Here is a 68,478-nt window from a genome sequence, read left to right as displayed (position 1 = left end):
GAGGCAAAGAGTAGAACTGTTAAACCTTGGCTGTAATAATGCCAAGGTCACGGGTTCAATCCCCTCTGTGGGCCATTGACTCAGGAGTTGGACTCGATGATCCTTGTGGGTCCCTTCCAGCTCAGAATAGTCTGGGATTCTGGGATTCTGTGACTGCTGCCATCTGGATAAACACAAATGTCAGAGTGGGAGAGGGTATTTTGCAAAGGAGAAAGTTTGTAGTTTCTCTTTCGCTTTTAACAGTCCTGTGTTGTTTACTTTCTGTGGCTCTTCTTCAGTAATTACAGTGCTCATAAACCCCCCAGCTGCTGGATAGAATGTATATTTAAAACTGTTAATAATTATGTGTTAATTACTGCTTCTTCACACCCTGAATCCAGGTTGGGCTCAGCTGTGCAATGCTCTGGCAGGGCTGGCCCTGGCAGCTGCTGCAGGGCTGGGAGAAGCTCCAACCAAGCACATTTGGGTCCACCAAAGCCACTCCCCAGGTGTGAACGGAGCTGCATCCAGCTGGCGGCCAGTCACCAGTGGTGTTCCCCAGGGGTCTGTGTTGGGTCCAGTCCTGTTTAACATCTTTATTGATGATTTAGATGAGGGGATTGAGTCCATCATCAGCAAATTTGCTGATGACACCAAGTTGGGAGGGAGTGTCGACCTGCTGGAAGGCAGGAGGGCTCTGCAGAGGGATCTGGATAGACTTGAGAGATGGGCTGATTCCAATGGGATGAAGTTCAACAAGGCCAAGTGCCGGGTCCTGCACTTTGGCCACAACAACCCCCTGCAGCGCTACAGGCTGGGCACAGAGTGGCTGGAGAGCAGCCAGGCAGAAAAGGACCTTGGAGTACTAATTGACAGGAAGCTCAACATGAGTCAACAGTGTGCCCAGGTGGCCAAGAAGGCCAATGGGATCCTGTCCTGTATCAAAAATAGCGTGGCCAGCAGGACCAGGGAAGTGATCCTTCCCCTGTACTCTGCATTGGTGAGGCCACACCTTGAGTACTGTGTTCAGTTCTGGGCCCCTCAGTTCAGAAAGGATATTGAGATGCTGGAGCGGGTCCAGAGAAGAGCAACAAGGCTGGTGAAGGGACTGGAGCACAAGTCCTATGGGGAGAGGCTGAGGGAGCTGGGGTTGTTTAGCCTGGAGAAGAGGAGGCTCAGAGGTGACCTCATCACTGTCTATAACTACCTGAAGGGAAGTTATAGCCAGGTGGGGGCTGGTCTCTTCTCCCAGGCACTCAGCAATAGAACAAGGGGGCATGGGCTTAAGCTCTGCCAGGGGAAATTTAAGTTGGATATCAGAAAAAAATTTTTTACAGAGAGAGTAATCAGGCATTGGAATGGGCTGCCCAGAGAGGTGGTGGATTCACCATCCCTAGAGATCTTTAAATGCAGATTGGACGTGGCGCTGGGTGCCATGATCTAGTAAATGAGCTAGAGTTGGACCAAGGGTTGGACTCGATGATCTTGGAGGTCTTTTCCAACCCAATCGATTCTATGATTCTATGATTCTATGATTCTAAGAGGAGCTGGGAGTGACCCCTGAGGAGCAGCAGGTGCTCACACAGCCGGCCAGGCTGGGCTGGGCTGGCCCAGCTCTGCTGCAGCCACAACAAGCTCCACCACCAAGAGATGCACTGACAGCACCTCCCACTTCAGGGTGTGAGAATTCTCTAAAAACCGGGACAAATATAACACCACATTGTTCCCAAAAGGTAAGGAAGGGCTCTCCCAGCATAAAAAGAGAGGATGGAATAAATAGGAATGTATTTCAAAGCTGGAGTTTTAAAACAGTGTGTGTTAGAATAGTTAGAAACTCCCACACAGTGAAAATGAGTTTTGGTGCCGCGCAGGGTTGTTCAAAAAGGAGCTTCCAGAGGGATTATCTGATTGGGCCAATAAAGGTACCAGCTCACCTTACAAACCCTGCTCTGTAATATCCTTAGACTGTCTGGGCTCTTTCCATCCTCACTGCCACTCACTGGGAGGGGACAGTGTTTGATGTCACTTTTAAGAAATGCAGAAATTCCTCTTTGTGAGTGAAATTAAAGGTAACAGAATCCAGGCCATCACAGCACACCAGTTCTCCCTTCTTTGGGCCAAATCCTTCAGTCCCTAAGAAAATTTACTCCATATATTTGTTAATTTTTTAAGCAGTGTTGCTTTAACATTACAGACACCAGAAGGACTGAAGGGAGAATTTAAGGATCAGGGGATAATCTCTTGCCAGTCAAGGTGATAAAGATGATCTCACAATAAATACCAGTAAACTAAACCCCGAGTATTTCATAGTAAAGAAAATCAGAAGTATTACAGAATTCAGAAGAAGAAGTGATATTATTTAAATGTCTTGGGATTTCCAGGCTTAAATTGCAATCAAAAGTCTGAAAGAAAACTGGGCCAGGACCGAGAAGGAAAAGCATTTTCAAGGTGAAGTGCTGGAGTCACCCAAGGAGATCTCTAATGTTTATTCAGCCTGATGATTTCAGGATGGAAAAAATCTGAATTTTCTTCTGGAGTGGAATTTGTCTTCCCAACCTGGTATCCTACAAAACACACATGGATCATTGTAGGGGGAGGTGTGTTTGAAAGGAGCAGGTACTGACTGAACTGACAGTTGGTGTCGGTTGTGCAAGGATAGGAAAAGTGGAGAAACTTCTTTATCTGTCCTAGAGCTGTGTCTGGGACTTTGAGAGCATGGCTTGGCTTATTCCTGCCATGCTAAAGCCAGCAAGGGTGCAAATTGATTTCTCACTTCTTTCTTGGTAAATGGGGTTAAAGTGTTTTGGTTACTAGACCCAGTCAGACTAAATAGACATGGAAGTCTTTGTTCTCCTCTGAGCAAAGTCAAAGTCAAAATTCTTAGGAACATGAAAGCAGCAATATCAGACCTATGATCTTGAAAGGAAACCCAGTGAATTGCATCTGTGGAATAACAGGAACACTCTTTGAATGCTGGAAGTCGCTCTGCATGTTGTTTACACTTGGAAGAATTACTTACTGCAATATTTGCATAAGTGTTCAGCTGTTTAATTAGAGCTGTCTGCAGGGAGGGGGCCGTGCTGTGGGCACCACACTCAAACCACATTTCTTTCTACAGCTGTAAATTCCAGTGAGCCAGACACAGGTTTCCATCCATATGGAGGAGAAGGGCTAGGGTTAGGCTTTGCCAAGGTGGGCATCGGGCACAGGGTGGGCTCCAGGGGCTGGCAGGGCTTTGCCAAGGTGGGCATCGGGCACAGAGTGGGCTCCATGGGCTGGGAGGGCTTTGCCAAGGTGGGCATCGGGCACAGGGTGGGCTCCAGGGGCTGGCAGGGCTTTGCCAAGGTGGGCATCAGGCACAGGGTGGGCTCCATGGGCTGGGAGGGCCTTGCCAAGGTGGGCATCGGGCACAGGGTGGGCTCCAGGGGCTGGGAGGGCTTTGCCAAGGTGGGCATGGGGCACAGGGTGGGCTCCATGGGCTGGGAGGGCCTTGCCAAGGTGGGCATTGGGCACAGGGTGGGCTCCATGGGCTGGGAGGGCTTTGCCAAGGTGGGCATCGGGCACAGGGTGGGCTCCTGGAGCTGGCAGGGATTTGCCAGCCTCAGTAATTCCATAGGGTTTTTAATCAGAATTTCTTCTCCCTGATCACCTTCCCCCTGGTAAAGCCCCTCTTTAATCACCATCTCTGCTCACTGATCAAAACTCGCTCACAGCAATAATGACAACTGTGCTCTGCTTTGCACCACTGGTCCAATTCTAAAAGAAGGACCTGATGACCCCAATGATGCCCAAACTGGTGCCCAAACTGGTGCCCAAACTGGTTCCAAACCAACACTTTGGGGTCCGGGTGGGTCGCAGGTCGCGACCTGGCCGGCAGGGGGCGCTGTGCGCGGTGGGGGCGTGTCCCTCTGGGGGCGTGGCCTGCAGGAGCGTGGCCTATAGGGACGGGCCCTGCAGGGGCGTGTCCGCAGGGGGCGTGGCCTCGCGGAGCGCACTGGCCGTGTCGCCGCCGCCGGGAGGGACGCGGCCCCGCCGGCGCCATGGTGAAGATCGCCTTCCACTCGCCCTTCGCGCTCAAGGACGAGCCCAAGAAGGAGGCGGCCGAGGCGCTTGTGGCCGACAAGGTGCGGGCGCGGCGGCGTCCCGGGCGGGGGGAGCCGAGGGGCCGCCGCCGCCGCCATTTTCTCACGGCCGGGGCAGGCGGCGGAGCCGGGCCCGTGCGGGAGGGCCGCGGGTGCGGGAGGGCCGTTCCTCCGGGCCAGGGGCCGTTCCTCCGGGCGAGGGGTCCCCCCGTGCTCTCCCTCAGGCCGAGTGACATCCTCCCCCCCCCCCCCCGTGCCCTCCCTCAGGCCGAGTGACATCCCCCCCAGTGCCCTCCGTCAAGCCGAGGGACACCCCCCCGCTCCCCCCGTGCCCTCCCTCAGGCCGAGGGAGCCCCCGGTGCCCTCTCCCGGCCCCCTCCCGGTGCCCTCTCCCGGCCCCCTCCCGGTGCCCTCTCCCGGCCCCCTCCCGGTGCCCTCTCCCGGCCCCCTCCCGGTGCCCTCTCCCGGCCCCCTCCCGGTGCCCTCTCCCGACCCCTCCCCGGTGCCCTCCCCTGGCCCCCCCATGCTCTCCGTCAGGCCGAGTGACCCCCCGGTGCCCTCCGCCGAGCCCCCCGTGCCCTCTCCAGGCTCCCCCGTGCCCTCCCCCGGCCTGTCTGTGCCCCCGCCGGGTGTTTATCTCCCGCTGGGCCCGAGCCAGCGCCGCGTTTCCTGCCGGCCCTTCCAGCCGGTCCCCGGGAAGCGAAGGGGCCCCCCCTCCGGCAGCGCCTCCCGGGCAGGCACAGCGGGCCCGGGCCCGGAGCCTCCCGGCGGAGCGTGAATTAAGCAACCTGCCATAAAGGGTTTTAAATAGCAACGCAGGCGAGCGCCCTGCCTGCGGTTTGGGCTTTTCCTGCCCAGGGCGGCGCTGGCTCGAGCGGAGCTTCGCCCGTTTGGGGGGGATTCGGTTGAAGGTGTCTTGGTTTTTAGTGAGCTGGAGAAGATCAGCGTGTTGGGAAACGCGGCAGTGGCTCAGGAGGGGGAACACGCCGTGGCTTGTTTGTAATCGGGAGTAAGAAAAATGTGAAAAAGCAACAGCAGAACTTGCCGAGTTGCACTGCAGTGTCTGTTTTCTTCTTTTCGTTCCCCTCTTCTAAGCTGTAATCAGGACAGCGGTTTGCCTTCCAGCCCACTCAGCCTCACCTGAAATAGCCTCCCTTTAGAAGGAGAAGGGATGTAGGGTGGAATTACTGCTCAGTGGGCTCTGCTGAGCTTGAGGAGTTTTATGTGTGCACAGGTAATACAGCAGCACCTGAGCACAAGATCAAAAGGAGGGAGGGAAAGTAGGAAAACAGGGTCGGTAAATAATTCCAATTCTGAAGATGTCATTAGCCACTTTCTTGTGGGACAAACTCAGCTACTCCTGAGGCAGCTTCTTACACATACATTTACAGCCCTGTACTGTGCAAGTTCTGAGCATAATAGTTCTAATAAACACTTACACTCCTTTTTTTCTTCTCATGGGAGCTCTTCCTCTCAGTTTGGAATATTCTCAGTGTTTGCACTACGTGGGTTTTGCACAACTCTTCACTGTGACTGCAGGTCTTGGAGTTGCCTGTAAACATCAAGTTCATAATTTTACTCCAAGACAAACTTGTTGGAGTGGTTGTTAATGTCTCCTTTTGCTGGAATATTTGTGCAGAGCAAACAAGCTTAAGGGCTAATGTTGGCTGAAACAGCACAATAAAAGTCCCCTGGAATATCTGCACGAAACCCTTGAGCTTGCAGAATCCCCTCCCTGCAGGCTCTTGGAGCTGACTGGCAGCACTGTTAAATCAAGTGATTTTCCTTCCCTTCTACTCGTTTGCTTTGCTTGTCACACCTTAGAACTGCATTTTCTTTTGTAGTTTTTAAATGGTTTTTGTGTGTTATTTTTGAGCAGAGGTTTTGTAACCTGCTGGAGCAAAGTCTTCCTGTGTTCTCAGCTCTGTCAGCTCTTCAGGTTCAGCTGCCCACATTGGTGTTCCATGTGCTGAAATCCCTTTGCCTTGTCGGGAGTAGGTGCAGTGCGAGTGTCGCTAATTGGATGTCGACATCATCAGCCCAGCCCCGGGACGGCTGCAGTGCCAGAACTGCTGCAGACTGGGGTGTTCAAGTAGTGACAGGCTGGATGAGTAAGGTGCTGAAAGGTGGAGGTGAAGGTGGGAGAAGGTGAAGAGAACAGAATTAATAAAGCTGGTTAGCCCTGAAAGGTGGTTTTCTCATAGTGCCATATAAATGTGGCATAATTCTGACTTGAAGTTGGGGTTTGAATTTGTTTTTGCAGGTTGTTTGTTGGGGTTTTTTTTCCTAACAAATGCTTAGCAAGCCAATTGTAGCAGCTTGTGCCTTGCTGAAGCAACATTTCTGTGTTTGGAGGGTGCAGGAGTGGAATGTGGGAGTATTGACTTGCAGCAAACAGCTCGGGGTTTGTTTCAGGACTTGCATAACTGATGTGCTTGACTTTTATGCTGCTGCATCTTGCTGAGCACGGCAGTATGTGGGGCCGTGGTGATAATGCTGGGGCTTGTTGGGAGCACAGGCCACTCAGTGTGCTGTGTCCTCTGGGACCCAAATAAAGGCCATGGGAGCTGCTGAGCCCAGTCCAGCCACCTCTGGGAGCACCTCAAAAGGAAAGATCTTTTACTGTGAAATCCAGTGTTCTTCCTGCCTGACAGTACAAAGAGCAGGGCTTGAAACTCAGCTACTAAATCGTGGAGTCAGGAATCATTAAAGGGACATAGTTGACCAGATATAGAGGTTATCTAAACATTGTGGGCTTGGTTGGTTTTGGGTTTTGCCTTTTATTTTTTTCCTTCTGAAAGATCCAAACCCAGTGTGTGTTTACCCAAAGGAAATTACTCTGATTGTTTTGTATTTCAAAGAACTTCTGCTGTTCCCTCTCCACTTGGCTCACTTCCACATGAGCCTTTCACCTGGATGTCTGGGAAGGTGCTGGAGAGGCTCTGGAGGGTTGACTTTGCCCTTCAGACACCACCACTGCCTCTGTGGGTGGATTGCCCAACTCTCACCACCTCACATGAGAGCAGCTTCCTTTGGGGGCAGTTATCCTGTGTTTGACGGGACACTGAGAGGGAGAAACAAGTTACTGAACTAAAGAGGGACGTTTCAGGCAGCTGGAAACAAAACTTCCATGGGATTTGGGTAGAAGAGAGGGTTTTTTGAAGCTGCAGGGCAGGATGTGCCACAGGGACTTGTTTTTATTTGGCATAATTGGAAGCTCCGTTTAAGCTGACGACTGGTTTTCTTTCCTAGTGGACTTTGCTTGTGCATATTAAAGCCCTGAAACCTGGTGCCTCGTGCCAGTTGTCTGTTCCCCAGCCAGCTGACAGAGCTGCATCTTGGCTGCTTCTGTTAATCCAGCTTTGTGAGGAAAAGCAATGGTCATGCACGTGATAGCAAGAGGAGGAGAGGGAAGAGGCCTGAAAACACTCTGTACTTCACTGACCTTGATCTACAAATCCTTTCTTTGGAACTGTGTTGTGGCTGCAGCACTGTATCTTTTATTAAAGTTATTTAAATGTCTTACAACCCAAATAGTTTCTGCATAAAGGTTTGTGTAGAAAACATCATCTAACTAAGAAAATACTCCCAGGGCTGTTTGCAAACTGATCTTAATCTGATGCAGTAATATTTCATGTCAGTGTTTTCTTATTCTGTGATGCTGACTTGCAATTCTCACACCTCGAAGAAACAGAAGATGGTGGGACAAAGGGAAGGAGTTGGTAACAGCTCCTGTTAAATTCAGAGCAGCTGCACTTTCTAAGTTCTCATCCCTCTTTGTTTCAAGGACCCAGAAGTTGCCACGCACAGGGGTGAGAGCTCATCTGGAAGATGTCTGTTGACTCTGCTGGGCCTGGCCTTCATCTTGGCAGGGGTGGTGGTTGGAGGAGCCTGCATCTACAAGTACTTCATGCCCAAGGTAAGCTCTGCTCCGAGTTCTTTTTTGTTTAAGCAGCACTGACTGTAAAGAGTGTAATTATAAATGGATTACACTGTGCTGAGACCTCCAGGAGCTGGGCCGTGGTGCCCTTCAGGAGAGCTGCAGGTGTGCCAGCCCCACACCCTGGCACAGCACCCGTGTTGGAAATGCTGCTCCAGGGCTGCTCTGTGAGGATTTTGAGGAGTTCTGGAGTTGAGGGAGACCTTTGGAGCTGCAGGCAGGCTCACAGGCCTGGTAGCTGGTGCTTTTTGGTACACTGAGAACTTAATTAGTCCTGTGAGAAACACCAGCAAGCTCACAAAACCAAAATGAGGTAAGGAGGTTTTGGGAGAAGCTATCCATGAGAAAGGAATGCAGAAGAGAGAAATTTCTCAGGGCAGAACATCTGGGCAGAAAGTGACATCCAAATAGGAGCTGTAATAAGGTTTATAGACACTGTGATACAACCTATAGAACTTGGCTATGAGTGGGATTTGACAATATATATTGTGTAATTTGGAGTTAGTGTGTCTTTTCTGTCTCTTTTTCTTTCTTGCTTGCCTTTTTCTTTACTTTCCTTCATGGAGTGATTTAATAAAATACTTTGTGTGTGGCACCTGCGAGCTGTGCCCGCTTCTTTTGGGCCGCCACGATCTGAAAGCCGTTCCAGCTCTGCCGTGCCGTTCCCCCCCTGTGCCGTGCCGTTCCCCCCCTCCGGGCCGTGCCGTTCCCCCCCCCCCGTGCCGTGCCGTTCCCCCCCTCCGGGCCGTGCCGTTCCCCCCCTCCGGGCCGTGCCGTTCCCCCCCTCCGGGCCGTGCCGTTCCCCCCCTCCGGGCCGTGCCGTTCCCCCCCCGGGCCGTGCCGTTCCAGCTCTGCTGTGCCGTTCCCCCCCCTGTGCTGTGCCGCACTAACCAGCCTTGCTCCCGCAGCACAAGGTGTACCGGGGCGAGATGTGCTACTTTGAGAGCGAGGGCCGGCCCCGCGCCGCCGAGCCCTACTTCCTGCCTATCGCCGAGGAGGCCGATATCCGCGAGGCCGACAACATCGCCATCATCGACGTGCCCGTGCCCAAGTTCTCCGACAGCGACCCCGCCGCCATCGTGCACGACTTCGACAGGGTAAGGCACGGGGAGGGCACGGGGAGCTCTGTGCCCACTGAGCTGCTCTGCAGGGACAGGGCTGAGTGGGGAGCTCTGTGCCCACTGAGCTGCTCTGCAGGGATGGGGCTGAGCAGAGAGCTCTGTGCCCACTGAGCTGCTCTGCAGGGATGGGGCTGAGTGGGGAGCTCTGTGCCCATTGAGCTGCTCTGCAGGGAGAGGGCTGAGTGGGGAGCTCTGTGCCCACTGAGCTGCTCTGCAGGGACGGGGCTGAGTGGGGAGCTCTGTGCCAGCCAAGCCACTCTGATCTGTGGGAGCTCTGCTCTGCTGATCTGTGGGATCTGCCCCTTTGAGAGAGAGGCTGAGGGAGCTGGGGGTGTTCAGCATGGAGAAGAGGAGGCTCAGAGGTGACCTCAGCACTGTCTAGAACTACCTGAAGGGAAGTTCTGGCCAGGTGGGGGTTGGTCTCTTCTCCCAGGCACTCAGCAATAGGACAAGGGGGCACGATGGGCTCAAGCTCTGCCAGGGGAAAATGAAGCTGGAGATCAGAAAAAAATTATTTCCAGAGAGAGTAATCAGGCATTGGAATGGGCTGCCCAGAGAGGGGGTGGATTCCCCATCCCTGGAGGTTTTTAAGGTGAGACTGGACGTGGCACTGAGTGCCATGATCTGGTGATCACAGTGGAGTTGGACCAAGGGTTGGACTTGATGATCTCAGAGGCCTCTTCCAACCCAACTGATTCTATCAACTCCTTTGCCTGAACTGTCAGGAAAAGGCACCTCGGTGCAACTTTAAATACTGTTGCCCATGGGATGGCTGGATGTGCCACTTTTGCTGTTTGGTGAAGAACCCTCTGTAAATGGTAGTGAGAAGACTGTTGTAATTTGAGTTAAAAATGATTTGGCCTAAGGTTTTGCACATTGTTACAGCAAAATACAGAATTGCAGACAGGTGGGGTCTTGGAGAAGGGAATTAAAGCATTTCAAGCAGCTGAAATCTTGAACCTGACAGTGCTGTGTTAGTTGGATGGGGTTTCTGTAAGGCAGAGGTGGGAGGATGGCTTTAATTTGACTTTTTTATTAAAGTCATGTCAGTGGTATTAACATTTATCCTGAGTCAGCTGTAAAAGCTCTTGTAGGTGGCTCGTAAAGCCAACCTTGGCAATGCAGATAGAATAAATAGATAAATCTAGTTTCAGCAGTCCTTGTGCTGATGTGAGTTTGTAGGCACTAATGCTTTTCCTGAAGAACTGTTTACAGGGAATGATTGTTTTTCAGCAGCTGGATACCTTTGTTTGCACTGTGCTTAATTAGACCTCTTCAGTTTCAAGAGCATGATCACAAATACTTCCTCTGTGTTAGTACAAACTGTACTTCTTAAGAATTATGATAGAAACTGCTTTTATAGTCAGTTTCTGTCCTGTACAAAAGTTTTGTAAACTATCACTGTAACCACTTTTGGCTTGCAAAAACTCAGAGTAGACAGTTCTGAATGCAGCTCTTCAGAGCAGCTGTGTGGGATCTCAGCATTTTTAGCTTCCTTCTTGGTCCTTGTAAAACTGTATTCTGATATCTTATTTTTCACAATAGCTTTTGACAGCATATCTTGACTTGCAACTGGGCAACTGCTACGTGATCCCTCTGAACACGTCCATCGTGATGCCCCCCAGGAACCTGATGGATCTCTTCGCCAAGCTGGCGGTATGTGGGGGCTCTGCTGCCGAGTCCTGGGCACAGGGTGGCTTTGGCTGGCAGTGCTGGTGCTGCTCCTGAACTCCAGGCTCTTGCTAGAACAGTCCCCTTGCCATCACAGCCCGTAATCCCCGGGCTCAGGCACTGTGCTGGAGCTAAGGCCAGCTGTCAGTGGATATTATGTTGAGTAGATTCATGCCTAATGCTCTTATTAATACCTGGCTTTATGGGAGCTGAAAGCAACCAGCAGATAAGGTTAAATTTAGCTGTTAGAAAGGAATTTGATAAAGCTCCAAATATCATTGAAAGCCTAAACCTGAAAGTTCCTCCTGGAAAGCTCGTTTGCCCCGTGAGAGTTGTGATGAAAAGAACAATGGCAACTTGTTCCCTTGTTACTGGCACTGCAGTTATGAGCTCACCACAACTATTTTGACTCTTCAGCCACTAAAACTGGTGCTTTTCCAAGGTGACTTATGGGTCAAGTTCATAGAGCTTTGCTGCTCCTCTCCAGTGAAATGCAGTACTCTTTCACTCAGCTACCATGTGTCAAAGGGACTTCTTAAGGAAATCCTTGACTCTTTTACACCTAATTCAGAGACCACGGGTCTAGTTTAGCTTGTTGCATTATTCTTTTTAGCTTCTTGAAGACAAGCTTGAAGTGTGTCTCCCTTTTTTTAGGAGTAGCTCATGAGGAGTGGGAAGCTGTTTGCAGTGCTGTGATCTTCTGATGAAGGCTTTTGTAGGTGGTCCTGCTCTTTTTACATTAGAAATGCATTGCCTCAGAGCTGGAATCTTTCACAGTACTTTGTTTCTCTTTTAACTGCAAACTTTGTTGTTCACAAATAAACTTGACCAGGCTCTGTTTACGTTTGCTTCCCGTGAGGCCCAGCAGTGTTGAGGTTAACTGTGCTTTGTTTGCATGTAACTGCAACTGTTTGAAATGGCCTTTGTCAGGTTTTAACCTCCCTGCTATGCAGCTGCTCACGCCCAGCATATCTTAGTGTGAAATAGAAGGAAAGCTGAAGTCTGCAGCCTGAAGTCCTGCCAAAGCAAGGAGTGAAATGCACAGGTTTGTCTGTGGTTGCAGGAGTCTGTATCTCCAGGATTTTCTCTTTCAGACTGGCTCTTACCTGCCTCAGACTTACCTGGTGCGTGAGGAGATGGTGGTTACAGAGGAGATCGATAACGTGTCTGATCTGGGGATCTTCATCTACCAGCTGTGTGTGGGGAAAGAGACGTTCAGGCTTCAGCGCAGAGACCAGATAATGGGTGAGTTCCTTCAGAGGACAAGGACAGCTCTTGCTCACTGGGGAAGGGGTAGATGCTTCAACCTGGGGACTTTTTCGACTTGGAAATCTGAGTGCTCAGCATGAGCTGAAGCTCATCATAGACCTGCCGAGTATTTCCCCTGCTTTCATGTGTGTGTCACTTGAACAGGCTGAGAAAGTTTCAGTTACAGAATTACAGTTACCAACCTGGAATTTAAGCCTGTTTATCTTCCATCTCTTCATTGAAGTTGTAAGTTGTTTGGCCCCAAAATTCACATAATCATCAGATAATGTGAGTCTCTGTAGGTGCAGCTTGTTTTGTCACTGTCCTATCTAAAACTGGGTTACAGGAACACCAATTACAAATATTATCTGCTGCTTCACTTGCTTTGAAAGAACCAAATGATTGAGCAGCGAGCTCTGGACATCCCAGACTTCCTCTCTGAAAGAGGAAGGACACTTCAGAGGAAATGCTGAGGTGGTCCTTCATTGCCTGTATTCTCCTGCCATTCTGAGAAAGGGTTGAGCCTGACATGTCAGTGCTTTCACCTACTGGGAGGAGGCCTGGGGTACAGCAACCTGTTGCTGTGAATTTTGGTTCAGCTGTAGCTCTTAAATCATTTCATATCTGCTGCTCCCACCAAACTAATCCTTTGAGGGATAGAGCTTTTCAGAATGCCAATGTTTGCTTTGTTGGAACTCTCTGCTCTTGTTTTCCTGCCAAGCTCTTGGGCAAGAGTTTCCTCAGCCCAGTTGCAGCATCAGGAGCCACATCTGCTGCTTGCTACAGGCTTGTCCTGTGCTGGGTGGAAGGCAGGCTCTGTCTGTGGGAACATACAGGGGTTCTTTGTGGCTCATGGTGCAGGACATGTGAAGGCAGATAAATGCTGCCCTCGTGGGAGGGAGAGGCACGTGTCTCTGAGCTGTTGGGAGGGTGATTCGTCTTTGATTGTAGCACTGTTCCTTCTTGTCTCCTAGTAAAGAGTCACAGCTGGTACAGGTAAACTGCCTGGGTCAAACCCAGTGCTGGCATGTCCCAAAATAGAGAAAATCACTTTAATACTGTTAGGAAAAACTTGAGTGAGGTCATCAGCTGAGTGGCAAATCCTGCCAAGGTGAAGGCAGCTCTGCAAAGCACAGCCTGTGAAATGCACTCTGGGTGGCTGGGGGATGTCTGATGGAAACAACCCAGTGCCAGGCTCTGGTGGCAGCTCCTGGCTGAAGAAACACGTTGTGTGAGGGACTGTGTCTGGCTGCTGTTGCTGGTGGCCCAGACCTGGCAGTGGTGCTGCTGGGCTGTGCTGTACTCAGGCTCTCCTCTCTCGTCCCCAGGTGTGCAGAAACGGGCGGCAGAGAACTGTCACTCCATCAGGCACTTCGAGAACTCTTTCGTTGTTGAAACAAAGATCTGTCAGCAGTGAAGGGTGGTGGCTGAGAGGTGACCTGTCCACACCTTCCCTGGGAAGTCTGAGCGTTCAACATCGACTTCTGAAATTAAAACGTGCAGTGATAATCAAAAGCCTTATGCATTTTCTGTGTATTGCTTGTATTTCAAAAGACAAAGTCACCATTCAGCTTTCGTTGATCCTTGGTATAACCTTTTAGTTGTCTCATGTAAAACTTAAATTTGAGTAAGGTTTTTTTTTTTTAGAAGGCTAATACCAGTTTATCTGTTGAATGTGTTTGATTTAGTGTAATCTGGGAATGGCAGAAAAATATATATATATAAAAACTTTCCCCAGTTCCTTGGCTGGAACCAGTTATGTTCACCTTAACTTTCACAGAATGATTAACATTAATAATCTGTGGTTTGCACATCTCGTGTAGTTCTGTAGGATAGCTCTGCACTCCATGTCCTGGCTCAACCCTGATCTGGATCATTAAAGGTTTATTTTAACGACCATGTGTGAGGCATGTAAAACCCGAGCTCAGTGACCATAAACCTTTAACACTACCCTCTTTCTTTTGTGCAATTACTGTATTGAATTCGTATGTATATTTGGAACCTTCCCCGAGCTTACGTTGAGTTCTCCTCCCTCAGTTTGGTTTTGTGGCATTTAGTTGTTAGATTTGGATAGAGTTACTCTTAAAGCTTGTCAGTATTTTTGGTTAGGAGTTGGTTTATCCTGTAACTTCCTATTTCAAGGATCTGTTCTGGTATAGCTCACCTGTGAATGTGGCTGTAGTTGGAAACTTAAACTACTTGGGCTTAGATAAACTTTTTAGATCAACTTTTTATGAGCAAGTAGCTTTACTGCTGCAGTCAGAGCAATGTTCCTTTTTTGAAAGCTGCAGCTTAAAGATAATGAAGAGTTAGTGTCCTGCAGTTGATAAACTCGAGAGTTTTATTAAGGGACTTTATATTGGCATAAATTCTGCAACCCTCTAATAAATGTTTCTCTAAAACCTTGGTGTTTGTGTGACTTCCTGGTGCTCAGAGGTGAGGGGAGTGATGCTGTGGGCCTGGGACAGGGACACCCCTCTTAACCTCTTTTTCAACTTGTGAAGCTGAATTTCCTCTTCCTGGTGCTGTGGAAATGCCTTGTGGTGCCAAACAAGCTGGAGGACCAGAGGGAAGAACAGACAGCTCTCTGCAGCTCGGGATGTTGTGTGGAACCCCCCTGTGCTCTCCATGTGCTCAGTGCTGGAGGCCCAGCGGTGCTCCTGGGGCCTGTGGGCAGCGACTCAGCTGTGGCAGGGCAAGCCAGGGGTGTATTGAGCAATTCATTTGAATACTGGTGCTGAGGGGGGTGTGCAGCAAGTGACAGGGTTAATGAGCAGCCTGGGGGCAGCTCTGCCCCTGAGCTTTGCTGGGCTGACAGCTCAGAGAGGAGAGTCGTGCGGCAAAACATCTGTGACTCAAGGAGCTCAAGTGTGTCCTGAACCCTTCTGGCTTCCCTGGAAAGTGGCTGGGAATATAGAGCTGGAAGGCAAACAGCTGGATTTCTGTGCAGAGAACTGGTGGGAGTGAGAAGTGACTGTAGGAGTCAGTCATTGCTCATGAAACTTCGGAGGAAAGGAGAACACAGGAATTGTAATGCAGAGGTGGTTGGTGTTGCCATGCAGAGGGTGTATCCCAAAACTACAGCATTGGCTCTACAACAGTGTGTGTAGGAGAGTATTTCATTATAAACCTTAATTTACTGAAATAAAGTGCTGTGGAAAGCTGCAATTAAAGTCACAGTCAGGTTGGCTTCACTCAGGTGTGTTACTGGGGCAAACAGCTGCACTGGGAAGTTTCTGCTCCAGCTTTGCTGTGTTCTTGGACAGGTGATTCCCCCCTTGGGATTGTCTGGGGGGATAACCAGGATGGGTTGGCTTCTTAGTATGAGTGCAAGAGCTTGGAAATGTGTTGGCTGTAGAGAGCATCATCTTGCAGCAGGAGGTTTGATTTTTATGGAAAATAAACCCTGGGAATTGTGCCAGCTTGGAGTGTCCATGCAGGATGGCACTTCCACCCCTGGACGGGAGTGCTGGACCTGCTTCCAGAGGGGCTGCAACACTTTCTCTCGTGTTTGTCTGGTGGAGCTTCCAAAGGCAGTGGAGTCAGTTCCCTGAGATGTTATGGGATGTTCCAGGCACGGTGCCAGGACACAGAGGAACGGATTGTTCTTACCTGCTCTGGCAGAGGAGCTGGGCTGGGTCTCACGTGTGTGCTGGGCTTGGGATCTGCCCTAAGCAGTTTATGCTGGGGCTGAGTGTCCAAGCCAAAATACTGCAGTGTTAAGGTATTCCTGGGGTCTCCTACTGCTGTGGCTGGCTCTGAGCAGCCCCTGGGTTCAGCTGCTCTGTGGGAAGCAGGAGGAGCACGAGCTGGAGTCCTTTGCACCAGCAGATGGCACAGGCAGCAAACACTTGGGTGTAAAGTGTGTGTAAGTGGTAAAGAGTTGGTGTATTCATATGACATAGAGTTTGTCAGGTATTTTGCCAAAATTAAACCTAAAAATGGGGTGATCAAACTTCTTTTAGCTGGTGTTTAGTGTCTTTGCTGAGTTTTTAATTTAGTGAGGAGTGTTTTTTAATACAACTACAGCCTGTGCAAACCTCCTGTTTCATATCTGGGTAGAACTGTGCTGCACACATGGGTGTGGTGACACTGCTGGGATGCAAATGCAACCTTATTTACTGGAAGAGCTCTATTTACCTGTGTGTTTACTGGCAAAGCTGCCAGTGTGCACAGGGCAATTAGTGGTAAATTTTAAATGCCTTTAGCAATGTTAAGCTGACAATCCAGTGCTTTGAATGTTTCCTTTTCCAGCATTACAGGTGATTTATTTTTTGGCAAGTTTAAGGACATTAACCAGAAAGACACATGAGAAAGATCATTATTAGGAACACTTGGGTTTGTTACTCGGAGGAGGTGCCACTGACCTTTGCAGAAGCCTCCTGGCTTTGTGTGGCTGTGAGGTGTGGGTGGCTGGTGGTGGCAGACTCTTCCATTACAGGAGGTGCTGGTCTGCACTAGAACTTCAGAGCCTCCACAGGGCAGGTGCTCCAGTGCCCTTATCAACTCAGCAGGACATGGAACTGTTGGAGCGAGTTCAGAGGAGGCCACGGAGTTGATAAGGGACTGGCAGAGCTGGGGCTGCTCACACTGGGAAAGGGAAGTTGTGTGGAGACTCCACAGCACCTTCCAGGACCTGAAGGGGCTACGGAGAAGCTGGAGAGGGACTTTGGACAAGGGATGGATTGGCAGGAGAAGGGGGAATGGCTTCCCACTGCCAGAGGGCAGGGCTAGATGGGATACTGGGAAGGAATTCTTGGCTGTGAGGGTGGGCAGGCCCTGGCACAGGTGCCCAGAGCAGCTGTGGCTGCCCCAGCCCTGGGAGTGTCCAAGGCCAGGTTGGACAGGGCTTGGAGCACCCTGGGCTGGTGGGAGGTGTCCCTGCCCATGGCAGGGGGTGGCACTGGATGGGCTTCAAGGTCCATTCCAACCCAAACCAGTGTGTGATTCTGTGATTCGTGGCCTCTTCTGGACTTGCTCCATCAGTTCCATGTCCTGCTTGTGTTGGGGGCACCAGAGCTGGACACAGCACTCCAGGTGGGGTGTCACCAGAGCAGAGCAGTGAAGGGCCATACAAATGGGGTGTGGGCCCCAAACCCTCCACTTTGGGGCTGAATTCCCATCCTGGGAGGGCTGAGCTCGAGTACAGGCTTTGAAGGATTTCAGCTGCTGTGCCTGCCCTAATTCCAGCCCGTGGGGGTGACTGGGCTGCCAGCTGTGGCACAGAGCCCAAATGCCAGCACTGATTGAAGCTTCCAGGCTGCAACCAAAATAATTACAATATGGATAATTACAGTCACATTATTTCATTAAAATTATTCCTTCATTAAGTGCCTATGTTTGTGATATTGCCTTGGCAGTACAGGTGGGTGTCTTTCCTGTCCTGAAATAATTAGAGGCTCTCCACCTAAACTCCACCTCCTAAGGAAATTATTTCTTATAGTTCAACTGTTCTGTTTGCTTAAGGCTATTTTCTCTCTTTTTGTGCTGTGACACCCTCAATTCCACATTAACAGATGTGAGAGTGAATTTACTGTCCAAAACCTTGTTCTGACTCTGGATGGTGCTTGTGTGTCTTACAGAAGTGTTTGGGCTCTCCTGAGCTGGTCCCTTTTGGACCTTGTTGACATTGAAGGTGCTGTGGGTTAAGCCCATGGGTGGACACCTGATTCTGGAAAAAGGAGCTTCCTTCCTACAGACCTAATTCCTCACTGGAATGGAACCAGGTGCTTTTATTCTGGAATGAGAGTGTCAGAGGCCCTGGCACAGGTTGGGCAGAGCAGCTGTGGCTGCCCCATCCCTGGGAGTGTCCCAGGCCAGGCTGGACAGGGCTTAGAGCAGCCTGGGCTATGGAAGGTGTCCCTGCCCATGGCAGGGGTGGAATGGGATGAGCTTTAAGGTCCCTTCCAACCCAACCCATTCTGGGATTTTAAAGGCTGGGGAGATCTGGAGCTCACAGTTTCCTCCTACACTCAAGGCCCTTGGCCAGAAACTTTGTTTTCCCCCAGTCAAGGGTCTTGATCTCAGGGGCAGACAGTGCCCCAGGAGTCAGCAATCCTGGGGACAAGCTCTCCTCAACCCACACGTGGTGCTGCTGCTCAGCCCCCTCCACCAGCAGAGCTTTGCCAAGGAAGACCTTTCAGCCAGCTGGGCAGAGCAGGAGGTGTTTTTGGAGCTTCCTGCAGAGATCCACCTGCCCCAGTGGTGGCCTGTGACCTGTGTGCAGCTCTGGGGAGAGCAGAGAGCAGCTCAGAGAGCAGCACAGATGTCCTGATAAGCACAAATGCCTTCCTGTCTGGGCTGTGAGCGGGTGGGAAGGGGCTGTGACAGCTGCTGTGTGAGAGCATCATCCTCCCCCGGGTTTGGGGGTTTGGTCACGGTGTGAGGAGGCAAAGCTGAACTGCTCCAGCTTCAGGCAGGGGGCTGAGGCTCCCTGAGTGAGCCTTCCACAGCCCCCTGAGCTCAAGGAGCCTTTGGACAACACTCAGGGACAGGGTGGGATTGCTGGGGTGTCTGTGCAGGGCCAGGGGTTGGACTGGATGATCCTGATGAGTCCCTTCCAGCTCAGCGTATTCCGTGATTTTTTAAAAACTGAGAATTAGTGAACAGGGCTAAAGACAGGAGATGACAAAAGCTGCAATCACCAAGTGCAGAGAAACCAAGGTAGGGAATTATGTATTGCCAAGTTACCACTGAGATCATCACCCCAGAGAACCAAAACACCCTCCACATCCCTTCCTTCCCAAGGGATTTTTGGTCATCAAGTGGAAGCTTCAGGTTTCCCCCACTGCAGGGAGGGGCAGTGACATTACTATATTTTATTACTATTATTTCGTTCTTGATGGCTTTAAATAACTGATTTTTTTTTTTCCCAAAGTAGATCTTTTGGCTACTGGATCCTGTAGATCCCATTCACAGAGCTCAGTTTATCACCCCAAACGCTGGAGCTCCTCTAATCTCACTTAACCAGACACTGCCTGTCTTATTTTTTGTCATGTCTTTCTCAAACCATCTCTGACAAGATCTTATCTCCTTGGGTTTGTACTGGTGGGGGTGGACTCGTGTGTGGGTCAGTGGCTGTGGGTTGTTTGAGCTGTTGGGGTGGTGTCCAGCACCTTGGGTGGTTCTCTGTGAGTCCATTTGTGCCCAACGAGCTGGGGCCATGCTCGTTTTCAGCCTCCAGCAGCAAAGGGGAAAAGGAAGTGAACAGTGCAGTGAAATGTGTCAGAGTTTGCTGCTGCTGCTGCTGCAGCTGAACCTGGGCAGGAAAATCTAACAGTTACAGAGAAACGAGGCTGCTCAGGATGTGGGGCAACCAGATGACAAAACAGCAAAGAAAACCTGGTGCTGATAAAAAAGATGTGTAAGGGGTGAGGGGGAAATTGTGCTTAAGTAAGAGGAGCTGTAAGTCAGCTCTTTTCGTGCTGAAAGGAGGTATTTTGGGTTGTGTGGATGGTTCCTGGGCAGTGGCTGGTGGTGGCAGAGGAGATGGAAGTGCTGGAGGGCCTGCCATGGCCATTGGCACATGGCCCTGCTCCCACCTCCAGGGACAGGAGGTGGCCAAAGGTCCTGAGACATCACGAGTAGTGCAGAGGAGCTGGAAAAGGAACCAGCCCCTCAAGGTGCAAGAGGAAGGGACACAAAGGTGCCCTCATGTGATGGCTCAGAGCAGCAGCACTGCATTTCCCAGCAATGCCATGTACCTAAAAGAGGGAATTCACTGCCACCAGACTTGAGGAATGGAGGGGTTCAGGTGTTGGCCATGCAGGCTGGTGGGCTCTGATTGTGCCAAGGTGTGAGGAGGAGCAGAGGAAGAGAAGCAGGAGGTGCTCCCACTCCTTCAGCCTTCATGTGCAAGTGCAGTTCAAGTCTCAACATGCAAAAAACCTCCCCAGTGCACCCATCGTGCCTCTTCTCGTGGTGTCAGTGGCAGAGGAAGCTGAAAGTGGAGCCTGAGGGGTCATGAAATCTCCTGCAGCTGTTGGTGGGGAGCCCATGGAAACAGGGCTGGGATGGGCAGAGTCCCAGACACCAGAGCTGCTTCCACCACTGTCATCCTCACTCATCTTGTCTCACGTGCAAATAAGACTTCCCCAAACACCTGATGCTGTTTCTGAACAGCTTAAGCTGCCCCAGCGTCCCCCCAGACCTTCCCTGAGTCTGTGCTGTTGCCCCAGTGGCTTCTCCTTTGGCCCAGCACAAATTAAACCTATTTCTGTGTCCAAAAGCCACTTGTCACTTCAGCCCAGACTCAGCCTGGTCAGGTCACTGGCAGAGCCCTCAGTCTTTGCTGCACAGCACCAACAACCCCCTTGGGGCAGAGCTGCAACCAGAGGAAATCCCTCACACAGAGTAAAGGGGATGTTTGGGGGTATTTTTTGTGTTCTGTTCTTATTTAGATTCCCAGTCTTGTGCTGCAGACCAGATTATTCAGATTAATCAAAAATCTTTCCAGAGAAAAGGTTTTCCTGGGAATATCAGCTTCTGCTGGCTTGGAGCCAACTTCCTGTAAAGAGAGATGTTCAGTGCTAACCTGAGTAACTGCTGTGCACCCAGGGGATTTTCTGGGGGGAAACATCAGCTTATTGAGGTTTCTCTCACTGACCAATTTCTGAACTTCTGACACCACTTTATGTAACATCTTTTTCCCCTCAAGAGCTAAAAGTAGCTCTGGGGATTTGGGTCCTTTTTCCCTCCCGAGGGTGATGGGCTTGATTCCTGCAGCTTCAGGAATTCCCTTGTCCTGGTAACCCCCCACCCTCCTTTGCTTTCCCCTCCAGGGCAAGGAAGAAGTTAAAATAATTTTACAAAAGCATCTGAGATGTTCTGCAGGTGCTCAGGAGGTGCTGCCACAAGCTGGTCCATGGAGGTGTGTGTTGGTGGTGCAGAGGGGGAGTGGGCCACAAATCACATTCAAAAAACACTTTTAAAAAGAATTCTTTTATTATCTACAACAGGAAATAGAAAAATAAATATTTTTTTCATCGCTGTGAATGTTACAATGTGCTTTGTGGTTGTTTTGAATTATCAGTGCTTGCTCAGCCTTCACTCAGGTACAGAACTGGCTCAGATTCCTGTAGGGATGAGGTGGTGGAGTTTTATTTTCTAGAGGAGTTTTTAGAAAGAAAACAAAAATCTGTGTTCCAACACTCTCTGGGCTTCACATCATTTTCCTACAATACTTGTCTTTTCTATAAATTAGAACATTTGCATAAATAAAAACTCAGACTGACATTTCAAATGTTCACAGAAAAATACATTTTACAAGAAGGTGCAAATGAAATCCCAAAGTCCCAAAGCTTCTGTGGTTTGATTTGGAGGAGATTATTCTTACAAACACATCCACATTTGAGCCTTTCCTAGAAATCTCTCATTGCCTTTTGGGTGCCAATTTTGACTCTGCTTACAGGAGTTCCAAAGCAGAAAGGTTTGGATCCTCTGGCTGTGTTTTAGTCCTGCTGCTGTAAATGGAGAGTGGAGGTGATGGCTGGGGGTCAGTTATCAGTGAAAGGGAAATAATTTGCCCTGGTTTTGGTGCCAAGGGGCCTGAAAGCCTCAATAAATACCCTCCAAGCACAGCCCATGGGTAAACTTATCTAAGGCAACCACATGGCTGCAAACCACGTGACCTTCCAGCCAGAAACGGGAACTGAAGGCCCAAAAATAGTGTCTGGGAGCTTCACTGACTGTGTGATTTGGGGCTCTGGCATGTGCTGCACCCCAACGGGGAGGTCTCCTTAATTATTTAAATGGCAAGTCCTTCTCAGCCACTTGTTGCTCCTCACTCTGGGGGCAGTGGCTGGAGGGTCTTGGCACGAGTTAGTCCCTGCTGGATTGTCTTGTGCTTCAGAAATATCTAATACTGTGTCATCCAGTAATTTTTAGGATCAAATTCTTTCTGCACAGCAAGAGCCCAAAATCTTTGCTGCCTCTTGCTGAAGTGCATGACCAGGACATGGCTGGGCAGTGCCACCAGTGCCACCAGGTGGGGACAGCATCACCTCTGCCACGGGTCCCTGTCCTCCTCCTGCTGCCAGAGCCAGCTGCTCCTGGCTCGATTTGTATTCAGGGGAAAATTGCAACTGAAGAGTTAAATCAGCACATCTTTGGCCAGGTTTGGGTTTTAGGGGAGGGCTGTTTGTTTCTTCCAGCCCTGACTGAAAGCAGAAGTTTGTCTGAGTTGTGGGGAAAACAATGGGCCAAAGCCCAGAACACAGTGACTATCTGAAGTGCTGGCACCACCCTGGGCCAGGGCAGTGCTGCTATTCCGTGGTGTCCTCCACGAGCACGTCCCGGGAGTGTTTCCTGCTGTAGCTGAGGTGCTGCAGCTGGAGGCTGTCGTGCAAATCCTGCCTGGACAGGCGTCTCCTGAACTCGTCCGTGGTGAAGTAGTAGATGACGGGGTCGACGCAGGAGTTGAGGCTGGCGAGGCAAAGGGCCACGGCGTGGAACACCGAGATCACCCTCTGCACGCACCCACCCCGGATCCGCCCCGTCTTCACGAAGAAGTCCAGCGGGAAGCTGATGTGGTAGGGGGCAAAGCAGATCAGGAACACCAGGGCGCAGGTGAGAATCATCTTCAAAGCCTTTTTCTTCTCTCCCAGGTCGTGCGAGGCAGAGTTCTTTTCTTTCAGTGACAGGATGGTCTTCCAGGAGCAGTAGAGGATGATGAGCAGGGGCATCACGAACCCCACCAACTCCCCCATGGTCATCAGCGTGACGGAGGTGGGAAGGTCAAGTTTCTCGATGGGGAGATCCACGAAGCAGGTGCTGGTGTTGTCCTTGTGGAGCCTGAGGAGCGGGAAGGGCAGGCAGGCCACGCACACCACGGCCCAGCCCGCCACGCTGACGGACACGTCGCACACGCGCCGGCACTCGCCGGCCCGGAAGGGCTGAATGAGGAACAGGCACCTCCTCACGCTGATGCACACCAGGAAGAAGATGCTGGCGTACATATTGACGTACTTCAGGTAGAAGCAGAGCAGGCACAGCCCACCCCCAAACTCCCACGTGCCCGTCACGTAGTAGAAGATCCTCAGGGGCAGGGACAGAACCTGCAACAAATCAGCAATGGCCAAGTTGATCATGAAGATCACGGCCCTCTTAGTCTCCTTCATGTAGCCGTAGAAGACCCACAGTGCCAGCGTGTTGGCCACGAGCCCCGGCACCAGGATCACCGCGTACGTCACGGCGTAGTAGGGCTTGAGGTCTGGGTCCGAGCAGTTGGAGCTGTTGGTCATGGCTGTGCTCCGGGGCTGTGCTCATCATAACATGGCCCTCGGCCTGTCCTGCAGCCACCTTGTCCTCAGGGATTACAGGAAGGGTTTCAGCCCTGGAGTCCGTGGGTGAGGCCTCGTTACTGGGGCTTCATCACCAGTCAGGGTGTTAATTAGAGTCCTGCCCATGTGCTGTGCTCATGCTCTCTCTTGGACGGTGCCAGCCTGTGCTGGGCTCTCCTGCAGGGTGGGCAGGGAGGGCATCCACGCCGGCAAGAGCATCGCCCTGTGCCCAGGGGGAAAGGTCCTCACTGGGGCTGTGCCTCTGTCACCTTTTGGGGGGCATTTCAGCCTCTTAACACAGGAGTTCGACAACGGATGTGGTCCCACAGCTGGAAGAGAGAAAGGTGCAGTCAGAGCATTGCGGGGAGACAGAGGTCAAACAGAGCAGAGCTGGACAGAGCTGTGGGAACCTCTGTCCAGCAGAAACCTTTGTGGTTTGGAGGTGGTCAGCTCTCCTCCTGCCCAGCAAGCACCATGCCTGTCCAGTGGAGGTGCAAAACCACCAAGTAAAGAGAAAAAGTGTCTGATTGCTGCTACAACCCAGGTTGTGTTGGTGTTCCTGTGCCTGGGCACGTGGTCTGTGCCGAGATGCTCCGGTGAGTGCTGAGCCCGCTCCCTCCCCAGGCCTGGCTGGGATAATCCCACCTTGTACTCCCCTGCTCATCCCGGGAGAGCCCTTCAGAAGGTTCCCACCCTCCCATGGCTGGTGACAGAGGGAGATCTCCCTGTGCAACACACCATGTGCCACACAAACCTTTCCCAGCGGAGCAGCCGCCACTGCTGCGTCACGGAGGGGAAGTCACAGCTCGGTGGCTTTCACCAAACCAGGGGCAGCTCTTTCATTTCTCTTCATAATGGAACATGAACCATCCTTGCTGCAAGCAGGGGCAACTGGCCACTTAATAAGCACCTTCTGCTGCACAACTACCTGCAGTATATTAAATTTTACTTCCTCACAGCTGCTTTTTCTAAGCCTTCCCTCACCCACCCTGAGTGCTGGGGCTGTTGGAAATACCAGACACCAGCACCAAGGGGTCTGTAGGTGGACTTCATTTAAAATGTTTGCACAGTAAAGAGTTGATGTTATCTGAATGTGTCAGACACGAAAACCACACCAGGCCTGATAAATCTGGGGGAAATTCATATCTCTGCCTTTGGCTTCCACATGAAGATTTAACCTGCAGATCCAAGGGGGAAAAGTTTGGAGGTACCAACACATTTATTTAATTTTAAAGGTTTTAAATTTTTTTTTAATTGGAAAGGTACAATGACACCCTGCTGCAGTCTGGGCTGGTTTTTCCTGTGCTTTGAGGCAGAGGCATTAAAATGTGAACACTTGTTATGATGCTGATGTTCAGCTTGGTGTGATGGCACCGAAACTTCGCAGCAGCTTCGGGTGGAAACAGAAAATGTTGTACAAAAGGAAACAGTTGGAGGGTGCAGCCTTTTTGTGTCTCCATGTGTAGTTTCTCCTCCCTTTTCATCACCACTGGGTGATGAGCCCAAGGAGACAGATATCTGCCCTCCTTCCAGGGATCCAGCATCTGACATAACCAGTGGAGCAAAATGGCTCATGAAATAATCCCATGAAACTCCAGGAGCAATGATTAATAAACCACAGAGAAATCAGCCTTCTGCTCAAAGACCTTCTGATTCCTTTAGCAATTCTCCTTCCATCTTCCATGGCACAACTGACTGGAAATGTGAGTTATCTCTTCATAACACAAGAGATGAAAATTCACTGGTGCTCACCTAAAACCCCTCATGTTTCACCCATCAGTGGTGGGTAACTTGGGCTGAGAGCCTTCATTTCCATTGGGCAGAGCCTGACTGGCACATCCCTGGAAGTGCCCAAGGCCAGGCTGGATGGGGCTTTAAGGAAGGTGTCCCTCCCTGTGGCAGGAGGGTGGAATGAGATGGTCTTTAAGGACCCTTCCAAGCCAAACCATTCCATGGTTCTGTGACTCTGTGAACTTCTTGCCTGACCTTTGCTCTGAAGCAGCAGCAACAGGAGCTCAGGTGCCTGCAGAGCCATCTGTCCCTGCCCATGCAGGTGTCCTGCTCCTGCAGGTGTGCCCAGCTCCTGGCATTGCTGCTCCTGGCTGGGCAGCATCCATGGGCAGTCTAGGGCAAGATAAAGCCCTAAACCCACATCATCCAAGCCTGCCTAAGTGATTATTATTAAACTTTAAACTAGCGTGTCTGTCCTGCCTCACCTTGGCAGGGGCTGCTGTCACCCACTCAGGGAGACTCACTCACTCTCCTTTTCCTCTGGCTGCATTCCCAGGTGGGTTAACCCACCTTAACTCCAGCTCTGGGCCATGAGACACACGGGGGGAAGGTGAAGGTGCATTCCCAGGTGAGTTAACCCACCTTAACTCCAGCTCTGGGCCATGAGACACACAGGGGGAAGGTGAAGGTGCAGCCCCAGCCCCTGCCTGCCCACAGCCCACTGCTCACACACACTCACACTCCTGTTTGTCCTGCTGCCCCCCAGCTCCTGCACTTCCCATCCCCACTGCACAGCAACCTGCCTGCAACTCCCTCCCCTGCTCCCTCCAGCCTGGCCCCGGCACCCTCTGCCTCTCCTGTGCCATGAGGGGTCCCAGAAGGCCCAGCTAAAGGTGGGGAGCACCCTTGGTGCTCACCCAGAGCACCCATGAACAGCCCTGGAGCTTGGGGAGAGAGGCACAAGAACTCAGCAATATGAGAAACGCTGCTCTGGAAACCCCAAACAGCAACACCACCAAGCTGAGCCCCCTGTGCGTGTAAAAACCAGCAGGATACTAAAAAAAGCTCCAGAAAGAGGAAATTTTGTTTCGTATGCTCTGTGCTCACTTCCCCTCAGCACAGGGGGTGGGAGAGAGGCTCTCCCCAGGCACAGCCCCCTTCTTCCCCTGAGAGGCTTCTCCTCCTGATTTTGCCAAGGAGAACCCCAGTCAGCCACGCTGGGTCACTGGGGAGGACTTTGTGCTGAATGAGGCAGGGGCAGCAGGGAAGGGATGGAGCCAGACTAGCCAGGGCTTGTTACAGCTGGACCTGTCCCGTGTAAGGCACTTCCCACATGCTGAAGGGCCGTTCCCATGTGCTGAAGGGCAGTTCCCACATGCTGAAGGGCAGTTCCCATGTGCTGAAGGGCAGTTCCCATGTGCTGAAGGGCAGTTCCCACATGCTGAAGGGCTGTTCCCATGTGCTGAAGGGCAGTTCCCATGTGCTGAAGGGCAGTTCCCATGTGCTGAAGGGCAGTTCCCACATGCTGAAGGGCCGTTCCCACATGCTGAAGGGCCGTTCCCATGTGCTGAAGGGCCGTTCCCACATGCTGAAGGGCAGTTCCCATGTTCCACACATGCCCCCCAGCAGCTGGGGGGTGCCAGCAGTCACTCACCGTGGTGACAGCCATGGGCTCTGCCCCCTGCCCTCATCACAACTCACCCCCAGCAGTGCTCAGGCTCCTCATCTGAGGGTGCTTCAAAGTTCTGGGTCAAGCCAGAGCCTCGTTAGCAAATCCCGGAGGTTTTACCTCAGGAATAGCCACATCCCCTCTCAAACCCAGCTGAGTCAGGGACAGGCTTTCCTACCAGCCTCGGGGAGGGCACTTCATGGCCAGGCACAACCTGTGGTGCTGGCCCTGCTGCAGCTCCGTGCCTGGAACCCTCTCAGGGCTCAGTCCCCCAGGAGCTGGGGTGCTGCCCACACCTCCTGCTCCTTCCCAGAGCAGGGCAGGGGGTCAGCCTGGATGGATCCTGCCCCCAGGCACCGTTCCTGCTGCTGGCACAGGTGAGCTGTGGGTGCAAACCCACCCCATGTGGGTGTGGGGCTGTACTTAGAGAACAGGCAAAGCCTGTGCCAGGGGTGACACAGGCACAGCAGCACCACCCTGGGGTCCCTGCTGACTTACCCTTTCTGGGGAGCTTTGCTGCCTGGCACCTCTCCTCTTCTGTTTCTTCTCTTCTTTCTCTACAATCTAAAATAAAAGCAGAGCATGCACAGGGTAACATCAAATGGAAAATGAGTTTCCTGCTGAGGCTGTGCAGGTGGAGGCGGTGTGAGGGTGGTTCTGCCCCTCCACAGGGGTTCTCTGGGGGTGTGGGGACACTGTGTCCTCTGCTGGGCTTCTCCCAGGGCCCATTTGTTCTCCAGCTCACCCAAAGTGCTGCTGTCCTCTTTTGGCAGAGATAACTATTAGTAGCTAGTGGGTATTAATTAATTACATAAGTTTGCTTTTCAGTTATTTCAATTCACATCAGGGGAAGATAAAAACTTCTCTGCTTTGGAGCAGCTTCTTAGTAGATATTTGAGGTTTGTATCTTCTTCCAGAGGGGCAATGTTGCCCTTTGCTATGCTAACTAAATTCCAAGAATAAGCAGGAAAACAGGGTGGGATTGATGGGGTGTACTGTGTAGGGCCAGGGGTTGGACTCGGTGATCCTCGTGGGCCCCTTCCAACTCAGCATAGTCTATGAAATGCTCTGCTTTCATGCCATAGGAAATACTCTGCTTTTGCCTTTTAATCCCTTGCAAAAGCTCTTGTCCTCCTTTGTTAATATTTATCCTGGTTAAGAAGGGAAATAACCCGGAGCAGCCGTGCTGTGTGTTATCCTAATCCCCCACTGCTCCTCTCCCTCCCTGGCACCCCGACATTCCTGGGAGATGTTCATGGCAAGGAGCACCAAAACTGGGATTTTCCCCCCAGACCACCAGCACACGTCCCCCAGGGACCACAGCCATGCCCTGGGCTGTGCCAGTCCTGCCTCCCCCTTCCCTGACTCTTGGCATTTAGTGGAAAATGGCCCTGGAAAATCCAAGTGGTTCCTCTTGTGAGGAACAGACCGCTTGGGGAAATCCGCGGGACAAAGAGAGGGAGACAAACGCCAGGAAAAGCCGGAGCAGGGAGTGACCTGGGCTGGTTCTCCCCGTGTGTGGAGCTGGGTGGCCTCGGGGGTCACCTACGGGCCAGTCCCAGCACGGGCAGCTGTGGCTTTGCAGAGCCTGAGAATCTCTGGATTTGATGCTAATCCTTAAATTCAGCTTCTTGATGCTCCCACAGTGATAGCAGAAAATACATCCTGATTCTTCAGGCCTGGCTGGTGTTGCCCTTCCTCTCCCTCGGACACCCCTCGGAGCATCCGAAAGGAGGGAAGGAGCTCGTCCTTCCCAGCCGGGGGTGCTGAGCTCCCTGCCCACCCCTGGCCTTTCTGGGTGTCCCCATTTTCCCCCTGGGACAGCGGGAGACCCGCAGGGCCCCTGCCTGTCCCCGGCGTGTCCCGTCCCCTCGGGAAGCGGCACCGAGTGCGTGGCAATTACGGAAAACAAGCCGAGTTTAACCCCGACGGCCGGACCCAGAGTGAAGGGGAATAGCGGGCTCAGCCCTACCTTTGCTGTCCTGCCGGGCTGCTCCGGGGTGGCCCGTGGGTGCTGCTGGCAGGTCCCGCAGCGGGTCCCTCCCTCGACGTGCAAAGCAAAAGTGCAAGTGGCGGAGTCGCGGCCGCGCCCGCGAGGAGGAGCGGCCGGGGGGGCTGCCTTTGGGGCGCTCCCTCTGCCTTTGGGGTGCTCCCTCTGCCTTTGGGGCGCTCCCGCTCCTTGTGGGGCGCTCCCTCTGCCTTTGGGGCGCTCCCCCCGTTTTGGACTGTCCCCTTCCTTTTGGGGCGCTCCCTCTGCTTTTGGACTGTCCCCCTCCTTTTGGGGATCCCCCTCCTTTTGGGGCGCTCCCCCCGCTTTTGGGGCGCTCCCTCTTATTTTGGGGCTCTCCTCCTCCTTTTGGGGTGTCCCCCCTGCTCTTGGGGCGCTCCTCCTCCTTTAGGGGCGCTCCCCCTGCCCGGGGCCGGGCTCGCCGCCCCTCCTGCCTTTGCTGTTTTCGTGCTTTTCTCCTCCCTCTGTGCGGGCGCCGATGGTCTGGGGGGTCCGGGGGACTGTCGGGTGCGGGGCCACCCCCTGGTGGAGCAGGGCCGGCTCCCGGGTGGGTCCCGCTGGCACAGGGAAGCGCCCAGGGCTGAGATGCTTCATCCATCCCTTCCCTGCCCGTTCCCTCGCTCTCCCCCTCGCTCTCCTCTGGGTCCCGGTGCTTTGGGGTGTCCCCCTGACGCTCATCGTGGGCATTTTGGGCTCCTCCAAGAGCGGTGGGTTCTCCACGGTCATTATTTTCTCATTCAGTGGGTTTCCACAGATCCCCTGGAGCAACCCGGGGGAGAGCCGAGGGCTCCTTCCCAAACGTGCCACGGGTGATGCCGCCCGTCCCGCGTTCCTCACCCACCGCCGTGCCCATCGGCAGAGGGCAGCGCTGGCTCTGCTTTCGATTCCAAAAGCTGCACTTTTCCTGCTCTCCCAGCTGGGGACTCCAGCTCGAGAAACATTCAAATTAACATTTTTCAAGATTAAATTGATCGATGATTCTCGATTCAATTGGTTAATTTGAAAAAGTGACCTTTTTTTAACCATCTCCATAGCAATTCAACCTGAAGTGATTTGCAACTTTGTAATTTGCATTTATTCATTTTTCTTACAGGTCTGCTCAGCAGAACAGGACATATTTTTTGCAGCACGATTTGGGGAGGGGTTTCAGCTCTTCAAAGGGTCACACAGGTAGTGAGGTGTCCCCACCCCAGCATGACACACCTGCAGCAGGTACCAGGGTCTCAGTGCCACCTACTGCTTTAAAGCATTATTGATTTACTCTGATCACAATTCCTGTTTACAGCAGGGGGTTGGAGCTCTATGTGCTCCTCTTTATTGTGGTTTATAGGAAATCCACCTCTTGGGCACACTGTGGGCTCTCACAGCCTTGCAGGGCACTGGGACTGTCACCCCTGTGGTGGCACAGCTCCTCCCTGGGCTCACATCTCCCAGAAATGCAGCCATGGGCCTGTTCCAGCAGCTGATGCTCCTGCTGGTTAAAGCTTCCTACCTTATTTATTTTGAGGCTGCTGCTGACTTGATGTGCCTTAATGCCTGTTGTGTGGGAGCCAGAGCCGTCAGCACTGTGGGATCTTTGCTGCAGAGCTGTCCCCTTGGGGCAGGGCTGGGTTTCTCTCATGCTTTTGGATCCGCAGCACTGGGGGTTTGGGGGTTAGTGATGAAATGGGGTTTGCCCCTGTTGTGTTCTGGGATGAACTCTGAACCTTCAGTGGAAGATGCAACCCCATCAGGTCACATCAGTCCTGGGATGTTTCCCTAATTTCAGCAGGATCTGGGATGTGGAGCTTTCCCAGCCCCTCCCAGCAGCTGCCCCTGCTGCTCTCACACTTTGTGAGGGGTTTTCACTGCAGTGATTAAAGAAAAACCTTTTACTTTCTCTCCTTCATCCCCAAACGATGTGATATAATGCCTGGTTGTCCCCAGGCTCTGCCCCCTGCCCCTGTGTGCCCCTGGCACCCCCTGGCACTGCTGCCTCCCATGGGGCCAAGGGGGGTGGCTGGAAGGGACTGTAATAAGCAGTAACACTGAGGCCAGTCCCAGGAACAGCAGAAGTACCAACCCCCCTGGCTGGGCAGCCCCTGGGCTTGGGGATGGATGGGCTCCTCTGCTGTGCCCACTCCAACACGGGGTGGGTGCTCCACCCCACTCCATTGCCACAGGAATCTCAGCCTGTTCCTGGGAAAGCAGAGCCTGGGCTCAGGCAGGGAGTGGATGTGCTGCACTGAGGGACTTGGTTACCAAAGCACCTTTCAGAGCACAACCATATCCTGTTTTGCTGGTGCCATGCTCTGTGTGCATCACCCCCAGCACCCATCCCATCTCCCAGCACTCCAGGAACTTTAGTGGCAGCCAAGTGCCAGTCTGGGCTGTGCTGTCCATGGGCACACAGTGGCACCACTGGCTGGACCCTCCCCAATCCTGCCATACTTGAGGCCACCAAAAATCAGGAGCTCTTGGAGACAGGCACCAAGTCAAAGCAATTATTTTACAATATAAGATAAAATTTTACCTAATATTTGTATTTTTGTCCTATTATTTATTTTTATCTTTCATTTTTGTCTTACGAGAATTGGAAAGCTGAGCTTGTGCTTCATGATCTTGTAGGAGTTCCTGAGGGAGAAGCAACCAAGGCCTTTCTGATCTGCAGAGAGACTTTAATAAAAGTAATTCCTGGGCATAGGTTGCCTGTCTGCTCTCCACATGGCTGGTGGTGTCCCAGGGGAGGGGCACACTCTGGCAGGAGTGTGTCTGGGAAGGGGGATGCAGAGCCAGGGATGCAGCCATGGCTCCAGCACTGGGCTGGGGCTAAAATCCTTGGGATTTTCCTGCCCTGTCTGCCTAAAGCAGGGAAGTTTTCTTTAAAAACCAAAAATCCCTGTAGAAGAAGCAGGACAGAGTGAGGCTTGGCAGTGCCTGCTGGAAGGGACCTCCTGGCTGGGGCAGGGCTGAGGTTTTGGCTGTTCCTTGTGGTGCTGGGCCCCCTCTCAGTGCTGCAAGTGGCTGTGGCATCCAGCAGAATTCCCAAATCCTCTCCCTTGTGCTCTCAACAGGACCCTGCAGCTCAGGAGGGCCGGATGGGCACCCCTGGGGCTCTCAGAGGGTGCTGTCCCACCACACCCTGTGGCTTGGGCTGTGCAGGGTGGTGCTGGCTGAGCCCACAGATCACAAAAATGGAATTGGGGTCTGATGAAATCATGGCTGTCTGGAAAACTGCAGCCTGGCTTGGAAAGCAGCTCCCTGGCTCAGCTGGGCTTGCAGCAGCAGCATTTGCTCTCTGTGTATTCGGGTTATGCTCAGGATCGAGGTTTGTGTTGGTGTTTGTTCCTTTGCCAGGCACAGCAGCTCCCCCTCTCCGGCACAAGGTGGGTGGGTGGGTGGAGAGGCTGCTCCTTGCCAGGAGGGGTGCCAAAAATCAGGGGAGTGTGAGGCAAATAGGGGAGTGTGAGGCTCACTCAGAGCTGGCTCAGTGCTGTGAGCTCTGCTGGGGCTGAGTGGTTTTCCAGAGGCAAAATCGCTTTGGGGCTGGACTGGAAGTCTGTGGTCATGGAGGGAGGATAAAGGTATTTATAGCAGAGAGAAAACCAACTTCCCTCCTTCCCCGTGGGGCCCTGGAAAGTGTCAGGCACAGGGATGTCTTCTGGGATGCTCCCAAGTACTACAGAACTTTAGGGATATGTAAGTGTGTGGTTAGATGGGATACTGGGAAGAAACTCTTCCCTGGGAGGGTGGGCAGGCCCTGGCACAGGTGCCCAGAGCAGCTGTGGCTGCCCCATCCCTGGAAGTGTCCCAGGCCAGGCTGGACAGGGCTTGGAGTAACCTGGGCTGGTGGGAGGTGTCCCTGCCCATGGCAGGGAGTGGAAAGGGATGAGCTTTAAGGTCCTTCCCAACACAGACTGTTCCATGATGACTCTGTGGCTGTTAAAACAGGAGGCTGGCAGGTCTCTTGTGGCCTCAGAAGGGCAGGAAGCACCAGTTTGTACTGGAAAAGGACATTTCTTCAGGGACTGGTTTGCATCAAACCCAGCAAAATTCTTGCTCTCCAGTGTATCTGTCCTAGCAAGGGATTTTCCTTCTGTATTTCCTGCAGCCCCAGGAAAGGTTTGCTGTAGAGTTCCCACGTGACAGATCAGTGAGAGTTCTTGGTTTGCTTTCTCTTTCCTGCTTTCTCCTTGGGAGGGGGAGGCCACAGTGCAGAAATGTCAGCAAAGCCATGTGAAACAAGCTGGCAAAGTCCCAGTGGGAGCTGGAGCTGCTGGGAGCCCTGGGGCTGGTGCTGCCAGTCCCAATACAGGACATCTGGGGGTCAGCAGGACTTACAAATACCTGTCTGTGGGCATCGAGGGCTCCCTGGCTGTGCAGCCCAGCTGCTCAGGGATGCACCATTCCCAAAAGACACCCCCAGGAACACCCCCACTCCTGGTGCAGGTGCAGGTGCTGGGACTTGCCCTGTCTGTGCCCAGAGCCAGCCCTGCCACCCCTGAGGTTTTCCTGGATTTCCTGTTTTGCCTCCACACACTGCTGGCTTGGGACATCTGAAACAGCAATTTTCCAGTCCTGAAAACCTTTTCTCCCCCCCAGGCAAACAAGGAAAACATGTCCTTTTGTTATTTATAATTTTGGTGAGAGGAGGAGGAGATTTGGGACAGAAGGAGCCGCAGGGCAGCAGCGTGCTCCCTGCCTGTCCCGGTGCTCCCTGCCTGTCCCGGTGCTCCCTGCCTGTCCCGGTGCTCCCTGCCTGTCCCGGTGTTCCCTCCCTGTATTCCGTGCCTGTGCCGGTATTCCCTCCCTGTGCCGGTGTTCCCCACCTGTGCCGGTGTTCCCCACCTGTGCCGGTGTTCCCTCCCTGTGCCGGTGTTCCCTCCCTGTGCCGGTGTTCCCTCCCTGTGCCGGTGTTCTCTCCCTGTCCCGGTGTTCCCTGCCTGTCCCTGGCACACTGTGGGTACCAAAGCAAATTCCTCCAGGTTGTCTGGATCTCCCCATCCATCCCCTCTCCAGGCTCAGCCCTGGGGGGATAAACCCCTGCCCTGTCTGTGCTTCCCAGACACGCTGCATGGGTTGGAAATGTGCATCCAATCATGGGAAAAGCTGTTTTCCATCAAACCCCCTCTGCCTGTGTTTACTTCTGCAATTCCCTGAGGGGTTTTTGGCATTGCCTTGGCCCAGGAAAAGAGGAAGTCTCACAGCCCCTACACTGGCCACTCTGTGAGGGGCTGTGGTGACAATGGCATCTTCCTGAGCCCCAGACTGGGGTGTCCACCCCCAAATTATATCGTTATTCTTATAATGCACCACATCTGCTCTCAGAGCATGTACAGCACTTAAAATAATACTCCCGAAGCTCAAATATGTGTTGGGATCATTTTATTTCCTCAGAGTTTGAAGCTTTCAGGATGTACTTGGGTCAGTTTTGTAAACTTTTCTCAGTACCCAGCGAGGGTTGGGACGTTTTCTGGTAGTCAAAGCAAAACTGAAGGTTTGGATAACATCTTAATGTGCAACCACAGGCGTCAGCAAGGTGACAGATAACACAACACGAGAAACAGCAACACCAACACGAGTCCTCACTTCTGCAGCTCACACCAGGTCTCTGTGAGTAAACATGCCCTGGGAGAGGTCTTTCATCTTCCTCTTTGCTTGGGGCATATCCATCACTATTTGTCTTCCAAGTATTCATCCCCCCATACCAGCTGAGTGCCCTGAGCTCCCAGGAGGGGTGCTGAGCTCTGGGTGCCTTTCCCAGCAGTTGAGCTGAGCCCAGTTTGTTTGCCCCCTTCCTTCAGCTCTGGGGTGATGGAGGTTTAATGCTCTTTGCTTGTCTATGTCGGTGCAGTTACAGTCTTGTAGTCCAGATTAGGCTGGACTAGGTCTGGGTGATGGGTCTTTGTAGTGGAGAGAGGTTCAGTTTACATGGAGATACCGAACTGTCCTGATCCAGAGCCTCCTGTGAGTGTGGTGGGTGCTCTGGGTTATTATGGGCTGCAGTGCCCACGTTCAGAGCCAGAACTCCCAGAGCTGTGCCAAGGCTGAGCCATCGCTCGCAGCTCAAGAGTCAGGATTCTCAACTCTCACAAACGTGTTTCAGGAGCACTGAAACACCAAAATGAGAGGGATCTGAACGCCCTGTGTTCAGCACAGGAGGAGCTGTGGCACCAATAATGGCTTTGGGAGGGATTTTAACAATATCCCGATGGAGAGTGGCATAAGGCAACAGCCTCCAGCAGCAACAAGGCAACCAGCAAGTCTTTGGCATCACAGTGTCCTGCTGGGTCAGATCCTGCTGTCTGTGGCACACAAGGGTAGTTCGAGGTGTGTTTGGAGACCTACTGCAGTCCCCCCTCAAGCGCCGAGAAGCCCCTGCACGGCCAGAGGTGCTGCTGCTCAGGAGATGGACTCGAGCAGCAGCTCGTCGGGCGGCGCCGCGGGGATGTCCACGCTGTTTATTCGCCCAAAGAGCTTGGGAAGGGACCCAAAATTGAAGCGTGGGAAGTGTCTCCTCCTCGTGCGGATGTCGTGGCCGGGGCCGGTGGTGGACAGGCTGCCCCGGCGCTGTGGGAGCCGTGCCCGCAGTGCCACACAGCCGTGGCGCAGCAGCTGGTCCTGGAACTCGGAGGTCATGAAGTAGTAGAGGACGGGGTCGAGGCAGCAGTTGAGGCTGGCCAGGCACAGGGACACGGGGTGGAAGCGCAGGGCGCTGCGGTGCACGGCGCAGTCCCGGATGAGGTTCTCGATGACCATCATGAAGAAGGGGAAGTTGATGTGGTAGGGCGTGAAGCAGATGAAGAACACGGCGGCGCACATGAGCACCATGCGCAGCGCCTTCTGCTTCTCGGCCGCGCTCTGCAGCGGCGCCGGGCCCTCCCGCAGAGACTGCCACATCTTCCACGTGCAGCCCGCGATGGTGCCCAGGGGGATGACGAACCCGAACAGCTCTGCCACCGTCACCAGCGCGATGGAGGCCCCCAGGCTGAGCTGCTTCACCCCCAGGTCCGAGAAGCAGGTGTTGATGTTGCTGGACAGGGCTGGGCTCCTCACGATGATGAGGGGCAGGCAGGCGGCCCCCACGAAGAGCCAGACCGCGGCGCTGATGGCCACGTCGTAGCGGCGCTTCCAGCCCTTGGCCTTGAAGGGGTGCAGCAGGAACAGGTAGCGCTGGATGCTGATGCAGCTGAGGAAGCAGATGCTGGCGTACATGTTGAGGTACTTCAGGTAGAAGCACACCTGGCAAAGGAAGCTCCCGAAAGGCCACGTGTGGTTGATGTAGTAATACGTCCGTAGGGGCAGCGAGAGCACGTGGGCCAGGTCGGCCACGGCCAGGTTGATCATGAAGATGATGGCTTTGCTCTTCCTGCTGATGAAGCGGCACAGCACCCACAGGGCAGCGCTGTTGGCCAGGAGCCCGGGGATGAAGATGAGGGTGTAGGTGGTGGCGTACAGGGTGGACTGGAAGGACATCTGGGGGTCGCTGCAGTTCCCAAAGGACACGTTGCTCTCCATCTCGGCCGAGTCGCTTTGCTCACAGGGTGGTTAAGGCAGGTGGAGGGTTTCTGTAGAGAGTAAAAAGATGCTGTAAAGCCAAAACTCCCCACTAATCCCCCACATGGAGTTACTCAGTCTAGTGCAGAAGGATAAGTCATGTGTAGGTGTATGTACATAGGTGCATGTGCAAGTCATGTGTGTGAGTGGAAGGGTGAGGAGCCAGACCCCACTTGCAGGGAGTGACCTGGGCATCTTCCACCCATCTCCTTTCAGATGTGCTCCTCAGGATCTCATGAGGTGCCCCAGTTACAGTGACATGATTGTTGGGTTCTGTAGCATCTACTGCTAATGCCAGAGAGCTTCTGCAGCTCCCTGCAGCTTTTCAGGATCACTTTTATTTCATTAAGTTTTCCATCAGACTGATAAATTGGTGCTCTCTGATATGTCTACCGGCAATTTTGGTGGAACTGCAAATAAATAGGGATTTTAAATGGATCTAGACAGTGTCTTTGCAGATCCTTGCAGAGACCTGGTGTGAATCAGCAGCCAAAAGAATAATTAACATCTGTACATGCTGGTGTTGGCAGGCAGCTGGCTGGAGCAGAGGCCAGTGGGAGAGGTGCAGGCAGGTCTATCAGCTCTGGGTCCAGATTTAAGGCTGGGTTTATAAGCTAATAACTGGCCAAACACACGCCAGTTGTTCTGCTGGTCCTGCTAACTCGATTCCGGCACATTGTGCAGGCATCGTGCTGCAGCAGCAGGAATTATCCCTCAGCAGCAGGAATTAACCCTCAGCATCCCAAATTATCCCTCAGCAGCAGGAATTAACCCTCAGCATCACAAATTATCCCTCAGCAGCAGGAATTAACCCTCAGCATCACAAATTATCCTTCAGCAGCAGGAATTAACCCTCAGCATCCCAAATTATCCCTCAGCAGCAGGAATTAACCCTCAGCATCACAAATTATCCTTCAGCAGCAGGAATTATCCCTCAGCATCACAAATTATCCTTCAGCAGCAGGAATTAACCCTCAGCATCACAAATTATCCTTCAGCAGCAGGAATTAACCCTCAGCATCACAAATTATCCTTCAGCAGCAGGAATTAACCCTCAGCATCACAAATTATCCTTCAGCAACTGCGCAGGACACGCAAGAAACCAAATGCCTCTCCCTTCTAGTTAAAGCAGAAATTCTCACCCATCTGCCTGTCCCACCTCACCCAGCCAGCGCTGAAGGGACCAGCAGTGGGTCATGGGCAGGTCCCAGGTGCTCTCTGAAGAGGTGATGGATTTTGCCATTCATGAACAGAGCCCATGGGAAACAATCTGCTGTTTCAAGAAGGGGAGATTCAGCAGCAGCAGCAGCAGAGCAAGGAGTTGGAGCATCATCTGTAACACAGATTCTCCCCCTGAACAAGCCTGGGAGCCATGGGCAGCCTGCCCTGCCCTGTCCTGCCTGGATCTGGGCCTGGCAGAGCCCTCAGCACCTCTTGTCACTGTCACAGAGTCCCCCAGGAGTGGTAATTAATTAATTAAGAAGCAGCCACGGTGCAGTTTGCCTGAGCCTGGGGTTCACCACAGGGATGAATTTCCACCACCCCATGATGGTGACCAGCACAGGGTGAAGGCTTCTCCCCCCTGCTCCTCCTCACCTGAGCAGCTCTTTGGTTGGGTTGGGTTACTATTATTTCAGTTGCAGGAGGAAATATGTATTTTACATAATTATATACACATAAATACATAAAATGCAGCCCCAGCCCCTCTGCTGGCTGCCCACTGCCCTCCTCTGATGTGAGGAGGGTCGGTGCTCACACTGTGCCATCCAAACTGAGCCTTTCCCAAACTGCCTTCCCTTCGTATTATTTTTCCAGGGTTTGGCTGCAAAGAAAGCAAGGCTGAAGTGGAACCCAGACTGCTGTGTGAGGGCACTTTTGGGCTACTGACTGTGTCAGAGGTTTCTGATTGCCTCATTGAGTTGTGAAAGGCATGAGAGGGGACATCTGTCACGAGGGGACAGTGGGAAACAAACCCCTTTGGTCCCTGCAGTGTCCCTGTGTTTGCCCCTCCCTGCCTCAAACCCCACAAGGGGCTGGTGCAGGGCAGTGCCCTCTGCACTGAGTCTGTCTAACCCTGGCAAAGGGGCAGCAGGACACCTTGTCTTCACATCCCTGCAGGATAGGGAGGCAAAGGTGGCAGGAAGCAGCTTTTGTCACAGTTTTCCAGTGACAGAGGTGGCACCTGGTGCGGGCTTGTGAAGAGGATTGTGGAGCACCAGTGTCTCCATCCCACTGTCTCCTCCCTGCTCGGTGTCTCAGCCCAGATCCTAAAACTTATCCATGAGGAGCCTCCCTGCTGTTTTTCCCCATGTTTTGGCTTTCCCTGGGAGCACAGCAGTGCCTGTTTCCTGGCAGGAGGGCCGGGTGCCACTCCTGGTCCCTGACACAGCTTTGGGTGGCAGTGCTTGAGAGGGCACTGGCAGGAAGGCAGGAGGGATCTCCACCCTGCTCTGGGTTCAGGCCAGGCTTGTTCACTACAACAATTCCTGGGAGGATGGATTTTTAAACTTCTTGCTGTTTTCCACTTTTCCCCTTGCCCCAAGCCCCTCCAGCTCCCCCTTTGCTGTTGGTGTCAGGACAGAGGTGCTCCCTGGGCTTTGGCCAGACTTTTGTTCAGCAACTTTATAAATCTTGTGGAGAACCTTCCCTGCCTTTCCTTGATGATTTTCCCATTTCATCCACACATGGCTTTACTTCTGAGCAGAAGCCACTTTTTTAAGTGGCAGAGCTGAGTTTTCTCCAGCTGCAGTTCCAAGGGGGGAGATCAGTCTCTCTGCCCATGGATGCAGCACCGCAATTCATTAAGCATCAAACCCTTTGCAATTAATTAGGAGGCCAAGGCAGCTCTTGGAACACCCGTGGTTCATTTTCAGAGTGTTTCAGGGCAGCATCTGTTCCTGGAGGCGTTCTGTGGCTGTCCCTGCTGGAACAGCCCGGCTCCTGTGAATCACGCTGTGCCCCACCCAGCCCCACACCGCTGCTGTTGCTGCAGTTACTGCTCCCAACTCTCTGGCAGACTCTCCTCATCTTTTCCATGGGCTGCTTGGCCAGGCCAGGCTAAAGCTGAACTGCAGGCACGGCTGAGGAGAGCCGTGGGATGGAGGCACAGCCGCCTCCCTTCCACCCTGGGATGCTGGAGGGAAAAGCAGGCTTGGGAAAAAAATCCACTTCTGGCTTGAAATAAGCTCCTGCTTTAAGCAGTGGAGTTTTCTGGGGCTGGAGTTGTAAGCAATGATTTTGTTTGTTTAATTTTGGCACTAATGGGAAATGCGTAAACAGGACTGTCAGTCAGGGCAGCCCCTGTGGCTTTGGGTCCCAGTGAGGGCTTTGGGTCCCAGTGAGGGCTTTGGTCCCAGTGAGGGGGTTTGGGTCCCAGTGAGGGCTTTGGGTCCCAGTGAGGGGGTTTGGATCCCAGTGAGGGGGTTTGGGTCCCAGTGAGGGGCTTTGGGTCCCAGTGAGGGGCTTTGGGTCCCAGTGAGGGCTTTGGGTCCCAGTGAGGGGTTTGGGTCCCAGTGAGGGGTTTGGGTCCCAGAGAGGGGCTTCGGGTCCCAGTGAGAGGTTTGAGTCCCAGCGAGGGGCTTTGGGTCCCAGTGAGGGCTCTGGATCCCAGTGAGGGGTTTGGGTCCCAGTGAGGGGTTTGGGTCCCAGTGAGGGGCTTTGGATCCCAGTGAGGGCTCTGAATCCCAGTGAGGGCTTTGGGTCCCAGTGAGGGGCTTTGGGTCCCAGTGAGGGGCTTTGGGTCCCAGTGAGAGGTTTGAGTCCCAGCGAGGGGCTTTGGGTCCCAGTGAGGGGCTTTGGGTCCCAGCGAGGGGCTTTGGGTCCCAGTGAGGGCTCTGGATCCCAGTGAGGGCTTTGGATCCCAGTGAGGGGCTTTGGGTTCCAGTGAGGGGTTTGAGCCAGGCAGTGCCCCCCACAGCCGCCTGCCCCGTGCCCCCCGGTGCCCACCCCCGCCGGAGTCGAGCCACACACTCGTGGCACGGGCACGGATGTGTCGCCCCAGCGCTGCCCGATACGATCTCCCGCGGAGCTAAAAAAAGCAATAACGTCGCTCAAACCCGCACAGGTTTCATTCAAGCGGAGGAAAGAGCAGGACTGGCACTCACCTGGCCGTGCGTGCCGTGCCCCGGGGCGGGCACAGCCATGCTAAGGAGCGGTGAGTGCCCGGGCGGCGGTGCCCCCCGTGCCCCTCCGCCAGCCCCGCCGCTCCGCCCGCACCTCCAGCCACATGTTTGCGGGGCGCTGCAATCCCGGCGGCATCCGCAGCCCGGCACAGTGGCTGCTCAGCAGGAAATCCTGCAGTTTGTTTCTCTTCTCCTCACAAAATGTGTACGGCTAATGACGTGAGAGCCGCTGGGAAGGCGATGACGTCGTTGGGTCCGAGCGCCGTGGGATGGAGACCATGGATGTCCGTCCTGCTGTTGGCACAGGAGCGGTGGGAGGTGGTGGTGCCCTCCCCTCGCGCTGCTCCCGCTCCTCTCCGCGGGCACTTGCCACTTGCCTGCTCAAAGCTATAAAGCACAGGAGCACCAACCTTCCAAGAAGTGCTCGCTGAAGGAAAACTGAACTCTCTGCCAGTGGAAGTTACTGGAAGGGAGTAATTTTCCCTCATTTTCTTGGAAGCTTGGTTAGCCTCAGACTATCAAGGCTACCGGCTGAAGCTAAAGGGTTTGGACTTTATTCCTGAAATAAAACCATGGTTTAAGGTGGAGATTTTCCCAAAATACTGTTGTGTAAAAAACCCCATAACGTACATAATTCCCTTTCTTTTCTTTCTGCCTCCTTTAATTCCCTTCCTTTATATATGCATATCTATCTATCTATCTATCTATCTATCTATCTATCTATCTATCTATCTATCTGATTTTTGGTTCTTGTACTGCCCACCTGAGCATGACCCTCTTCCTGCACTGCTGAACACTGCAGGCACATACTGTGCTGTGACTCCTGAGCTGCCTCATTTCCAGCTGGGCAGTTTTCCCTGATGTCCAGGGTCACATCTCTCACTCCAGAGCTCCTATGGACAATCTGGCTGTTGGCATCTTCCCTTTTCTGGTCCTAGGTAATGTATCAATAGAACCATTTATTCATCAGTTTTCTGTAGCTGGTCCTGTGACCCCTCACAGTTAGTGGGAACAGAGCTGTGGTGGAGAAATGAAAGAAGGAAGCTCCCATATCCTTTGGTGCCCAGTTCAGGGTCTGGGATCGAGGGGGCACCACAGTCCATTGGCTCTGCCACCCACTCAGCTGCCAGGTTTGTTTCTCTGTGCCAAGAAATCAGGGAATCGTGGAATGGTTTGGATTGGGGACCTTAAAGCCCATCTCATTCCCACCCCTGCCATAGGCAGGGACACTTCCCACTATCCCAGGTTGCTCCAAAGCCCTGTCCAACCCAGCCTTGGGCACTTCCAGGGATGGGACACTTCTCTGGGCACCCTGAAGCTCTGTGCTTGTCATCTCAGCTGGCAGCAAAGGGATTTGGAACATGCTGGAGCTCTTTATCATTCCAGGTTTCCTTCCTGGGCACCCTTTGCAGCAGCTGATGATCCCTGGGAGAGGAGAAGCACTCACAGATCCCAGATGGGAGGCTGGCACCGTGCCCTGTCCCTCTCCAGAGGTCAGAGGCTAATCCCAAAGTGAAGTGGCTGTTTTCTCAGGATATCCTGCCTGGGACATCCTACTTCTGTGTCTGCAGCAGCAGATCCACCATCCCTGAGCCCTATTTTTAGCTGCTTGTTTACAGCTGGGGAAGGAGAGGTCGGTGGATGTCGGACCATAGCAAGGGGTGTGTAACCAAGTCAAGTCCTTCCTCTGCTTGTTGGATCTTTGGAGAACTTTTGGGGAAGATCACAATGTTTCTGGCCATGAAAGGTGATGGATTGACACCAAGCCTTCTCCTTCAACACACACCAATCAACCTCTCCATTCTTCTTTCAACCAAGAGCATGTTTTCATTCAGCATTTTTATTTCTGGCTCATTACCAGTATTAATGTGCATTTTACACTTGGCAACATTCTCCTTTCAAAGGCAGAAGACACAAAGGAATTTTTAAATAACTGGGAGACTTTCCCTGGGGCTCCAGATGAAGGTTGTCTTTGCCTGTAGCCTGGTATCCTGTGGGCAGGAGGCCAAATGCAGATAATCAGCATCTCTCAAGGCTCAGCACTGAGAATATCTGACAGGATGCACCTGAAGGATGTATGAAAAACAGGGGAGGAGGAGGAGGGTTTGTTCACACAAAGCCACTCACCCCTGTGCACACTGGCTGGGGGTTGAGCTGAGCCATTGGCACGTGGGGCTGCTGAGTCCCCCCAGCACTTTGTCCCCCTCAGCCCTGCACAGTTGTCTCTACAGAGGCAGCATTTTTGGGAAGCTTGGGTTTATTTTTACAGCAAATAATTGTCAATCACTCCCCTACTCTTTGGGCTAAGCCCTTCTCTAGCCCACAAAGCAGCATTTTTGGTTAAAATGCACCAGTCATCCCCCAAACATTTAAATGCCATGAAGAGGTTTTGTGTTCCTGGGCTGGTTGTTGTCCTGCATTGACAGCACAGTTTGGGTTTGCTCTGTGCAGAGAGAGAGTGATTTCATTTAAGGGAAGCAAATGAAGCTGAGGTGCTCCAGGGATCCTGCAGCTCAGAACCTGAGGCTGCAGAAAGGCCTTAAATCCCATGGGGGTTCTTTCCAAAAACATTTGCTGTCGTGCACAGGTGGCTCTTTAAAGCAGGGGGTGATACCAGACCTCTGATTCCAGTTAAAATGGGGTGGCACTGCAAAACCCACCTTTTGTTTTGTTAACAGGTGAGTGGCTCATGTTCTGGAGAAGGATCCCAGGCCTTGGTGTGGGTTTGCCCAGGGCTGTGCCGTGGGGACATGCACTGTGTCAGTGCTGGGGGCTTGGAGACCTCACCATGTTTGAACCTTGAGCAGGTCCCTGCAGGTCAGTCTGGACACAGAGATGCTCCAACACCACAAGCCCTTCAGCTCCACAGTTCACATACCTGTGTAGCTGTTCCCAACCTCTTGATTTGATTAAATTCTGCCTTTCTGTGGCATCTGTGTTCAAACAGTTGTTTTTTTTTTTGTCTGCCCAAGAAGGAGGAAGATGCTTTTTTACAGCTGGTGAGTCTGGGCAGCAGGGCCAGCACAAGAGATAATCCAGGAGCACCATCATGAAATTATATTTCCTCTTGTCAAAATAATAAACATGTTTTCTGGTCACAGGAAATGGGGTGAATTACAGGAACTGGAGCCTGGCACGTTGTGCCTTTGAATGTTGGAGAGCCCTGGCAGATGAAGCAGCACCTGCAGCTCAGGTCAGAGCCAGCACCCACCAGCCCTGAGGGCTCCTGAAATCCTGTTCTTCTCAACAGGACTCTGGACTTGCCTGTTCCTCTCTGGAGACACACACTGAGGTTTTGGAGAACCCAAACTAAAGGCTCTGGATTTCCCATCTGGGTTTGTGGAGACCAAACTGATCATCTTTGATTCTTAAATGCTTTCAGAAAGCTGCAGGTGTTCCTTGGTCCCTTTTTGCTTTGAGTTGTTGCCCCCCAGCTGGGTCACCATCGTGGTCATCCTGACATGGTTTAAGCCCGTCTGGCAGCCCAGCACACACAGCTGGGCCAGCTCTGTCCCTGCCCAAAGCAGGGCACCCTCCCACACCCCAGGGACCTTCACACTGAGCTCTCTGGTCTCCTGCACGTCACAGCAACATGACTGGAGTGGCTGGAAGTGGTGAGTGTGTGACTTTCCTCACAGGCTGGGGCTGCAGTGTGGACAGGGACCATTTTGGGGGAGTTTAAGGAGGTTCAGAGGGAAGTGAGGCAGGAAGATGGGGGGAGCTGAGGTGCTTGGGGTGCCACTGTGGTGATGGGGAATCTTATTCCTTGTGGAGCCACCAAATCCACGTTAAGAGCCACCATCACTGGGACATTCAGCAGCTGGAGCAGGTATTCCCAGGCCAGGATATAGGACACTTTCCCCTCCCCAAAGTACTACTAAATTCAATGTAAGTGGGGTAGATTTAAATAAAAAACCAAACAAGCACTAGTCAGAGTGGAAAAGTCTCTGTGGACTCACCAAAAATCTGTCTGAGAATAATAAAAGTTGATGTTATCAATCATTTAACTCCTTGATCCAAGGAGATCTGATCCCATGCAGTTTTCCAGGTACAAGTGATAACCATGAAACTCAGCTGATGTTTGCAAAACTCTGTTTATTTTCTAAAGCAACAGTTCTTGGGAAGAAAAACAGACCAAGCACCACAGTTCCCGTAATGTGCCTTTGACTTGTTTTCACCTGATCAAGGGAGGACTGTATGAGAAAGAAATGACAGGAAACAGCTCCCAGTCACGTGCCAGCTGAGCAAAAAATACATAAAATCCTCAAAACAAGCATCAAAACCAAAGTTTCCTTCCCTGACAACTTTATACAGTGTAGCTTATGAGAAACTGCTGAATTGAGAACAAGTGAATTCTGCACAGTTAACTCTGCACCCTTTGTGAGGGGAGTCCTTGCAGTGTGTGAACATTTCTGTGTGTCATTGGCAGCACAACGTGCCAGTGGCAGCAGAGAAAACATTTCCATGGACTCCAGAGCAAGCCCCAGCTGATGTGGCTCCAGCCCACTCACCTCCTCACTGGTGGGAGGAGAACCAGGACAGCTTGCTGTGTTTAGTCACTGTGTGTCTCTGCCTTTTGGGGCAGCTCTGGTGAAATGGCTCTTCAAACCTGGCTTTTGTTTGCTTTCCCCCAGTGGTTTTGGTAAAACAGAGAAATGGGAAAGCACAATGTACAGGAAACCTTTGGCTGAGTTACAATGGAGCTGGGTGGAATTGTGTGGTGAGATTTCAAATGCACTGAGAAAGTGTTTCTGGGCTTCTGGTTTTGCAGCAAGGTGTGAAATGTTCACTGGTGCAAGACTGTGCAGGTTGGACAAACTGGACACGTTCTTTGGAAAACATCCAGGGTTTCAAAGGCAAGAAATTGGTGCCTGTGTTGAGCCAAATCGATCCCCAGGGACCACAAGGACACTGGGGGAGTTACACCAGATGAGTGGACTTGGCTGAAGAGCTGCCAGTGACTTAAAGTGAGGGGTAAATGCCATCCTCCCTTGCCACTGCTTGGCATAGCTACAGAGAAATGGGTGGAAAACCCCACAACAGCTTATGAACTTCACCTGTGCTCTCTTAGTGGAATCCCCTTGGCAAGGACTTGTCTCTTTCTTATACAGTTGCATCAATTGAACCCACTGAGATGAGGTTTTGTGGCCCAGATTCATCTCAGGCACCTCTGGGCCCAAGAAGCCACACAGAGAAGAGAGGGAGGGCCTGTGTGGTACCACCAACACCATCAATCCACCTGCACCACTGTGGTCCTGCCCTCAGGGTCCAAAGGTGGAGGACACGTTCTGATGCTCCACTTCTCAACAGGGGCAGCTTGGAGGGGAAGGGAATCACTTGGAGCAAGGGAAGGTGCCACTCTGGGGAGTGTTTGGGGAGAATTTGTCTTGCAGAGGGTCTTGCACCAGCTGTAGGACCAAGTTATTGGGATGTGTCAGCAAATAAGGAGCAGACAGGTGGGTGAGGAGGAACTGGAGGAGTGGGGCTGGAGGGTGAATGTGGGAAAGGTGAAGCAGGAAAGTGTGGTGAGCAATGGGATGCACACAGAGCCAGGAGGGGGCTGGAGCCAGTTCAGCACCTTCACCTGCCCACAGCCCCAACTGCCTTTCATCATTACTGGCCATTTTCAGCTTCTTGTGTGGTTTTCCCTGAGAAGACACTTCAGCCGATGTCAGTGTATGGATGTGGCATTGTCTTTGGCTTGATCCTAGAGCCAGGGAGCTGGGAAAAGGGAAGAAAAACCCCTGAGACTTTCCCACCATTTCCTGGCAAAGCTTTGTCTCTCCATCCTGTTTGTTTTCTAGCCCAGCCAGGTCAGGTGTGGGTGGCCCAGTGGTGGGGAGGGTCACACCAGTTGGGTCGCTCATCAGATTCCAACCTACAGTCTTAGAGTTTATCTCCTATATGTCAAAGATCTCCTCTGCCACAAGACTCCCCTGGATAAGCTCGCAGGATGTTCCACAATGGAGTTGGCACTCGAGTGTTCCAGAACAGTCCCAGATTCCCCATGGAATATCTTGGGGGCTTTTGGAGCTGGTTCTCTTGTCACTCCCTGACTGACGAGGCACTCTCTTTGCTCATGAGCCGACTCCTGATGGCGATGCTGCTGTGCCTGGAGAACTGGTCCTGGAACTCTGAAGTTGTGAAGAAGTAGATGATGGGGTCCAAGCAGCAGTCCAGGCTGGCCAGGCTCAGACAGAAGGGCTGGGTGTAGAGCGTGATGGTGCTCAGGAAGCAGTCGGTGATGACGTTCTCCTTCACCAACATGTAGAAGAAGAAGTTGATGTGGTAGGGGGCAAAGCACACACAGAACACAATGGCACACATGGAGACCATCCTCTGGGCCTTCCGCCCCTCGCCGCTGTTCTCCTGCGGGAAGTGGAACCCCCGCAGAGAGTCCTTGGTTTTCCAGGTGCAGAAGAGGATGATGCTGAGGGGCCCCACGAAGCCCAGGAGCTCGGCCATGGCCATCATCAGCACCGTGGCCACCTTGCTGTCGATCTGCTGCACCTGCAGGTCTGCGAAGCAGGTGCTGCTGCTGTTGGCCAGCCCGGAGCTGCGCAGGATGGGGAAGGGCAGGCAGGCCACCCCCACGAAGAGCCAGACCGCGGCGCTGATGGCCACGTCGTAGCGGCGCTTCCAGCCCTTGGCCTTGAAGGGCTGGTACAGGAACAGGTAGCGCTGGATGCTGATGCAGGTGAGGAAGCAGATGCTGGCGTACATGTTGAGGTACTTCAGGTAGAAGCACAGCAGGCAGAGGAACTTCCCAAAGGGCCACGTGTGGTTGATGTAGTAGTATATCCTGAGTGGCAGCGAGAGCACGTGGGCCAGGTCGGCCACGGCCAGGTTGATCATGAAGATGATGGCTTTGCTCTTCCTGCTGATGAAGCGGCACAGCACCCACAGGGCCACACTGTTGGCCAGAAGCCCGGGGATGAAGATGAGGGTGTAGGTGGTGGCGTACAGGGTGGACTTGAACGTGATGTTGCCACTGGAGCAGGTCTGGTTGCTCTGGGTCATGACTGGGCTGCTGGAAGTGTCTGTTGTGGTGTAGGGCAGGTGGGTCATTCCTGAGAACAAGACAGGATGTAAAGTCAGAGGCACTGAGAGAGGTGGCAATACTCATGTTTGCATTTCCTACTTGACTGTTCAGTGCAAAGTACAGGTTTGGAAATGTCTGTATGAAACATCCTGCTGTCTTCTTCAAAGCTGCCCTTTCCCAGGTCCCACTGTTCCTGCACAACATTCCTGGTGTGTCAGTCCCACGAGCACAGGGCAAGCTCTGCAATACTCATTGCAGAGGAGCAGGAGAACATGCCTGTCCTTCTGGCCACCTCCTCGAGGTCACCTGGGGTTTGGCCTCTGGGTGGCAGGGGAGGAATAAACACATGGATGAAAGGTGGGCCATAGCCCAACCTCTGTGTGTGAGCAACCACAGGGCCCAGCGACCAGAATGTGGACTATGATCACTGAATTATGGAACAATTTGTGTTGGAAGGGACCTCAAAGACCATCTCCAAGCCTGTCCAACCTGGCCTTGACCACTCCCAGGTATACACTGGGCTATGTTGGGCACAACTATGTTGGTGAAATGCCACGTGTTGAACTGTTGGGCCACCTTCCTCTTGTCAGCTTTTGTAACTGGGACCAGTAAGTTGTTTTCAGTAAGTCAACACAGACAGGAGGAGTTTGGTTTTCCTGGGGCTTTCCTCCCAGGGTTATAATTCTCATTACAGTGATTCCCTCCTGGGTTGAACATAACGGTTCAAAGCCAGTATCAGCTTCCCATTTCATGTGGCACTGCAGACACTGATTCACTGCCTCTGACTCACTTCCTGCCCCACTGGCCAGGGGCACTGCCAGAAGTGTCTGTAGGTACCCATTAGTAACTCCTACCCTGTTACCAAGGGTTTTTTCCTTCATGTTATAAAACGAGTCGAATTAGGAGCTCTCAGTGACACAGAACACAAAGAGCTGTTTTTGCAGCCTGTTGATCACTGAGGGGCTTGGATTTGGCAGCTCATACAGACACTGCTCCTGGCTGCCAGGGAGGGGTTGGGGTTCAGGCCCCACAAGGTCCCCAATGGCCCTGTTCACAGGGCAGCTCTGGGACACGATGCTCTGCTCCATGTCCCAGCTGCCCCACCCCAGGACACCACAGCCTTGCTCCTGTCACAACACCAGCACATGGCCATGAGGAGGGAAGAGGCTCAAAGGGTGCTGGAAACACAGTGGAAAGATGCATCTGGCTCATGGATTTACCCACGCTGAGAAGCAGCACTGGAGGCCTCCCCCTCTCTGTCCTGGTGTTCTCAGGACACTGAGACAGGGAGGGACAGGGCATGGAGCTGAGATTGGGGTGTTCCCTCAGGGTGTTGCTTCTCAGAGCAGTAAATGTGGATCACATCCCGTTCCTGGCAGTGCTGTGAATTGTTCCACCCTTTCCACATGTTTGTGCAGCTCCAGCTGGACATGGCCACCTGCTGCCCTTGGCTCTGGTAAGGGCACTGCTCTCTGCACCTTCTGTCCCTTCAGGTGACCTCCCACTTTGCCAGGAAGCCATTAAAGAGCCATTTTCAATGTCATTATCTGCCTGGTTTCCCTTGGATGTCAGGGCTGGACTGGTGTCTGTGCTCCTCCAGCCCAACTGCTCGATGGCCACTGGCCACAGAGAATGAGATTCATTTGCAAAATGCTGTAGTTTAAGGGCAGGTTTATAGTTAAATGCTGGCCAGGGAGTGCATGTTCTTCACTCCAGTGAGTCACAGCTGCAGTTGCTTACTGAGGTCCTTCTCTACAGATAGTCCTGAGTTACACCCCATGTGACCAGAGCACAGCATCAGCCTCAGGGGTCGGTGCTGACTCAAACTGGGCTCTGAATGGGCTGTTTGGGGTAAACCAGCATGTCCAGGATGCGTCTCTGTGGCACGAGGGTGACACCAGAGCTCAGCCTTCGCTCTCTGCTGGCAGCAAACCGTGCCAGGCACACGGAGCAGCCAGGGCTGAGCTTGCCCCAGGCCTTGGTGGAACCCATAGCACAGAGAGGCTCCCCCTGGTCCATCACCTTCATCTGCTAATTGTCCACAAGGTGTCAGAGTTAATCAAGATTTCATTTCTTTGCCCTCTTTAAGCTACTTTTCTAACCCCCAAGGGCTGTCTGAGTGGCAGAGGCAGAGGGGACAGTGTGAGCTCTCCCGAGTCCATGTTGTTATCTTCTAGTGATACCACATTGAAAATATCTTGTGTTGCTGATAACTGATATCAGGGAAAAAATGCTCCCAGGAGGGGTCCCATAGTTGGGACCATCTCTGCTGGTGATCTTAAAGGTCTTTTCCAACCTAAAGGATTCTGTGATTCTATTTACAGGCAGAAGAGCCCTGAAAAGCTGCACTTTGGTGGAGACTCCAGAGCTGAGGTGAACCTTGGAGCCCAGAGGTTACAAAGCCCACACTGTGGGGATGAAGGTGATGGCCCAGCCCCACCACTCCAGGCAAATGTAACACAGGGCCTGTGAACAGGTCATGGATTTCATGGGAATGCAGGTGATGGCCCAGTCCCACCACTCCAGGCAAGTATAACACAGGGACTGTGAACAGGATGTGGGTTTCCCTGGAGTTGGAAGATGCCTCTCTGCATTCAGGGAGCTCAGGCAGGGGCTTGGGCAGGGTCTCCTGGCTGGCAGTGCCAAGGCATTGGCACTTACAATTACTGTACAGGGCTGAGCTGTGCTGGCCCCTCAGCAGGGCCCTCTCTGAGGAGCAACAGTGTCACTACAAAGCCATAAAAGCATAACCAGATGAAACCATCTCTTGAGACAAAACACACCCAGACACGTGCACGGCAGACTGCACAGTTACTGCATTTCTGCCCTTCCTCCCTCTTCTGTGAGATTGAGGCTCAGTCCCACCCCAGCCCCTTATCTTCTCACCTTGCACAAAAGCAGACATGCAGAAATACCACTGAGTGCCCTAAAATGAGGTTTCCAAAGCTGTCAAGAAAGGAAAGTCCTTCTCTGCATGATGTTTGTGCAGCAAAGCTGTAGAAGGCTGAGTTCCATCAGATTTTATCAGTGCTGATTTACATGTTGCAGAGACAGCTCCTACTGCAACAGTGTGTTCAGAATAGGAAATTACCAAAAAATGGAAATAAATAAATACACCATGATCTGACATTTTGGGAAGAGTTTGTATTCCTGAGGCTGTTGCAAAAAGGACATAAGTGTGCATGTTATTGCTGCATCTTTGGACCACAAACATGGCATTTCTAGGAAGAAGATGTTCATCTGGGAAGCACAGGAATGCCATCCCAGAGTGCTGGATCTTCCTGAGATGCCCATGAGCAGAGAGGCCAATGGGTTTGGTGAGGACACAACCCCCTCTGTGCTGTGCCCTCTCAGCAGGGCAGTGACTGACCCACTGCACTTGCAAGGAGGTGAAACCTCTGCACTTGAACTGGAACGTTTGGCTGTTAAAGGTACTTTTTTTTCTGGTTTTCTTCACAGAAAAAGAGCAGATCTGGGTTTTCTGAGTTTTTGTTTTGCAGCACTAGTGCAACTCTCAGTCCTGCAGCAGCAGCAGCTGGAGGAGCAGAGGCACCAGGCTGGGCAGGGGCTGTCCCGTGGAGGGATTCCTATCATGGATGTCATTCCCACGGCTGATGATGTTGGCAAGGGAATCAATGCCCAGCACTTTCACTTGGCACCAAGACAGATGTGTTTGACCAAAAATCCTCTCTCCCTGCACAGCTCCTGCTCCATCCTGCTGAGGAACAGGAACCCTCCCCAGCAGGGTCTGCCATCCTGCCCCACACTCCATGGCATTCCCTCTCCATTCCCTTGGAGAAATCCCGGATTCAGGGGCCACCCACGTGAGCCCCGGCTGTGAACACCCCCCCACCTGTGCTGGGCTCCCAGCAGGGCTGAGCTGCTGCTGCAAGTGAAAGCAAAACCAGAAACCCCCACAATTTATGAGGTACAGCTTAAAACTTCAGTGCATGAAATCAAGTTTTAATCCAGAGCAGTGACTTCAGTTTGAATAATGAATTAAAACCAGCCCAGGATTCTCATTAACAAAAGCATGTCCGAGCAATCCTGCTGGGTTTGTCACGTTGTGTCCCTTGCCTGGTAATAATTTCCTCCTGCTGCAGCTCACTCACAGAGGGCTGGGTGGCACAGGCAGCACGTGGATTTTTATGGCAATATAAATCACCACTGGAAAAACCAGATTTGCAAGTGCCCTTATTGGAGGGAATGACTTTACAATAAAATATATTCCCTGAGAAATCAGAAAAGAGGAGGAAATTGTGCCTAGTAATGATATTAGAGAATGGTTGGAGCTCTTCTAATTGCCCACGCTCAATATTTTGTTTTCTCCAGTGACAGCAGCCGCTGTTTCAGCTCCTCCATGTGTTCACACAGAGGGCTGGCACAGAAAGACTGGCAGCTGCTGCTCCTGCAGGACCCAAAGTGCCACAAGATTGGCAAGAGCCAATCCCTAAGGAAAGGGGCAAGCAGAGGAAGGTTTCGCAGGGAGCAGCAGGGGCGCAGCGGGGTGGATGGAGGTGCAAGGACAGAGTCTCAGAGCAGCCTTACCTTGGCAGGCAGAGCCCAGCGCGGTGCTCAGGAGGAAGTACCGAGTCCCTGTGCCCCCAGCGCAGCCCTGTGCCACCAGCGCGGGGACCTGGGTGACATCACGAGGCCACAAGGTGCTGCTTTGCCTGCGGGCGGGGCCGGGGCTGCTCCGGGGGGATGGCTCGGCTCCCAGTCCTGCTGAACCCAGTCCTGCTGAACCCAGCGCTGCTTAAACCCAGTCCTGCTAAATCCAGCGCTGCTGAACCCAGTCCTGCTAAACCCAGCGCTGCTAAACCCAGTCCTGCTAAACCCAGTCCTGCTGAACCCAGGGCTGCTGAACCCAGTCCCGGCCATCCCGTTGGGAATCTCTCGGTTCTCAGCCTTGCTAAGCCCAATCCCGGCCATCCCGTTGGGAATCTCTCAGCTCCCAGCCCTGCTGAGCCCAGAGCTGCTAAACCCAGTCCCGGCTATCCCGTTGGGAATCTCTCGGCGCCCAGCCCTGCTGAGCCCGGTCCCGGCTATCCCGTTGGGAACCTCTCGGCTCCCAGCCCTGTTGAGCCCAGAGCTGCTAAGCCCAATCCCGGCTATCCCGTTGGGAATCTCTCGGCTCCCAGCCCTGCTGAGCCCGGTCCCGGCTATCCCGTTGGGAATCTCTCGGCTCCCAGCCCTGTTGAGCCCAGAGCTGCTAAGCCCAATCCCGGCTATCCCGTTGGGAATCTCTCGGCGCCCAGCCCTGCTGAGCCCGGTCCCGGCTATCCCGTTGGGAATCTCTCGGCTCCCAGCCCTGCTGAGCCCGGTCCCGGCTATCCCGTTGGGAATCTCTCGGCTCCCAGCCCTGCTGAGCCCGGTCCCGGCCAGGTGTGTTCCCTCCCTGGGGCCCCCAAAGCGGGTTTTGTGCCTCTGTCCCGGTGCTGTCTGTCCCGTTGCCCCACCGGGATGGCTCGGCACCCGCTGGGGAGAAGGTGCCAGGGGCACCTGGGAGCAGGACACCCCTTTCCCTCTCCAGCTCGTCCTCCTGTCCCAGCACAGCTCCGAGCTGACCATGGAAACCCTCCCGAGGGTTTCCTGCTCCTCCCTGAAGCTCAGCTTTGCTGTCCCCTCCTGGCTGTGACAGTCCCCGCTGTGCAGGACACTCAGCTGGTGGGAGCTCCGTTCCACCTCAGGCTCCATCCTCTTGGAGATGAAATCCTGCTTCCCAATGGCTTTTTTTAGCACTGTGTGAGCCTTGCTTGACATTTCTCCTGAACTGAACCAGCCAGCAGCTCGGTTTACACTTGCTGGGGCTCCCTGCCAGCAATGCCAAAGGGTGGCACTTCTGACATTGCTCCAAGGGCTGGGCACAGATCCAGCCTCCCCCTTATCCCAGGGGGCAAACACGAGGGTCAGGCCAGGGCTTCACCCCCTGACACGATCCAGTGGGTTGGATTTTCAGGAAGGCACCGGGAATCTGACCTGATTTGCCTCTCTGGGCTCTCCCTCTGGCTCCCAGCACAAAACTGTCCCTGTCCCTGGCAGGTAAACTCGACTGTCCCTGTCTGTCCTTGGCAGTTAAATTCTGCTCTGCTGCGGTTTGAGTGTGAAGTCAAACCTCCCTGCAGCTTCCCCCTGCCGGGGGGACAGTGGTGGAGTGATGTCTGACTGCTCTGAAACCTCAGATACCAAAACTGATGGGTCTGAGTCAAAGAATTCATGCCCCCCACGAGCAGCCCTTAAAATCCAACACTGCTTTCCAGACAGTCCCATTTCCATGAGTTGTGGAAGGAGGTTGGTAGAAGTTGGGAGCTTGCCAGGTGTTTATTTTAGAATTATTTCTATGGGCTTGTACAAAGCAATAGTGAGGGTTTGGCTGGTGCTGCAATATTTATCAGCATATCCTGTTTAGGTAATTTTATTTTGATCAGCAATAGAAACATATTTGCTGGAATTTATCCAATCTAACATGACCACACAGTACTCTGCAGCTCAGAATTTGGGAACCACAACTCCACAACAGCTCCCTGACTGACCCCACCAGCATCTGTGGAAAACAAACATTCACGGAATCATAGAATGGTTTGGGATGGAAGGAGCCTCAAAGCCCATCCAGCCCCACCCCTGCCATGGGCAGGGACACCTCCCACCAGCCCAGGCTGCTCCAAGCCCTGTCCAGCCTGGCCTGGGACACTCCCAGGGATGGGGCAGCCACAGCTGCTCTGCCCAGCCTGTGCCAGGGCCTGCCCATGCCCATTATCAGCTCATCTGCAGATGCTCCTCTCTGCAAGAACTTCCACCTCTGATGTTTGGTTCCTCGCTCAAATGTCACTAACAGACCTGACTGATGTAAGACAAAGCCACAATCTTTGTCAAAAAAGACATATAAAAGATGCAGCTGCTCTTCCTGCCCTCACCCACGGCCATAAATTGTCCTGGCTTGGGGCAGATTGTTACAGGAGAGTTTTAGGACCACAGAAGAGCTTTACAGACACAACCCATTGCACCTGCAGAATGTTCTGCTGAATTTCTTCTTGCTTCAATTTCTGCAGCTGCAGAAGAGAACAGGGAGAACATTTTCCTGCCCCAAACAGGAGGACTTCTGCTGCCTGAGCTTTTGTAAAACTCCCCTGGGAGTTCCCAAGCACCCCCAAAGCCTCTGGGGGAGCTGAGCCGTGTCCTGGCCCCTCAGTGCTGGAGGGACCTGGGGCAGGAGCAGCCTGGAGGATCCCAGCCCTGGTTATCAGCACTGCAGGCAGAGATCCTGTGGACAGGGCTGAGGAAGTGGCTTGTGCTGCTGATAAAGGGCCCTGCCTCGAGGGGTTTTGCAGACAGTTACACCAGTTACAGCTGTAATTTCCCTGGAGAGCTCTTTGCCCTAATTATGGAAGTAAATCTTCGACCTTTGCAGCACGAGGCTGTTCCTGCCCTTGGTCGTCTCTTCCCAGAAATATTAATCACCATAATTACCTGTATTAGAGCAGAGTTTGGCTGGTTGCAAAACCACCTGGCCCTCGGTGCTGCCACCCCTGTGTGATGGATAATTGAGCAATTCTGTGGGTTTAATGCAAAAAAAAAAGCTCCTCATTTGCCTGTTTGCTGTTACAGGACTTGTTCCACTGTGCAAGGAGACCCACGTGCAGAAAGAGGTTTCTGGGCCCTTTTCATGCTTCTGTTTCCTTTCCAAGTTCTTTTCCAAAATCCCAAATTCTTGCCAGGCAGCAACAGCATCAGTGTGTTTTAGTTCCTGCAATATTTGTAACTGGCTTTTTAGATCTGATGTTTTCCACATCTACAAGGGGAGAAATCAAAAAAGGAAAAAAATCAAATTACAATCCAAACAATTACAGCCCTTTAGTGGGAACCAGGGGGGAAAGAGCTGCATGTCTACATTATTATTAGTGTATATATATGGTTTAGTACATATAAAATATTAATAATGCTACATAATTATTACCTTTTTTCTGAAATAGAATCACAGAATGGTTTGGGACCATGGGCAGGGACACCTCCCACCAGCCCAGGTTGCTCCAAGCCCAGTCCAGCCTGGCCTTGGGCACTTCAGGGATGGGGCAGCCAATAAATAACAATAATATTGGATGGAGCATCTGATAAGTAACAATAATATTGGATGGAGCATCTGATAAAGCCTTAGAGTGGGATTTCACATCATAGCACAGAGAGCAAATTTCTGTAGTGTGGAAAGCAGATAATCAACAAAAGATCCTACCAAGAATTTTGTAAAAGTTTAATCCAAAGTTGTACTATGACAAACAGACAATAAATATTTATGTCCTGATTCTGTGATTCTTCTCATGGAGAACTGAAAGGCTTATTTATAGGAGTACAATGACTTAGAAAGTGCAAAGAACACAGGCAGCTTAATGACATCAATGTGTTGTTTATCCTAAAAAATCAGGTCACAAAAAGAGGAACTCAGAGTGGCAAACGTTGCCAGACTCTGCCCTTTCATCTCTGTGTTTGGACCCTGAGCTGACAATCATTTTCCCCTGGCCAAAAAGAGAAGCAGCAGCCACATAGGAGGGTAAGGAGGGGCTGGACTGGGTGAAATGCCCCTCAGAGCCTGCCTGGCTTTGCCCACTGCCCGTCGGTGCCCACTGGTGGCTCCTGGTGCTGCTGCAGAGCCCCGGGCACAGCAGGGAGTTCAACCACAGTGCTCACTCTTTCCTCTGCTCCCAGCACACACACACTCGTTCCTTCTGTCCCAAAGAGAGGCCAAGGCTGTTGGAAATGGAGAGGTTTTTAATTCAAAGCAGGAGCATTTCTGAAGAGAGGAGCCTGCGAGCTCTGGCTCAGCCCATCCTGGCTGCTCCCCCAGCAGTCACTCCCTTCCCTGGGCCCTTGAAACAGAAATAATGAACTGAAAACATTCACACCGAGGGTCTCTACAAAACAAAAATATTCCTGCCAGCAGAATGGGAAAGGAGAGCTTGGAATGCTTTCAAGTCTGGGGTACCAAAACCCCTGGAAGATGCTCTCAGACTTTACTCAGAGCAGCTGAGCCCCTTGGACCTCTGGAGCTGGAGGCAACTCAGGAGCTTTTCCCTGGGCCATCTGGGGGTTGCCAACAGCAGCCACAAGGACTTGCCTGTTGGCACCGGTGCCCTTTGTTTTGTTATTTACTTGCCAACTTCTGTTTTTCAGCAGAAGCTAAAAAGGAGGAAATGTCTTCTCCTCTCACCAGCCAGAGCCTCTGAGAAGTATTTTCCATCCAGCTGGTGCTAAAAATAACCTCTTTGGTTGTCTTTGCTGAAACTTCTCCCTCCTTTGCAGTTCAGAATGTCTCAACAGACAGAAGGCAGTGGCCCCTTGGAGGGCATAAAGGAACAATTTGAGGGAGAGTGACCCGAGGAGGGAAATGAATTCCTATTTTTGTCAGTGATGATTTGAATTTCTCTGCCCAGTTTGGTTTCTGTGCAAAGGTTCCCTTCCCAAGGGGGGTCTCTGTAGTGGTGATAACCCTGGAGCAGCTGCTCCAAGCTGGCCCTTGGGATTCCTTTGTCTCCCCTGCACAGGGGATTGAACTCCTCCTTCATGTGCCTTCTGGAGCTTTTCATAAACCCCAGGTGCTCCTCACCTGGAAGTTTTCCTGCAGGAGAAACCAGCACAGTTTGCTGAGACCCAAATAAATGTAAAGCTTGTCAATGAACAGGCTTTAGAGATCCCTGCACAAGGATCTTCTGGTTCTGGAACATCCTTCTGAGGGAGCCAACTCAGCTTGGAACTATCCCCTGGAGTGGCCAATCCCTCATGTCCTGGCAGGCCAAGGGTAAGAGTTGTGGTTCTGAAAGTCTGCGAGAGTGGAGTGACCTTGGACATGTCCATTGGAAGCTCCCTGGAGTGCCATCCCTGGCTCTGAGGGACTGAGGTGCCAGCCTGCCCTGGACCCCCTCTGGAGTGCCATCCCTGGCTCTGGGGGACTGAGGTGCCAGCCTGCCCTGGACCCCCTGCCATGGCCACAGCTCATCTGTGAATGGCAGGGCCTGGCTCTGCAGGGGCAGGCTGGGGGGCTGGGGGGAAGGTCCATGGCCTGGGGTCAGGGATTTGATGTTTGCAGGACTTCCCCTCCCAGGCCAGAGCAGTTCCCACCTGCACCGTGCCCTCGGTGCCCAGCACTGCTGGCACATCACCCCTTACCACATGGGCACCTGCAAGGCTGGAGGGAGCTGGGACAGGCTGCCAGACAGGCTGTGCACTCCCCAGGCCAGGTTGGACAGGGCTTGGAGCAGCCTGGGCTGGTGGGAGGTGTCCCTGCCATGGCCAGGGTGGCACTGGATGGGCTGTAAGGTCCCTTCCAACCCAACCCATCCTGGGATTCTGTGACTCTGTGGGGCTGCCTCGAAAGCCACTGGTGTGCCAATGTCCCAGGGGGCACTGCCTGCACAGGGTGGCTGCAAAGGGAGGGGGGGAAGGAGAACTGGGACACAAAAAGCAATTGGGAAATTCCCCAAAGAGTGGAAAACACCCTCCTAACGAGTCCCACCAACCCCAGTCATGTTCTTCATCATATGTTCTTCATAAGGCTGAGCTTCCCCTTTCACTCCATCTGGGCAAGAACAAATACCACAGCAAAGGGAGAACTTCATTACATTTAAAAGCTAGGAGAGATTTAGATGGGTTATTGGGAAGGAATTCTCCCCTGGGAGGTGGGCAGGCCCTGGCACAGGGTGCCCAGAGAAGCTGTGGCTGCTCCATCTCTGGGAGTGTCCAAGGCCAGGCTGGACCTCCTTCTTGTCGGGTTATTTGTAGAATCACAGGATGGTTTGGGCTGGAAGGGACCTCAAAGCTCACCCAGCCCCAGCCCTGCCATGGACAGGGACACCCTCCACCATCCCAGGCTGGCCAAGCCCAGTCCAGCCTGGCCTCAAACCAGTCAGGGGCTGTGTGGGACACCCAGGAGTGTGACAAGCATGGACACAGGGCCAGGCCTGGGGCTGGGTCAGAGAGAGTGAGTTCAGTGACACCAACAACTGCCACCAAGAGACCAAGAGCAGCAGGTGCCCCTCAGGGCTGCTCCGGGTGGGGAAGGGCTCTGAGGAGGATCACTCATGGCAGGAAACAGCCTCAGGAAACATGGGATCATTTCAGCAGGATCAGAGGCACTGGCAGTGCCTACAAATCACATCTGCAGCACAGATCTCACTGTTTGATTGGAATAATGAAAAGACACGAGATGGTTTTGCTCCATCACTGCTTTCCATGATTCCAGCAGAGCAGGACAAAGTCTTGGGAGCTGCTTTAATTCCCCTGCCCAGCAGCAGAGGTGCAGTGATGTGTGTACATGGACAGAGCAGCTTTATCCCAGCCTTTCCTGAGGAACATGAGCTCAGCTTCATCTGCTCGGGGTTTATTTCCTTATGAAGATCCTTTGTAAGCTCTGAGTGCCTCAATGTGCTTGGACTCCACTGGAGCTGAACACACCAGTGGAGAGCCAAGTCTGTGCCTTCCAGACCTTCCAGACAGCAAGTTCTGGGCAAACAGGCAAAGGGGAGCTGGGGAGGAGCTGTGACATCCCACAGGAAGGTGGATTTGGTGTCCTGAGCGTGGTGGGAGGAGCAGAGCAGGAGCCAGCAGGTCCCTGTGCCAGCCCTGGAGCTGCTTCCCCTCCTGGGGAACACTGTGCTCTGCTCCCCTCCCACGGGGGAGGTTAAACCCAGCTGTGTGCTGGGAGGAATGAGTAAGTCTTTACTCTCATAGCACTTCGTTTGGCTGGAGGAGTCCAGGTTTCCTTGGCAGCCACAATTCCTTGGCCCTGGTGGAGTTTTCTTCTCCCTCTGATGCTTTCTCCAATATCTCTGTGTTTGGGTCCTTTTCTCATTTTTCTCTTTCAAATTTGTCTTCCTCTGCTCAGTCTCAGGTTTTCTCTGACACCTGGGGAGGAAATGCAGCACAACAATATTTCAGTTACATCTGCAGCACTCTGCAGGTTTTCTTCACACAAAAAAACCCAGCAGGGTGGAGTTTTGCCCCATTTCAGGCAGGAGGAATCCTTCACATCCTGGGATGACACAATGCTTAAGCTACAGCCTATTTTTCTCATTTCTTTCCTTATTTTCTCACTTTTTGTTTCATTTTCTCTCCATCTGTATAATACACATAATAATCCTCTGTAATTTTCTCTCCATAATGGGCATTATATCACACTACCCAGTCCTTAGATGGTGTTTCTGAAGGTGGGGGGTGAGTTTCCTGAAGGGATTGGACTCTGGGTTGGTGTTTCTGACCATATGGGATAATATACAGGATTAAAGAGCTGGGAGAAGGAATTCTTGCCTTTGAGTCAGTCTGCATTTATTTCCCCCTTGTGTTACTGTTGTACTTGGGAAGGGAAAGGGCAACCACCAGTTGTACTTCCCTTGAACCAGCACAACGTCACTGGGGCTCAGTCTGAGCTTTACCTGGCCAGGTCCCCAGTTTGTGGCACCTCTTGGGGCATTTCCCACCCACCCAACCTCACAAGTGACTTCCAGATCAGCCAAACCTCCTGAAGGCACCAAGAGTCCTGCCCTCCCTGGAGAAAACAAACATCCCACCAAACCCGGGGGGGTTTGACTCGATTGCAGCTCTCAAATTGTGCTGCTTTTAAATGGAAACCTCTGGAAAGCATTTGGGAGATTGAGGAGAAGCTTTGGAGATTGGGGTAATGCCTCTGCTTTTAAAAGCTGGGGAGAAAATGGAGAGTGTGGGGAGGCCCCAAATGTGGAACATCCCAAGGAGTAGTGAAAGAGAAAACCAGGTAGGACTTGGCTTCTTACAAAGTCTAATTTCAGACTAACAGCTCCTTGTTTCCCTCCCTCCCTGGGGTGGGTGGAGGGCACAGCAGTTGCTGCCACCCCCCCCAAAATGCAGCCAGAGCTGGGCCCAGTTGGCACTGGGCTCTGACTGGGGACTTACAGCAACTGGAACTGCACTTCACACTTTCTCATTTCAGTCCCTTACTGTGCTCTGGGTTTTTTCCCTGTGGGTCTGGTTTGTGCTTTTGGCTTGCTGAGTTTACATAAAACACTTTGGGGTTGGCTGTTTTCTGTTTTCTCTTTATAAGCAGCACCAGGTGCTTCCCAGATCCGTCAGTAGTTCTCAGGTTCCTCTTCCACATCAGAATCAGCCCCATCTGTACTTTTCCCAGGATCACATCATCTTTGTGTCCAGATAAAGACCATTTTCAGCCACTACACAACAAACCCCCTTGTCTGGAATAGCTGCAGCTCATAAACTCGTGGTGCAATTATTTTTTTCTGAGAATTATTGCGAAATTGGAGGGGGAAAAAAAGAAACCAATGGTTTGTGGTGGAGACATCAGCAATGTGAAAGTTTTACTCAGTGGTATAAGAGTGTCAGGGTGCAAGGATCAGCCACTGATTCCTTTTTCTTCCTTTCTTTCTAGCTAGAGGGAGAACTAACGACAAGGATGCCTGGAAGGAGCTCTGGGCAGTTGCTGCATCAGGGGTTTCCAATTAGCTGCATTAACAGGCATTAATTGGATTTCTGCAGAGCAAGAGCCATCAGGCTGCATGAGAACAATCCCCTGCCTTTTGGCTGTGGCCTCACAGATGCTCAGGAGGAAGGAAAGATGTGCCCTCCCCAGTGAGACACAGCCCTTGGAGCAGAGTCTGCTCAGCCTCACCCCTGCAGGGCACTGCCCTGGGGGGCTCAGAGAAGGGGCTGTGACCTGAAGGTGCTGCCCTGGGGGGCTCAGAGAAGGGGCTGTGACCTGAAGGTGCTGCCCTGGGGGGCTCAGAGAAGGGGCTGTGACCTGAAGGTGCTGCCCTGGGGGGCTCAGAGAAGGGGCTGTGACCTGAAGGTGCTGCCCTGGGAAGGGTGCAGGAAATGTGTGGCTGTGACCTGGAAGGTGCTGCCCTGGGGGAGCTGCAGGAAAGGGCTGAGCTCACTGGTGGCTCCCACTCCCCTGGGATTAGGAGCAGCCACCCTTGTGCTCCCTGATCTCCTCCTGCTCACTCTGAGGTTGTGTCCAACTTCTGAGGGTGCCTGAGTAGTGTTTCCTCCCAGAGAAAGGTGTTGGAGCAAACAGTGGGTGTGTAGCCTTCAAGGTCAGTGTTGGAGTGGTCCCTTCAGGGTCTGGAGTGGTTCCCTTCAGGGTCTGGAGTGGTCCCTTCAGGGTCTGGAGTGGTTCCCTTCAGGGTCTGGAGTGGTTCCCTTCAGGGTCTGGAGTGGTTCCCTTCAGGGTCTGGAGTGGTTCCCTTCAGGGTCTGGAGTGGTCCCTTCAGGGTCTGGAGTGGCTGCAGGTCTGCAGAAGGTGTTGGTGCTTCCCTGTGATCCCAGGGAAGTGTCAGAACAGGCTCTGGAGCAGCCCCCACCCTGAGCTGAGCTCTCTGAGCCCAGAAACCACGTTTTACTTGGACTTTGAAAGCTCTGCAGGCTCTGGCTCATTGGAGTGTAAGAACAGGGGATCCCTTTGGGCTCAGCCCCTGCAGAGGGTCTGTGAGGACCTGGCTGGGTCCTGAGCAGGGTGCCATGAGCCCCCTGTGCTGGCCCCTCCTGTGGTGGCCCAGGAGAAGTGGCCTTGGTTCAGGTGCCTGTTGGAGGAGAAGCTGAATTTCCCTCTTTCAGTGACTGAAGGAAAGCCAAGATGACTAATTAGCAATTCTGCAAGTCTGGAGCCACGAGAGGGTTGGGCTCAGATGTGCTGCAGAGCTCAGGCTGAGGCTGGGGGGCTCAGCTGGGGTTTAAGTGCCTAAATATCACTTCAGGTGAGTTGCCAAAGTCCATTTTGGATCTAAGCTGGCACATCAGGCACGAGGGTCACAGCAGGGGCTGGGCCCCTTCTCCTTCCATCCAGTGCCCATCCTGCTTTTCCTTCCTTTCCCCCATGAAGTCCCCCCTCAGAGGGTGCTCTAACCCCCTCCTCCCCTGCCCCTCCCTGCTCCCTGGCAGTCCTGGCTGTGCAGCTCATCTCCACTGCAGACAATTGTATTTACAGGACAAATTATTTTTATGAGGAGGATTTTTGAGCTTCTTGGGCTGACTTGCTATTTTAAGCTTATTTTTCAGCTTCAAGCCCTGGCTAAACAGACCTTGCCTGGCTGCAAATGGGCCTTCAGAGCAGGAAGGAACTTGACTTTGTGAAGATTTATGGCCCTTTTAACCTCATTATGTGACTATTTGTAACAATAAGCTTCAGTTCCACTTCAGATAGTAAAATTTCTGTGAGCCTTTATTTGCCCCAGGCTGGGAGTATCTGCTACTGAAATGCAAAGAGATGAAGGAATTTATACATATAAACCCCTGCAAATGTGCTGTTAAAGTCTGGATCCTGTCTTGGATTGTTAGTGCAGAAGTCCAAGGATGTGGGGTTGGAAATAAAACTTATGTGGAGCAACACAAGAAAATGTTCATTGTAAAAAAACCAAGAAAACAACCAAACAATCACAGAAAATACACCCCTCGAAGGAGTTTTAAATGAACTTTCAGTGTTTTCTGGTTGAAATGAAAACAAGAGTGAAAAATTGTCTGCAGGTGTAGGGAGAGCAGAAGATCATTTCACTGTTACTGAGGAGATTGGAAAAGAGGAAAAGATGTTTTATTGCAGAAAGAACCTGCTGAAATTTTGATATGAGGCACTTTCACTGCTCTTGGCCTGGCAGACTCTTCCAGCCACCCTGAATTTCTCTGGGCAGTGAATCCACACTGGGGGTTTTGTCCAAGATGGCCAAGGGGTTTATTTGAATTACAAATAGATCTAGATGGGCACCAGTAATGGGTGCCCCCATTTCAGGCACAGTGCCCTTGGCCGTGGGGACAGTGAGTCGGGTCACTGGTCACATCCAGGAGCAGGACACCAGCCTGAAGGTCCTCCCTGGGTGTTGGGACCATTCCAGGGCCTGTGAGGGGACCTGCAGGTCGGTGTTGATGTCAATAAATAACTGAGCTCCCTTCAGACATCACTGCCAAGCAGCATTTGGGCACCACTCAGGCCCAGGGTGGGACTTTGGGGGTTGTCCTGTGCAGGGTCAGGAGGTCCCAACTCAGCAGATCCCATGCCACAAGTGCTCTCAGCCTTTCATCCTGAACCTCCAATTTCACTCCCAAAAATCCCTTTGGCTGCTGATCCTGAGCTCTGTTTCCCTGGGAGGGTCAAGGCTGAGGATCCAGTGCCTTGGATTTCCAGGGAACTGGGAAGGAAAGCCCTTGAGGCTGTGGCTGAGCAGAAGCTCGGGGTGGAGGAGAGCTGGGCCAGAGCTCGGGATGGTGTCTGTGCTCCAGGGGAACAGGAAAATGCCACCTCCAGCTGGGACACTGTGCTGGGCCCAGACCCAGCTCCAGGGCTTTCAGTTTGGGATTAAATAACTCTGAAAAGGTGAAAGTGGGGGGCAGAAAGAGCTTTGTCCTGGCAAACCTCAAAGGAGAAATAACTTTGCCGGGGTTGACACTCGAGCAGGTGCTTTTGTTGTGCTGTTGTTTTGGTTCTCACCCCTCCAGCTGCGTCTGCTCTGAAGGTCACAGAGTTTCACATCAGCTTCCCATGGGAAAGTGAGGGACTTTCAGGCTGTCTCTGCTGCCAGCAATAACTGTGGGGTTATGAAGGCATCAGTAGTTTGGGATTGTTGTGTGGCACTGACTCTGTGCCCATCTTGTTGTAAAAAGCCCTTGATAATTGTTCAAAGTATCTGCTGTAATGAGTAAATTCCGTTTCAGGGCAAGGACACTCTGGATAAGGGCACTGAGCACGAAAATCACTAAAACCACCTGGATTGCAAGAGCCTCACGCTGCTAATTCCCAGACTTTCCATAGCCCTGCCTGTGGAATTGTGGCTCTGCCCTCTCAGGACTGAGGGCTGTCACTGCCCGAGGGTCTCTCTGGGCAATTTGATAATCCATGAACAATTTCTCCTGATGGGAGGAAAGCTGGAAACTGATCCCAGCTGGGGTTTGTCCCCCACCTGAGCTGGCACCAGGGTGGGGAGGGCAGGAGAGGGTGAGTTTGAGCCGATGGAATAATTGGATTTAGACTGATTTGATGTGAACTCTGGGCAGTTTTTGCTGCTCGGAGCCCGCGGCTCCCTCCGGACACAGGAGGGCAGCACATCCCTCGGCTCTGCCCGCACCGTCGGGTTTGGAAAGAGCTGCGGACAAATGAACGGGCTGGGAGAGCTGGGGGGGAGTCACCTGGAGGAGAGAAGGGTCCAGGGGCACCTGAGAGCCCCTTCCAGAGCCTGAAGAGGCTCCAGGAGAGCTGGAGAGGGACTGGGGACAAGGGATGGAGGGACAGGACACAGGGAATGGCTTCCCACTGCCGGAGGGCAGGGATAGATGGGATAGTGGGAAGGAATTCCTGGCTGGGAGGGTGGGCAGACCCTGGTACAGGTTGGGCAGAGAAGTGGCTGCCCCATCCCTGGGAGTGTCCCAGGCCAGGTTGGACAGGGTTTGAAGCACCCTGGGCTGGTGGGAGGTGTCCCTGTCCTTGGCAGGGGGTGGCACTGGGTGGGCTTTAAGGTCCCTTCCAACCCAAACCATTCTGGAATTCCATAATTCTAATCCTTTCCTTTTAGAGCCTCTTGTAAGAGATGAGAGCAGGATTTATTCCCCCGTTGCTGAATATCTCCCTTGCCTTTATAAAAAAACTGATCCAGCCTTTGTGGGTTTTTTCCCTTTAATTAATTTCTGCCCTTACTCCTGACACTGCTGAACCTTCCCCTGGTGCTGCTCCCCTGGCTTTGAATCCCGATGGGATTTGTGCAGGATGGGGCTCCCCCTGTGCAGGTACCCAGGTCTGGGCTGGCACTGCCAGTCCCTCTGCAGCTCAGGGCAGTGGGCAAAGCACCTCCTGGCACTGGAATAACAAGTATTTCATCAAAGGAATCTGTCAGTGGGGGAATAAAGGAGGCAGATGAGAGAAGAAGGACCTAAAGAAGCAGCTGGAGGGGGAGAAATTCTCGCTGTGACAGGAGGATTTGCAGTGGGTGGATAAGCAGCTTCTACACGAGCTGATTTGGAGGGACCCTTGGGAATTGTTTTTCCTTATCTTTCCTCTCCTTCCAGAGGTCACGTGGGTGGCCAGGATGCTTTGCCTCCAGAGATACCCTCGATTTTCTCTGTCAGGGGCTGAATTTTCAGAGAGCAGCCCTTTCTGCTGTGCCTCCCTGGTCACTGTGAGCATCCCTGGTGCCCCTCAGCTGCCCCTGGTCGGTGTGAGCATCCCTGGTGCCCCTCAACTATCCCCTGGTCAGTGTGAGCATCCCTGGTGCCCCTCAGCTGCCCCCTGATCAGTGTGAGCATCCCTGGTGTCCCTCAGCTGCCCCTGGTCAGTGTGAGCATCCCTGGTGCCCCTTGGCTGCCCCCTGGTCGGTGTGGGCATCCCTGGTGCCCCTCAGCTGCCCCTGGTCGGTGTGGGCATCCCTGGTGCCCCTCAGCTGCCCCCTGATCAGTGTGAGCATCCCTGGTACCCCTCAGCTGCCCCCTGGTCGGTGTGAGCATCCCTGGTGCCCCTCGGCTGCCCCTGTTTGTTGTGAGCATCCCTGGTGTCCCTCGGCTGCCCCCTGGTCGGTGTGGGCATCCCTGGTGCCCTTCAGCTGCCCCCTGGTCAGTGTGAGCATCCCTGGTGCCCCTCGGCTTCCCCCTGGTTGGTGTGAGCATCCCTGGTGCCCCTCGGCTGCCCCCTGGTCAGTGTGGGCATCCCTGGTGCCCCTCGGCTGCCCCTGTTTGTTGTGGGCATCCCTGGTGCCCCTCGGATGCCTCCTGGTCGGTGTGAGCATCCCTGGTGTCCCTCGGCTGCCCCTGTTTGTTGTGATCATCCCTGGTGCCCCTCGGCTGCCCCCTGGTCGGTGTGGGCATCCCTGGTGCCCCTCGGCTGCCCCCTGGTCGGTGTGAGCATCCCTGGTGCCCCTCGGCTGCCCCTGTTTGTTGTGAGCATCCCTGGTGCCCCTCGGCTGCCCCCTGGTGCTGCCAGCCCTCAGCAGAGCTCTGGCTGCCACTCAGCAGCTCCTCAAACACCCCTCGGAGTGACTGAGGAGCTTCTTTCGTGTCGCTTTGGCTGTTGCTGCATTTGAAAGTCTAATCCAGGAGCAGAGCCAGCCAACAGCCCCAGGGCAGGCACCGCTGGGTTTCAGAACAGGAGGGTTTTCTCTAAAATGGGATTTCTCACAATTATGGGTTTGTTCCTTACTAAATGCTTCACAATTTCTGCACCTCTTTCCTTGATGCACCTTCTGATTTGGCCTCTCTCGTTATTTTCTATACTTATAACCCTTTTATCTGGATACAATGAACTCCACACAGAGGAAAAAAAATAGCCAACACCCCCCAAAAACCCTCCAAAAAACCCACAAGAAATGGCTCTTTCTCTTGTTTTTGCAGCAATAAAACCCTATTCTGTTGTGTGAGGTAAAGCTTTTGGTCCTGAAGCCAAGCAATGAAATTAAGTAATTTGGGAGCACCTTGAATTCGCCCTTTCAAGGTTTCTGGGAATCACTGGGGAATGCTCTGCTGTGCAAGGGATGTGCTGTGCTCACCAGGGGCTCAGGTTTAACTGGAAACTGGATAAAACCCTGACATGGAGCAGAACAAACCCCCTGAACTGGGCCTGTCATTGCTGACAAGAAGGAGCAGTTGCTGACTGGGTCACAGATGGCTTAAACTGGGAATGAGTCTGTACCCAACCAGTGGAGAATGGGGAGAAGGAAATCCTGACAAACCTGCTCTTTCCTCAGGCCTTTGGTATCTTTAATAGCTTCATTAGGGGGTGATTAACCTGAGCAGGACTCCTTGCTTACTGTAAAGGAGATATAAATTCATGAGCCAGATGTGGAGCTGGAAATGAAGATAACTGGAACAAGAGGCAGAAACCATGGGAAATTCCAGGCTTAAAAGTGGGAGAGTGTCTCACTGAGGGCACATATGGACCTAACTGCAGGAATAAAGAATGTTTGCTAGAAGAAATGTGGGAAATAAGCTGGTTACTGGATTTAAAATATATTTTAAAGCCATAGTGCAATTGGGTGCTGGTGAAGGGGATGTTTGTGGGTGTTGTGTGGGACAGGAAAGCTCAGAGGGATGGACAGGGAGGCTCAGAGGGATGGACAGGGAAAGCTCAGAGGGATGGACAGGGAGGCTCAGAGGGAGGGACAGGGAAAGCTCAGAGGGATGGACAGGGAGGCTCAGAGGGATGGACAGGGAGGCTCAGAGGGATGGACAGGGAGGCTCAGAGGGATGGACAGGGAAAGCTCAGAGGGATGGACAGGGAGGCTCAGAGGGATGGACAGGGAGGCTCAGAGGGATGGACAGGGAGGCTCAGAGGGATGGACGGGGAGGCTCAGAGGGATGGACAGGGAGGCTCAGAGGGATGGACAGGGAGGCTCAGAGGGATGGACGGGGAGGCTCGGAGGGATGGACAGGGAAAGCTCAGAGGGATGGACAGGGAGGCTCAGAGGGATGGACAGGGAGGCTCAGAGGGATGCAGAGGGAACCCACCACTGCCAAGGACTGATGTGCCTTGGGCAGCTTCTCATGTGCAGGGGCAGAGAATAAAAGAAGAGCTTATTCTTGCTTTTCTAAGCACCAGAGAAGAACTGATGGTGTGGATGGAATCACTGGGCACTGCAAACACCCTCCTTGTGCACAGAACCCAGATCAGTAAATGTGTGACATTGAGGGGGATCCTTCAGCACCTGCAGGGCTCACTTCCCCAAAGGCTGCCTTAAAAAAGGAAAGATCAGCTGAGTTTTGAGAGCTGTTCTTTGGGATAAAGAGCAGGGTTTGTGCCTGCCTTGGGGAGGCTCCTGAAGACAAGGAATGTCGGAATCCAAGTCTTAGCCCAGCACTTTGAACCCCGAAGAGGTTAAATGAAGAGGCCCAAGTCGCAGGGACAGTAAGTGCAGAATTCCCAGACGTTTCCTGTGGAGAGCATTGACACAGAGTTCCTGCAGGAGGAGATCAGGAGGGGAGACAGGTCACTTGTGTGTTCTGGGAATGGGGACACACAAAGCCCCAGTGCTCCCAGTGCTCCCAGTGCTTGGCCATGTGCCAGCTCTCCTTGGTGGGAGAGGAGGAGTGCACCAAACTGGTGCTGCTGGCACTGCC

The 68,478-nt window shown here is 52.8% G+C and overlaps 4 protein-coding genes across 4 annotated transcripts; 1 reads left to right on the top strand and 3 right to left on the bottom strand.

Annotated features, from left to right (window-relative positions):
- The first annotated feature begins 3,943 nt into the window (after window positions 1-3,943).
- ITM2A (integral membrane protein 2A) lies at window positions 3,944-14,443 on the top strand. Its single transcript, XM_071569063.1, has 6 exons — window positions 3,944-4,103; window positions 7,849-7,980; window positions 8,910-9,098; window positions 10,668-10,778; window positions 11,888-12,038; window positions 13,370-14,443. Exons 1-6 carry the CDS (start codon window positions 4,020-4,022, stop codon window positions 13,456-13,458), a joined length of 756 nt encoding a protein of 251 aa, XP_071425164.1. The 5' UTR covers window positions 3,944-4,019; the 3' UTR covers window positions 13,459-14,443.
- Window positions 14,444-20,971: 6,528 nt separating this feature from the next.
- On the bottom strand, window positions 20,972-28,976 carry GPR174 (G protein-coupled receptor 174). The gene is made up of 3 exons (XM_071569724.1): window positions 28,693-28,976; window positions 27,219-27,284; window positions 20,972-23,649 (listed from the first exon to the last, which is right to left on the bottom strand). Exon 3 carries the CDS (start codon window positions 23,279-23,281, stop codon window positions 22,304-22,306), a length of 978 nt encoding a protein of 325 aa, XP_071425825.1. The 5' UTR covers window positions 23,282-23,649; window positions 27,219-27,284; window positions 28,693-28,976; the 3' UTR covers window positions 20,972-22,303.
- A 5,107-nt stretch (window positions 28,977-34,083) lies between these two features.
- LOC139678691 (putative P2Y purinoceptor 10) lies at window positions 34,084-40,704 on the bottom strand. The gene is made up of 2 exons (XM_071569719.1): window positions 40,368-40,704; window positions 34,084-36,275 (listed from the first exon to the last, which is right to left on the bottom strand). Exon 2 carries the CDS (start codon window positions 36,223-36,225, stop codon window positions 35,110-35,112), a length of 1,116 nt encoding a protein of 371 aa, XP_071425820.1. The 5' UTR covers window positions 36,226-36,275; window positions 40,368-40,704; the 3' UTR covers window positions 34,084-35,109.
- Window positions 40,705-44,460: 3,756 nt separating this feature from the next.
- P2RY10 (P2Y receptor family member 10) lies at window positions 44,461-52,203 on the bottom strand. Its single transcript, XM_071569723.1, has 2 exons — window positions 51,976-52,203; window positions 44,461-47,455 (listed from the first exon to the last, which is right to left on the bottom strand). The coding sequence occupies exon 2, from the start codon at window positions 47,451-47,453 to the stop codon at window positions 46,431-46,433; it is 1,023 nt and encodes a 340-aa protein (XP_071425824.1). The 5' UTR covers window positions 47,454-47,455; window positions 51,976-52,203; the 3' UTR covers window positions 44,461-46,430.
- Window positions 52,204-68,478: the final 16,275 nt, after the last annotated feature.

This window comes from Pithys albifrons, chromosome 14, assembly GCF_047495875.1.
Source record: "Pithys albifrons albifrons isolate INPA30051 chromosome 14, PitAlb_v1, whole genome shotgun sequence".
Lineage (NCBI taxonomy): Eukaryota > Metazoa > Chordata > Aves > Passeriformes > Thamnophilidae > Pithys > Pithys albifrons.
The sequence above is the reverse complement of the archived record's forward strand: the minus strand, read 5'-3'. Positions and strand labels throughout refer to the sequence as shown.

Excerpts from the sequence above, each read along its gene's own strand:
- ITM2A (XM_071569063.1), top strand. The coding sequence starts at position 4,020 with ATGGTGAAGATCGCCTTCCACTCGCCCTTCGCGCTCAAGGACGAGCCC. Across the intron at positions 7,981-8,909 it reads ACAAGTACTTCATGCCCAAG|CACAAGGTGTACCGGGGCGA; the intron begins GTAAGCTCTGCT and ends TTGCTCCCGCAG. Across the intron at positions 9,099-10,667 it reads TCGTGCACGACTTCGACAGG|CTTTTGACAGCATATCTTGA; the intron begins GTAAGGCACGGG and ends TTTTCACAATAG.
- GPR174 (XM_071569724.1), bottom strand. The coding sequence starts at position 23,281 with ATGACCAACAGCTCCAACTGCTCGGACCCAGACCTCAAGCCCTACTAC.
- LOC139678691 (XM_071569719.1), bottom strand. The coding sequence starts at position 36,225 with ATGGAGAGCAACGTGTCCTTTGGGAACTGCAGCGACCCCCAGATGTCC.
- P2RY10 (XM_071569723.1), bottom strand. The coding sequence starts at position 47,453 with ATGACCCACCTGCCCTACACCACAACAGACACTTCCAGCAGCCCAGTC.